Here is a 72089-nt window from a genome sequence, read left to right as displayed (position 1 = left end):
TGGAGCACTATTCAGGAAGTATGAATGAGATTGCACCAAATCTGCATATCAGTTTAGGATGAACTCATATTCTAGTAGGAGTGAGATTTCTTGTTCTTCATTTATTTAGCTTTTTGTGGATTTCTACATGTAAATCTTATACATACTTTATTTCATCTATTCCAAGTGCCTCATAGTATGGAAGAAATACTGGAAATTATAGGTTTTAGAAATACCTAATAAAAATTTCTCTAATAAAAGTATATTTCCTAAAAAGTTAATTTTCCAGGAGTTTAAAGAGATAGTAGAAAAAGTAAACAGAAGGAGTACAGGGAAGTAAAACAACTAAGCACAATACTGTCATGGTTGACATATGCTATTGCAAAACCCATAGAACAACACAAAGAGTGAACCCTGATGTAAACTATGGACCTTAGTTAATAATAATGTATCAAAATTGGCTCATCAGTTGCAACAAGAATATACCACACTTATGCAAAATGTTAATTATTGCAGAAAGTGCAGGCTAGAGAGCAGGTCCGTAAGAACTCTTCATACTTTCTGTGCAATTTTTTGTAATCTGAAAACTGTTTTATAAAAGAGACTTAAATTTTTAATTACCCTATCTTTTCAAAGAGCTTCAGTTGAGAACTTGTTTTTAACATAATGTTATTTATTTTTAAATTTTGAAATAAAACCCTATTACACAAACCTGTGTTTTTAGGGTCATTTCTTTCATAAATTGCAAAAATGAAACAACTACAAACTGAGGTTAAGTTGAAGTGGAATAAGAATGAGAGACCAACTCATTGGGGGGCCAATTCCCATCAAACAAATGTAATAGAAAATAAATAAGCATCATTTATGCAAGAGCATATGTGCTTTCTAACTCTAAGCCCACAGAAAATGTGACTTACTGTACAAGTCAATATGCTTCTCAGAGTCTGGGCGATGAATTTGAACTGTCCACCTGTTACTGCTTTCTCCTGGGTGCAGTATGGACAGTTTCTTGCATGGATGCTTTTCTAGATTTAACACTGTTCTCCTACCATTCTACTCATTCCTCCACACTCTGAGTGCCCTTTGAGCGGCTACAGCTATCAGCAGTATGTGAAGTGGGAATATCTAGTTATAGTCATAGAAAGTGGTTAGCAGTTCTTCCTGCACTGTGGCTCTAGTGGTACAAGAGAACTCAAGGCTGACACCAATCTTTCTTATTTATGTCTCTAAGTTCAAGACAGTACAAAAGAAGGAATTATCACTACTGAATAGGAAAGAGGCTGTGTGAAAGTCCTTAAACACCTCTTACCCCCTTACCTAAAAGTCCCATTCCTTGGTACAAAGAGTTGAGTTGACCAAGTGCTCAGTTCAATCATGCAATGCAATCTTTGGTTCATGCAATGCCCTCTTCTTGCTTCCATTGGTTGATTCAGTCATCCATTTATTATTTTGCACCACATTCCTCTAGGCATTAACCATCCCCTTTCTTCATAGGCATGCATGATAACATTTTTAATACAGATCCTTACCTCTGTACATATGCTCTAACAAAAAGAGTGTTTTTTTCCCTCTTTATTTTAAAATAGTTTCAGATTTACAGGAATGTTGCAAAGATTATAGAGTGTTCCAATATATTCCATATATTGTCATAACTAATGAACCGATATCAAGGCATTATTCGTAACTATAGTATATCCTTTATTCAAATGTCATTAGTTTTCCTCTAATGTCCCTTTGTTGTCCCAGGACCACATTCAGGAAACCATGCTACATTTAGTAATCCTCTCCCCTTTGCCTCCTCTGTTCTGTATCAGTTTGTTAGACTTTCCTTGTTCATGTTGATCTTGACATAGAGTACTGATCAGGCATTTGGTAGCCTCAGTTTGGGTTTGTCTGATGTTTTTCTCATGGCTAGACAGGAGTTGTGTGTTTGTAGGTAACCACAGAGCTGAAGTGCTATTCTAGTACATCATGTCAAAGATATATTCCATCAATATGACTTGTCTCTGATGATGTTCTAAATATAAGCATACCAAAGCAAAGAAGAAAATCAGCATTTCTGTTTCTGTTTCTGGCCACAAGGCTGAAGTTCATTTTTAGAACTTCTTTCTGTCACTCTTCCTTCCATGTTCCTTCTGTCTTGCAGACAGAGCTTGGATATATAGGTTTGGAACTGTGGTTTCCTTCCCCCATACTAGGAATGTGTAAGAAAGATGAAGGATTTGAAATACAGGATTGGAACACCCAAAGCAGAACACTTGCCACCCTTCAATGAGTGACTCTTTCCTTCCAATGCCAAAAAGTTTTTATACAAAAAGTTTTATACAAAGTTTACTTTAAAGGAAGTCTTATCTGAAGCAACTTGAAATGGGTCACCTTGCCAGGATTTCTAGTAGGGTAGTGAATGTGTACAGGGTGCACATCTCACCCTGCAGGGGGTAGCTACCAACTGTGGTCAGGACTCAGAGACGATGGCATATATCAGCAAGACAGAATTAAAACCTTGAGTCATGTTTAGTTTGGAGCTGAATGGAATTTTAGATGAAGCAACCAAGTCCATTGAAATTAAAATGAAATGCTGAGAATAAAAGGGAGACTGAAATGTTATTTGCCATGGAAATTTTGGAGGAAAGGCATTATTCTGCCTACTACAAATCTCTTTAAGAACAATAGAGAATGAAAAATATTGAAATGACTTATCCATATATGAATATAAGGTATTATAAGTCACCATAAGCTACTGAATATTGGGGGAGCATAGTGGTAGGAGTAAGTAATGGGGGGTTAATTTGACTAAAGCATAATATATACAGGTCTGAAGTGCCAAGGTGAAACTCCCTTGGGACTATTAATATACACTTAAAAATGAATGCCAGGAGGGTTAAAAAGGTCTTTCCTAGGGATGAGTACTAGTGGGAAGAGATGGGCATAAGGAAAGGGTAAATAGGGTTAAGATGGTGGATGCATTTTGCATTCAAATGTAAAAATAAAAGAATGAAGCCTGTTAATATCTTTCTAAGAAGGGGAAGGGGAGAAGGGAGAATGATGGAAGGGGTAAATCTAAGATATATTGTCAGCACATATGTAAGTATCAAAATGTATCCCCTGTACAACTCATATATGCTTACAAAAATCAGAAAAAAAGAGTTCACAATAAAAAAAGAATGACAGTTAAAACAGGAACTCAGAAATCCCAAAGTAGAGATCTATTATTGTGAAGAAAAAAAAACATGCTTATCTTAAAGGCTGCCTCCCAAAAAGAAAGTAGGCAATCATCAGGGGACCTGAATTTTTTCCCTGAGCCTCCTCACTGCAGGTTCATGTCAAACTGCCCACCAGAATCAGGTGAAATGGCTGAGAAAATAGAGGGGTTTGGAACTCCAGGTACTAGCCAATAATTCACAAGTAACAGGTGTGCTCCTATCAATTAATGGCAGAAAGCTTAGCTGCTACTTGCAGTAGAGATGGGACAGACTGGGTCTATTTGACTGAAGGAGAAAAACCACCCAGAACTTTGTCTGTGTGGTTGCTTCTGTGGGAGAGTGGGGGATGACAGGAGGAAGAGAGCACCTGGGGCAGGCACAGAAATGGAAATCAGAGCATGTTAGCACTGATTAAAGAACCTTCCATCTTCTCTGTTATTGTCTTAGGTTGGTTCCCCCAGAGGTTGATCCTGGAACAAAGATTTGAATGTGGGAGGTCTTGTGGGTGGTGATTCCAGAAAGCACTGTTAGGAGGTGGGCAGACAATATGGTGTGTATTAGTGAGCTGGTTACCCCATGGGCTTTGTCCAGTGGAGACTTCTGGGAGAATGGATAGAATATCATCCCATCTGAAGGTCACCAACTCCCACTTATCATTGAATGAAGCCTCTTCTTGGGGGCTTTCATCCTTCCCAACACATAGACTGACCATGATTCCTTGGCCAGAGAAAGCTTATAGCATCAATATGCATGGATAAGAGCATGCAGGGGATATGATGGAGCACAAACAGCCTCTGCTTAAAGGGCAGAGAAAGGGATGAAGGCACAATGGAAACTCTACGGAATAAGGAGGTGAATAAATGAGAAGACTCAAAGTCTTGGATGGACAGCTTGTGTTTGTCTCACAAGATCATCTAAAAGTGGGAGCTCTGCATGATCTGTAGCACATAGACATGGATGTCTAGCTACTCTTTATATTTGCCTATGCAGACCTGACAGAAAGAGAGACAGCAGAAGTACACACTTAATTTCTCTTCAGGAATAGTACATATGAAACATCCTTTCTTCTCCACAGTCCAAGAATTTTGTTTTCATGATTCCTCAGTAATGATAATGGAAAAGGAATCTCCAGGAATAGTACCTAAGTTGTCTTCAGACTGAGCAATGCAGGACAGAGGAGAGTGACATTGACCTTTTCCAGAAAAGTATAAGAGGAGCTCAGTACCTAAAATGACAGATTTGCATGAACACATAGAAAAGAGGCTAATTAAAAGCATGATATCTAATCCAACAGCCCTGTGAATCCTACCACGTATACTCAGTGGCCTCAGAAGGCAACAATCCTCCTTGGGAGTTATGTGGGTAACAATGCCAATGGTCAGGAGAGCTCAGAGAACATAGCACATTGTGGCAGATCTGTGTCTAGGGAAGAAACTTGGTTAGGGCACTTCAGATTTCCTTGGTCTTGGGCCAAGTGATTTTTTAATGTGTGGGGAGAAGGGAGTGAAGACAAGGTGGAATGTTAACAGGAAACAAGCTGCATGGTGTTGGGCTTTGAGGATAAGGAGTGGTAGTATTTAAAAGGTTGGGTGGGAGGAGAATATTCTAGGCCTCACTTTGGGGGATCTGTTTGTGAGAGACACAGAGGCAAGAGAAGACATGAAGGTCATGGTCCAAAAGGAATATAGCCATAAATGTGAATCCATAAAAGTGCTAAAGCTAATCAGTACATTTTAACTTTACTTCAGGATATCTTTGACTGGTTGCTAAGAAGTAGTAGCTTTAAGTAAACTTGAGGAGTGTCCTTGGCTGGTGAGAGCAGAGGCACAAATGGCCTTCATTTCCCTGTTGGGTTTTGTCAATTTACAAAGAGGCCTTGAGGTAAAGGAAAAGGTCAATGAGGATGTGAAATATATAGCAGCATTTGTTTATTTAGATGAGGCAATTATTTCCAGCAGTACCAGAAGTGTAGATGCAAGGTCCTTTGGATATTTGGTCCCCTGGAGAGAACAGTTTATAGTTGTCCTTTGACTGTGTTAAGTCCCCTAAAATCTGTTAATATAGTGGGCACACAAGGTCCCAGCATAGAGAGATGCTTGACCTTGAAACTACACCCACCTTCAACAATGGCCTCAAATCACCAATTGTAGGAAACTCAAAAACACCTAGAGGTTTCTATAGGTTTTCAGAAGAGTATTGCTATTTTATTGACTTTATAACACCATTAAAGCAGAGCTTTCCCTGGAAGTTTGATCACTTCCAACAAGGAAGAAAAAGCCCACAAGACAAGAAGTGACCATTGTCATTAAATGGTCTTAATCCATCAATTATAAGGGAAGTTATAGGAAAGAATATGATATATTTAAAGCTTAATATTTCCACGTTAATAAACCATACAACTATTTAAAGTAGATTTACATGTGAAAGTTTTCAACTAGAGGAGAATGCCCACAAAAGCAGCAGGCTGCTGGGGCTCAGAGAGTCAGGAGTGAGTCCTCTGAGCAGGTGCCAAGGACCTTATGAACTGTCCAGTGTAGACCTGTCCTGGAATTTGATAGCCCCACCAAGGCTTTCATTACCTTTGTGGAAATTCATGAGGGCTAGAAATAGATAATTGGCAACAAAAGTAATTATCAGCCAGAATTTGTCTGAACATAAGGTTTGTGACATACACAAAACTTAGAAGTTCTGAATATTATTGATCATATCCAAGAGCAGGTATCAGAGTACCTCTTTGGTTACATATTGATGGCAATGTAGTCCAATGCTTGCCAGCTGTTCTAGTCTAGTGAGTGACAGCATAGCAGAACACGTGTGCACCAGTCTTCAGAGGTCAGGTCTCAACAACAATGTAGGTCACTGCACTTTGGAGGCAGATCTGCCTTTTTAATGAAGCCTCTTGGAGATTACAGTTTTTTTTGTGGAGGCAAAAGTTTTTACAGGGACAGGAGGAATTGTAACAGGATGCATTGATGTACTCTCTCCTGACCTTCAATCTAGTTTTTGACTTCTATTCCAAGGGTGTTCTTATTCTCTGCTGACTCCAGCATACACATGTACATATATACCCACATACATGCATATATACACACATGCACATATGCACACACATACATACACATATATGCACAGTCTACAGATCTTGATATATCATAAAAAAATCTTGATTTTTTTTTGGCAGTGCTGGGGATCAAGTTTGCTAGGCAAGCTCTCTACCACTGAGCTACATCTCTAGCCCCTCATCCTTGACTCTTAAGTTAAAATTCTCTCTCTCTGTTGACAAAGCATGTTGGGAAGACATAACCAAGCTCTTCAAGCCTGAGCATCAGAGAGCATCATAATGTCTTCACGTCCCCACCATCTGACTCCTTGGAGGGTCCCTGAGACCCCCACCATCTGGACACTGTACTCCTATTATCTCCTTTTGTACAATTGTCCTTCTCTTCATGTTTTCTCTTGCCTCTGAGTCTCTCACAGATTCTGCAAAGTGAGGCCTAGAATATTCTCTTCCCACCCAACCTTTAAACACTACCACTCCTCATCCTCAAAGGCCAACACCATGCCTCTCTGATTTCTCTTTAACATTCATCTTGTCCTCGGTCTCCACTCCCTGAACATTAAAAAATCACATGATTCAAGACCAACTAAATCCAAAGCGCCCCAATCAAGTTTCTTCCCTAGATACAGGCCTGCCACAACATGCTGTGTTCTCTGAGCTCTGCTGGCCATTGGCATTGTTACCCACGGGACTTCCAAGGAGGATTGTTGCCTTCCAAAGCTTCTGAATATATGTGAAATGGTTGCAATCTTTTCTTTGCCAGATGCAAAGCTGAGACACGACTTCCCAGTTATTTCCCATCAAAGTGGCCATGCTAGAACTCCCTGGGACCTGGGAAAGAGACATGATCAGACCTTTACAAGTGGTGTCCAAAAGGGAATTTGAAAGGAGCCCCTGTGGCCAACACCAGTAAAAACCAGACAGGCTTGTTGCAGGCAAGCTGGATCCATGGAGTGATCACCTCCTGCCATCTTGATCATTCATGATTGGCAAGTGATGGAACACGTAATAACTGTTCCCATTCCTCTGGGAATACTGACATTGAATGTGAAAGAGTAATACCAGGGAATATTTATCCCAGAAAAAGGCAGTAGCTACCTGCAAAGATTGCCATTCATTTCCCCTACATTGGCTGCCTTCCATGAAACAAAACAAACAGAAAAGATGGTAAAGAACTGTCACAAGCTCCCAAGTCCAAATACCCACTGGTTTGCAGCAGGGACAGATCAGGAACTTTAAAATTTTAGGACCTCCTTGCTCATCAGGTGCTCTGGGACTTAGAGACCAGTCATGCTACAACAAACTTCAGCATTTCCTGGTCTGTCTGTGCCTTGCCATCTGAAGCTGGCCAGAGGCCACGACACCCCTTGGTACATGCCGGCCTTTCCAATAACTGAATTTTTATAACTCCTCTGAAGATTATCTTTTCTGAGAAAGAGATTTCCTGCTTCTTAGGTCATTGTTTATATGAACTGCTTCTTAGATTTCTCCCTGGATTATGTTGTCATCTTGTTTCTCAAAAGCTGCTCCTCTCTACCCCTGACTTGATTGTGCCTGACCAAGATAAACCCATGTGGACCATTCCTTTCTCTGGGTAGGATCACCCCCTCTCCGCTGTGAAGCTGTGGGTCTGCTCAAGTCCAAAGATCCTCTCCTGCCCCTGCTCTGTATCCTTTGTCTGTGCAATTGACTTCAGACTTTAAAAAAGCAAATGGATATCTATCCATGTTGGATCAGCCATCTTTCTGGTTTGAATTTCTTTCTTTGGTGCAGGGAAATCATTAAAAGCTTTGAATCTGTCTTTGATTATATTTTCTGTTTTTCCCACTAGCAAGGAAAGGGGGATCTTGAAACACTAGAACTATTAATGTAGCCCCAAATAAGCCCACAGTGCAGGACTTACTATATGGAGCTACCAAAACAGAGGCAGAGTAATAACAAAAGTTACTTTTGTCCTGCCTTAGTTCATTCCACATAAGGACATAGAACACAGATATCAATGCAGAAGGCACTGGTGTGGTCTCGGGCAAAAAAGGGCAGAATCTGATGGCTAAAAACCCTAGTCTCTTTGCCCCTCAGTGAGACCACTTGTGTCCTATACCATCTTCCTCGTGGGTACTGAGCCCAGGTGCCCACAGTCACAATGGGCTGCTGATGGGCCTTTTCTCCCTGTTCTTTTCCCATTCCCCTTCCTGGTGCTCCCTGGAACAATCTTCAAATAAACCTTTTGTATCTGCATCCCCATCTCAGGGTTTGCTTCTGGGGGAACCCAGTCTGCAACATGCATCTTCTAGATTAAGGCCCACATTCTTAGTGGGTCTAGGGATACAAGGAATGATGCCACTGAATAGCAGAACACTTTAAAAAGATGGATCCTTGGATTCTAATATCTACAATTATATTTTAAGACAATCACACAGAGAAAGTTCTTCCCTTGAATTGCTGCACTTGATTTAATATTGTGAAAAGCAAGAGTGACAGAATTTATCTCAGAGGATGCAACCTCATGGCCTATATGTACAAACAGTTCCCAGTACTCCATCCATCACACAACAGTAACGATCCTCTATGGGTACATTCGTGAGCCAGTAAGAACCTCAGTAACCAATGAACATCCCTAAACCATGCTTCTGCAATGCCCAGATGATGGTTGTTCTGTGATGTCACTTATGCCACCTCCCTAAATTAATCCACATGCTTTCTCAATTAGGTAAATCCAATCCAGCCCTCCTCTGTAATACCAACAATTTAATTGTGGTGTCTGACATATGAATGTTTTTCTTTGCTAGTGTTTCAATAAGAGCCAACATGGCAATACTGAATCTGAATCAAGTTCAGTGTTTTCCGTGAGGATTGTATTTATCATTTGTTGCTAAGGTCCACAGATGCTTCAGGACCCATGCTTGAGTTGGGGTGGCCATGTAGTTGCGAGGGTGGTGGGAGCTGACACAGACCAGCATACCTTACATCACCACATGGCCAGGGGATAAAATGGCTGCTTCTTAGTGTTGGAAACAATTTTTGTTTTGCAGTACTGGGGTTTGAACTCAGGGCCTCACACTTGCTAGGCAGGCATTCTACTACTTAAGCCATTCCACCAACCCTAGGAAACAATCTTAATGGTAGAGCTGTGTGTTTCTATGGCCCTCCAGCTCCACTAGCACCTCATCAGCAAGTCCCTCCTACAGCATCCTCCTTTCTGAACAGAATGGATTCTGCTCAACATCCTGTAGTTCTTAAGCAGTTTCATTTTTTTCAATGGCCCTAGATGGGTGATGACAAGTTTAACATCATTCTTACTCCAAGGCTTCCTGAATTATCAGTTATATATCAACCTGAAAATATCCTGGTGAGTAACAAGATTCCTTGGCCTTTTACTTTTTGTCTTAACTCCAATCACGACACACTTGGGAAAATGAACATGAAAAATGATAGAAAAAAAAAGAATTGCTTGATATTTCCCTTGCTTTTTCCACTTTAATTATTGAAAGATAAGATTCAAATGTAGAGGAAGTACAGATGCAGTTCTCTCTATTAAAAATAAAACAAAAACAGTACCAGTTACTCATCTCTGTATATATTTTTCCAAAGTTGAATAAGCTCAGTGGGGATGCACCAGAAATAGGAGGCCATCTCTAGGATAGGGACTTATAGGAAAAATTAGTTTAGTCTTTTCTTTAAGAAAGAGGTCTAATGTGCCTCATTAAAAAAAATTAAATACTATCAAGCCATATTCAAAAATAATAATTATTACCAATACCAAGTCTTAAAAATATTAAGAATATTCCAAATGACTTTCCCTTTTGTTATCCTGGCCTCACAGGTTTATGGAAATCTATGGCCCCAGGATCCAGGTCCTCACAGCTGGCAGTGGCACTGTTAATGTTACTCACATCTCCGCACTCTTATGCTGAGGCTCCTCTAAGTAGGTGAAAGAGACAAACAACCCTCATCCACTCCGCTCTGATTTCTCAGGGTATGGTCTACAGAAAGCTGCCATTTTCCTACTGTGATGCATGTATCATAGATTCAAAAGTGTTCAATTCTGCTCTCAAAAATAAGAGAAATAGTCAAATAAGGATGACAGAGAACTCTAAGTACAGAAGCAGGTGGCTCACGAGTCAGAAATATTTCAAATAGCTGAGCTGAGCATGTGTGTCCTGCTGAACATGGGAGGAAGGGATGAAAGGGCCAAAGAGGCACACAAAATTCATGAGATATGAAATCTGTCATCTATGGTGACACTATGTCTCCCTCCCAAAAGATACAGCATAGCTGGTTATGGGTCATTAGAAGCTATAGCTGCTGGTGAGACACTGCCCTACCATTACTCAGATGGAGAAATTGGGGGTCAGGTTGATGCTCCTCCATCTACTGAACCCAACTTTGGCTCTCATTCCCACCTAATCAGCAGGGAAAGAAACTGCTATAGACACTACAAACATAAGATTAAAGAGAGGTGTCCTTCCAGCCCGCTGGCACTCTGTGTGAGGTATGCAACTGGTCACATTTCTGCTCTTGCTTTTCACTGTCTTTAAAATTCATTCTGCTCATGGCCAGTGGGATAGCTGACTCAAAGTTACTTGGAGGCAACCATTGCATCAAAGGAATTCTTAAGTGATTCTTATTTTATACATTATAGATAAGCTGTGATGTCTTGCATGATTTTATGTATTTCTTGAGCGAATGCTATGATACTAAATTTGATTTTATACAAACATATTTTTTATTTTTGAGTGTATTCATTGCTCTCAATAATGTATCCATATATGTATACACAGTGAAAGAGGATGTGAAAAATTTTGTGAAAATGGTACGATGGTTCATGTGAATATTGATGTTTTATTTCTTATTCACTTTTTTTGTGTTTTCAAAAATTTCCCAAAGCTAACAAGAATCATTTTATGATTCAACAAATATCTGCATGTTACTTCAATTTGCTAGTTGTTTCCACAGCACATATTTTTATAGAAGCTCTAGAACAGGTGAGTAGCTGAACTCATACAATGGGGAGGTTTGATCCTTGGACATCAAATGACAGCTTCCAGTCATACTTGGAAGGTCCCATTCAACACTACTTGTCTCCCAAGATGCATCATTCTTGTCATTTCATGATCCATACCCCAGAACTTCTGGCTTCAACATATGTAATTCGGAATTAGTCTGCATACTAAGAGACACAAAGATTTTTTTTGCACTTGGCTCAGGCTCCTTCTGCATTTGAATAGTGTTGACGTATTAGAAAATCAATCAGGTTGTGTCAGCACCAGGTCATAGAGCTATAGTCAGCCCAATGTACAAGCTCACATCTTCCAAAGCAGCTGAGTTTGTAGTTTGTACAGACTGTTTGTGCCATTGGAAGAGAGGGAGTGACATTAGAGTGCCTCACAGATCTCTATGTGTTCATATATAGCTTCAATTACTACTCACTATCTCCTCTAAACTTAATGGCTTAGGGTAATATAAATCATTTTATTCTTTCTCATAGCTTCTGTGGAGCTAAAATTAGGAAAGGGCCAGGTAGGCATTTGTGTGACTCAAGGTCTCTCATATAGTTTTAGTAGTTAGTTGGCTCTCTCTCTCTCTCTCTCTCTCTCTCTCTCTCCCCCTTCCCTCGCTCTGACTTTTCCATATGGTATCTCCATATGTGATGATTTAGGTTCCCTTCCAGCACAGGCCATCAGAGTGCTCACATGGAATCTCAAGCCTGTATTCATGAGCAAGATGGGAGGTGAGCCATCTTGGAAGTCACACAACATCAGTTATCTTTGCTAAACTTCATAGTTTTTAGTCACAAAAGTGACTCAGCTCTCAATGGGGTTAGTGTCAAGGTCACAGGGAGAAAGAGCATGAACAATGTCAGCTATTGTAGCCCTAACTGAGAAGTACACTCTACCCGTAGGCACTGGGCCCCATCCCAGGCAGCACCCTCCCTTTATCTACTCCTCCTTAGTCTTTGACACCTGGCTGCTTAGATATTCAGTCTTGTGAGGCAACTTTCTTGAGCTTCCTTTTCAGGTTTCAGGGCCTCCTGCACTGGGCCTTCCATCCCTTCCTGCACACTGTTGTCTTTTGTGTTAGAGGAGTCAGCAAATCTTCCCCAGCAATCCTGAGAACTCCCTAAGGCCTGGGGCCCTCTCACATTCATATTCTCCCCTTTATATCACCTACCCAAACTATTTTACAAATACTGCAGACAACCACGAAACCATCACCACCATCAAGGTTTTCTAATTTTTGATCCACTTTCCTTTGTCCACCCTTACTTAAAAGAATTCTCAGAATTTTCTGCCAAAGGCACACCAATTCTGTTTCCACCTTTCCAATATATGATATCTGGGTTTTGACATCTGTCAGGCTGTAATTGCCTTATCTATCTGGCTCATTGCAGTGTAAAAACTTTTGACATTTCTTCACATCTCTTCCTTGTTTTTAATAAAATGTATTAGAAATACTTTGCTAAGGTTTCCTACTCATTCTCAGAGTAAAACAAATAAGATAGGTCATCTTTTACAAATGAAAGAAAAAAAGCTAAAAGAACTGTGAGAAGAAAAAGAAAGAAAACCTAGGTTTTCATACTAAACTGAATTTCTCCCCTCTGATGCAGAATTCTATATTTTGAAATGTGTGGTTGGTACTAATGACACAGATCAGAATTTAAGTGGAATTATCTGAAATAACCTCAAGTGAAATATCACAAAACCCATAACTCTTTTGACTTCTTTGATGTATGGATATTTCATCTTTTGGTTGTTTTCTAAAATAATCAAGATTGTTTGAAAGGAAACAGACATCTCATCTCCTTCAACAAACTGCTTTTCCTTTCATGTGCTTCAGAAACAGCACAAGTAGATAGACTCTTTGCTGTACGCTATGAATATCATTGATTTCTCAGTCACTATAAAAATGGAAGGATACTGTCCCATTTGAAATTGGAAATAGCCACTTGTAGATAAAAAAGAATTTTCATGAGAATGATGAGGACATTCTATTCATGGATATCTGGAACATGGAACTGGTTTCATTCTCTTTGCCTCCCACTGTCTGCATATTCACCTCCTTCCTGTCTTAAATGGGAATGTGCATAGTTCTGGTTAACTGATTTTCTTGATAAATTACATGCTGTGAGGGAAACCAAATTAAACACCCTTGATAATAAAAGCCCAGCTGAAGAAAATTTAATTCTTCCTTGATGATTTGGAACTGTTCCTAATTAAGACCAGTAACTATGCAAATGGTTTGCAAAAATGTCTGGTTATTGGAATAGATGACTCAGACTGTAGATGTTATTTCTGGCTGATGGATTATTAGAAAAACCATATATAACAGATTGTCTCCTTAAAGATTGGGCAGTATTTATGCATATGTTGCATTTATCTATATATTTTAAGGTCCAAAACATCCTTAATGTTAATTTTCTATAATAGCTATCAGTGAAGGGCTTCTATATAGCTATCATTTGGTACATATCAGCAACAAAGTATAATATCAGTATGATTTACTCTAGAAAAAAATGGCAACAGAAGCAGATGAAACCTTGTTTAGTAACCTGTACCATGAAAATCTAATTCTTTCCTGTCACAGTGACCACAAGTTACTTTGTTCCTGAAATTACTATCAAACTCAAGGGATCACAAACCTGTTCAAATCAGAGAGGGCTCATAAATCACATCTTCTGTTTCCAATTCTTTTATTAGTTTTCTGAGCTCTTGGTTTCCTCAGTTCAAGTTCCTCTCAGCTCAAAAAGTGGTAAAGATTCTGGCTTCACCACAGAGGACTCCTTCTGGCTCCGAAAACATCACCCCGTGTTCAATTGTTTCTGTCTTATGGGGCTGCTGTGGGGATTGAATGTGATGATACCTGAGCAGCACCTAGAAAATTAATATTATTTTTCATGTATAATAAGAGTCTTACTTTTATGGGCATTCCCAGAATTAGACCCTAGAACAAGGATGTGGGAGCAAGTAGTGTATTTGGAAGTTGATCCTAAGAAATACCAGTGGGGGTATGGGCAAGGAAGACTGGGAAAAGAAGGGAGCTAGTATGAGATGTTTATGTGCACAACTGGGACTCAGTTGTGATGGGCATCTCTTGAGAAACCAGGTAGAGCATGCCTAGAACAGTCCATCCATGTGTGAGGAACCCGGGTTTTTATTTTCTAGTTCTCTTCCATCCCCAGGACACTAATTACCCAGCATGTCTAGCCCCACCTGTTGTTAATGGTCTGAGCATGGCTGTGGATTGAGCAGATCTGAGCAAGTCCTCAGGCAGAGCTCTGGTGCCTGCAACAGGAAGCAGCATGTGTAGATGGAAGTCTAGTGCCTGGTGCTTTAGAATCTTCTGCAGGGCTCCTGAACACGATGTCAGCACCTCCCTCTCCAAGGGCCTAATCCAGAAGGTCTGAGGAGGGTCCAAGAGCTTATACATTTCACAAATTCCCAGGTGTTGCTGATGCTGCTGGTCCAGGGACTAATTTTGAGAACCACTCACGAGCCCTGCAGGTACATGTGGAGCTTCAGTGGTATCTGTTGTGGAGAGCTTGCTAGTAAAGTCTTCAGAGTCAACAGTCTGAAGTGGACAGTGGATGAAACCCAGAGGGAGAAGAACGATGGAATAAGAATGAAGAGAGAAGTAAGCAGATGCAGTGTCTCTTTGCTGTCTTCTCTTAGAGAATATAATTTCTTAGTCAATCAGACGCACTCTGAGTTCCCATTCTTGCATATTGTCTTCCCTTAGAATGGAGAAAATCACTGTGTTTGAAAATAATGCTGGATGTGGAAAGACAGTGGGCCTCAATGTTTTTCTCTACATCATGAATGAGGAAGAGTGCTAAGTGTGTCACAGTCCTATGGGTGGTATCCAGGTTTTGGAAAAAATCTCTCCAGTTGTACAAACTGACAAAGGACTGTAATCATTTGTAATCTCCACTTGATTCATAGTGAAAGTGTAAGAAATTCTCTGAAAGTGTCTCAGCAGGAAAGGAAATTGGTCAGTGTTTTTTCTGGAGGCTTAACTCTTCTCACCAGCTCCAGCAAGCTGGAAGGAGGGCCCAGGCCTGACACATTAGTCAGGCTCCCAGCTCCCTTGGTGAAGTTAGTATGATTTCCAGAACCCAAGGAATTAAGTGGTCTAGGTGCCAGACCCACTGCTATGTATGGGAAGATGCCCTTCACTCATGTGGTGAGCTTGTGGTGTCTGCTGAGGTCACAGATGCTGCAGTCTCATCATCACCTATGTCTTATGCAGCTCTGCCATCGATGAGCAACCCCTGGCTCAGGTACAGTGCTCTCCATCATGGATGCAGGCAAGATGGCTTCTAGGACCGACCACCTTGCCTCTTACGTATAAGGCAGGGCCAGTGCCAGAAACCTCTCCTCACATCCACAACTATATGACTCTGTTTGTGATGGCTTTTGGAAGTAGCAGGGGACAAGAAATTTGCAGTTCCATCTGCAACTCTCTGACAATCATGACAGTCCAACTCCTTCTTGTATGAGTGGTGTAAGTCTCTGTCTCTGGTCTCTAAATCCCTTGAACCTATTCTTGGCTCTTGCCAACATGGTGGTTGGGCAGAAGTAATGTTATGATGATGTCCCAAATTAGCTCTAACTTTAATCACGGAATAACTTCTGAGCACTGGCACTTTTGTATTAGTTGCAATGTTTTTGGCACATTTGCCATCTGATTGTGACAAACAGGTATGTGAAGGTGGTCCATGATCAGGACTGTGACCTACATCAGTGCTAGAAGCAAGTTTTCCACAGAAAATGATTCAGCTCTTTATTCAGTAGTGTGAATTTCCAATTTCTGTTAGTAACTCAGGATCACAGCAGGTTGAAGACACAAAAAGGTTAAAGAGAATATATTCCAATCTTTTATGAAAACAATGAGAAAACAGAAGTCTTGCAGTTCTGGGATATCCCATATGTTGGACAGCACTCTGTTAATTAGCAGTTGCTGCCATGAAGTCAAATTCCAAACTCCATTGCTTCCCATGAGTTCATTTATCCAGCCCCACATCTGAAACTCGTATGTGACTTTTGCCTCCCACTACTCCCCAAAATGCAATCATTCCATGTCTTGTATCACATCCTTTATGAATTTTGTCTTGCCCACTCCAAGTCTCCAGTCCCTCTGCTGTCACTGTCTTTCAGACATCCATTCACTCCTGTATTTTCACTTAAACTGCCACCCACGTAGTCTTTGTCTGCTTGACCTTCCTGCAGTTCCTTCAACAGGAATATTTATTCCTCACGTGTGTTCAAGGAAGGCTATGCCAAGTTTTAGAGGTGGATGATCAAAGGCAATCTAACAAATAGTGATGAAGGGCTGTAGCACCAAATCTGTAGGTCTTGTCTCCCTTCATTGTGTCCTCTCCATTCCCATCTCTGCTGATGGTTTCCTACTGCCAGTCCTGTGAGTCTCTGGTTCAGAAAGATACTTCACCTGCATGCAGAGTAGACAGGAGGTGCCACAAGATTTCTGCTGCAGAGAGGTGCATTCAAACAGTAATGTGCAGGAGTGTGAGAAATACCTCAGCTCCCTTGCCCCTCTGCTGAACTGCTCTATGCTTCTGTCCAAGGTCTCCAGAGGGAATGAGCCCTGTTTTCCACAGCCTATATTCACTCCCTTTTCTTCCCCCTCTAATTCTCTACTGTCACCTGGTACTTTCTGGGATCACCTTCTAAATAAACTGCTTGCCCTTGAATATTTGCCTCAACATCTTCTGTGGAAAGCTAACCTGAAACAGAAGAAACAGAAGAAAACCATAGCCCAAGCTGTAGGATCATGGAAATTGTCCCAGAGACTAAGAGCAGTGAGGAAGAATCCACCCCTGCAGGCAATGGAAGGGGGCAAAGTACAGTATAGGAACATGAAAATCTGGCAGATCAGGGAGTGGGAATGAGAATGATTTGTTTGAGAGAAGTTTGTTTTTAATTCCTAAAGGAAATTTCATAGAATTTTGCTGCAACATGGGGGATAGGGAAGTAAGATAAAAGTCGACATGGAGCACTGAACAGCAATTATCACCTAAGGTTCATGTGTTCTTTATGCTAAGGGCATTGGAAAGCCACAGATGGGGGTATAAATGACAGGGAAAAGAGCATACTAATGTTTTAGAAAGATCTCTGTCTACAGATTGGATAATGAATTGCAGTGGAGCCAGACTAGGGGCCATGAGACCAATTAAGAAGCTGTTGCATCTCTGCAGGCAAGAAATGGTGGAAATAGCCATGGAATTAAATTAGGGAATGGGATTGAAGGACATGTGGAAAACAGAAATATAAGGACCTGTGTCTGATCAGAAGTGTCTGTTGTAAGAAAAGGAAGAACCCAGAATGACCCTAATACTGTGGGTCAGTCAACAGTATGGACAAAGAGTTGGGGGAGGATATGGTCAGTCAGTTTTGGGTTCATTACATCTGAGTTTCTGTATGTCATATACATAGACATGTTGGGTTAGACAGTAGGATTATATGGGTCTGAAGTTTAGAGAATGAGCTGAGATAGGAAATAATCTGTTTATAGATGTTAAATGAAGACATGAGAAAGAATGAATTTTTTCAGGGAAACGCAGTTCATTTGAGCAGAAAGTGAGAAGTTAAAAGTAATGGGAGAAGCAAGTACACCCATTTAGGGTGGATGGAAACCAACAAAGCAGATCAAGTGGAAATGGGTGAGAAGGGTGTGAGGAAAATTGGAAAAATAGAAATTCTACAAAGGAAAAGAGAGGAAATGTTTACATGACTGGTGTCAAATGCTAGGCCTTTGGAAGAGAATTAGGACTGGATGAGTTCATGAGGGTGGAGCCTCCATATGGCATCAGTGTCTATAAAATGATGAGAAACTTGAGCTACACACTTGTCCTGTCTCACCATGCAACACCCTCTGCCATGTTCTAACGCAGCAAGAAGGCCCTCTGCCAACACCTTGCATTTGGACTTCCCAGACTTCTGTACTATGAACTAAATCAGCCTGTACACTTTATAATTTACCCAGACTGTGATATTTGATTACAGCAATGGTAAACAGACTATAAAAGATTTCAATCCTCTCCTCTAGAGGCACTATTTCCCATTTTCATATCTTAATCTGGAAGCTAGCCACTCCCACTTTTGAATGGAGGAAGGTTAAGTTCCACCTCTTGGAAGGACAAGTATCTTCATATATTATTGACAGGCTTTTTGGGGGGTTGAGTATGGGTGTAGTATTGGGGATTGAACTCAGGGCCTCACACTTACTAAACAAGAACTTTACCACTTGAGCCATACTTCTTGCTCTTCATATATTATTTGGAATTCTTTTGTAAGGAAGGTTTGTCTCTTATCTCCATTCATTCAATCACTTATTTATATTATTTTAAACTCAAGTGTATTCATTTTATGCTTTGGGTGATCATCCAACACTACATTATTTATAAAATTTTATCAAAGCATGGGTAGAGGACTACTGTTCTATGGGAGATGGGAAGGTTTATATCTTACGGATGTGGTATCAGATAAAGCAGGAAGGAACAATGTCAATTCTGACTAGAAGGGCACCATGCCTAATTACATAATGTAGCTGTCCAATTTACACAGATATTTGTTTTTCTTTTTGAAAGCTTGGACTTCAATTTTAATGTTGATCTGTTTTTAAAGAATGCATGATTGCAGCTATGTCTAGTTCTACATTTAGTTTTGATTTACACAGAGTAGAATTAAGAAATGTAGCTCCAGTAAGGTGGCTTGCCTGAATCCAAAAGCCAGTTGGGGACATAGTATTGAAGACACCTAGAAGGTATGTCTTTGTATCTAAGCAAAAGTCATCCTAGCAGCCAGAGTAACACAAAACATTAGGCATCCAGGAAGTCTGTCTTCAGTTTACCTTTGAATTTGCTGCTTTTCTTTTTATTGTTGTACTGGGGTATATTGTGACATTTACAAAATTTCTTACAATGTATCATAGTTGAATTTACCCCCTCCCTCCATTCCTGGAATAGTACAGATCTCATTTTTCCATTTTCACACATGAATACATAATATTTTTACCATATTCACCCTCCAATACTCTTTCCTTATATCCTTGCCCTTCCCACTGGTGCCAACCCCCGCCCCCCCCAAGACCTGTTTTACCTTCTTGTTCTCCAGTTTTTGAAAAAAAAAAGGCATTTTTGTTTATTTAGGATAGCCATACAGGGAGTTTCCTTGTGACATTTCCATGTATATGTGTATTATAACCTGAATTGGTTCATCCCCTCTATTTTTCTCCTTTCTACTTTAGTCCCTTTCTTGTGATGATTTGAACAGGTTTAAAAATTCTATATTTATTCTTGTATAGAAAGTACACCAACCACATTCACCTTCTTTCTGCTTTCTGCCTTTACTCTCCCTCTCCCATTAGTTACCTCCCCTTATCGTGACCAGTTTTTCATAATATTACTTGTATTTGTAGCTGTATTGGGTCTATATTCCACATATGAGAGAAAACATGTGGCCTTTGGCTTTCTGAACCTGGCTAACTTCACTTAAGATGTTCTCCAGTTTCAACCATTTACCTGCAAACAACAAAATTTCATTCTTTTTTAAGACTGAATAAAATTCCATTGCATATAAATACCACATTTTCTTAATCCATTCATCAGCTGTGGGGCATCTTGACTGTTTCCGTAGCTTAGCTATTGTGAATAATGCTGCAATAAACATGGGCGTGCAGGTGCCTTTATTGTAACTTGACTTATATTCATTTGGGTGTATCCCCATAAGTGGTATTTCTAAATCATACGGCAGTTCTATTTTTAGTTTTTGAGTAGCCTCCATACTGTTTTCCATAGTGGTTATACTAATTTACATTCCCACTAGTAGTGTATGAGAGTTCTTTTTTTCCCCACATCCTTGCCAACATTTGTTGTTTGTGCTCTTGATGTTAGCCTCACTCTAATAAGACTCAGGTGGAATCGTAACATGGTTTTGATTTTCATTTCCTTTATGGCCAGGGATGTTGAGCATTTCTTCATGTGTTTTTGGCCATTTGGACTTCTTCCTTTGAAAAAGCTCTGTTCAGTTCATTTGCCCATTTCTTCATTGGGTATTGACTTTGGGGGAGTTTAGTTCTTTGAGTGCCCTATATATTCTGGTTATTAATCCCTTGTCAGATATATAATTTGCTGTTTCTTGAGTTCTGTGTCCACACACTCAGTTTTGTCTTGCAGAGATTCACCTGAATCATGGCATGTGTCTCATGCTGACTGGTTCCATGTGTACGTAGATGGACAAGTCTGGATGTTCCTTAGTACCCTGAAATCAATAACCAAACTCACTCTCTTCCTGCTGTTCCTCTCTCAGTACTTTCTGTTTTAACCAGTGATGCTGTCATAACTCAGTTTCCCAAACAAGAAACCTAAGTGATATTTATTTATTTATTTGCAGTACTGGGGCTTGAACTCTAGGCCTACACCTTGAGCCACTTCACCAGCCCTTTTTGGTGATGGCTTTTTTTAAGTTAGGATCTAAAGAACTATTTACCCAGGTTAGCTTCAAACCATGATCGATCCTCCTGATCTCTGCTTCCTGAATAGCTAGGATTACAAGCGTGAGCCACTGGCACCCAGCCTGAGTGATATTTTTGTATTAGTGTCTATGCTTTCCCCCAAATTCTGTATCAGGAAATCTTATTGACTTTATTTCTTAAACATTTATCAAATTAATACCTGCTTCTTTATCACCACAGCCCTGGGTAACTTCTGCACTGTCTTTTATTTGTATTTCTACAGTAGGTCATAGCCCAAAGCTCTTGAGTTTTTCTACTCTCACCCCAACTCCACATATGCCTCACTGCACACACACAAAATGGTCCACCTGAACCCTGAGCTGGTCATGACACACCATTCTTAGAAACGTGTGGTGGCTCTCTATTGCTAATAAGATCAAAAATGAAATAAAAATGCACCTTGCTCTAAAATGTCCTTTGCTTTCTTGCCTGTTTTTTCTATACTTTTTCTGTTTCTGTTTCCTCAACATAATCTAAGTTCCTTCCTTGCCAAATGTTCTACAATCTGAAACTTCTCATATCTTCATGCTTCTTTTTCTTTGCTTTTCCTGAAATGTCCATCCTTTTCTGAAAACCTACTTACCTTCCAAGACCTAGCTCCTGAGAGTGCCCTGCCAAACAGCAGCATCAGTGTCATCTGAGAGCTTGTTAGAAATATAGAATCTTGAGTTCTATCCACAACTTCTGACCAGAATCATTGTGCAAGTGATTCACATGCATACTAGGGATTAAGGAGTGCCATACAAAGATGTCTGATACTCTTCTCCCTGTTATCAGGTGCCTGCTTCTCTGCTCTGCCTACTTTAATGTTGTATATAAGGATTATTCACTGAAGTGATGTCATAAGGGAAAGAGGGATGTATCATGCATGTTCATCTGTGTGTCCTCAGAGCCTGCCATAAAGCTCACTTTCTTTTATTACAGGAGCAGGTACTAAGCCCATTGATGGGTCAATCCAGTTTTAGTATGGAAATGATATTCATCAAAACAAAACAACTGTATTATTAATCTTCACAAAGGAGGTGAGTGCAAAGTATCAGAATCCAGAGGTATATATAAGTCTATTAATTTGAATGTGTCCATGGATCCCTGGGGACACACTCTGTCTCTTTCAAGACTGCGCTTCACATATGTAACCAAGAAGGAGTCTTTATCTAGAAGTTAATGCTGGGGCAAGTAGAGTTTCATTCTGCTTGAGACTTCTGAAGGACTTTCCAGAGGGTTGACCCACCTGAGAGGCAAAGCAGTTGGAGCATCCACCAAAAACCATCCATTATCAGTAATAGGCTGTTCCTAGGAGGGACATTGACTCACTGACACTTCTGGACTGCCATAGAGGCAAAGTAAGTATGTCCCGACAGGCAGAGTAAGTACACAGCAGGGAGCCTTTGCTGGCAGAAATGAGTTCTAGGAGGACATGAGCTCAATGTCTGCTATAGAGGAGGATGCGCATTCAGGTGAATAAAGACCTGAATAAAGACTTCAGCCGCCAGAGAGCATAAACAAAAGGAAAATAGACTTCAACGCATTACTTTGAAGGAAAAACACTGGATATTCTGTCATCCACAAAAGTAGTACAAATTTTTATGCATGGTTTCTTTCATCAAATGGTATTAAGACAACTCCAGCTGTTTTTATGGTCACACTCATAGTCAAGACCACCTGGAGAGTGTATCTAGCAGATCAAGAGTGAGAAGTCCCCCTCATCTTTTCTTCTCCTCCAGGGGTAGCTCCATGCTTCCACCAGCTTCCCAGCTGCCAGTCACCAGGAAGTGACTACTCATAGGAGGCAGAGGGAGATTGGAATAATGGAATCTTCAGTTAAGACTCCTTACTGTCTTTTAATCCTAGCACCTTGAGAGAGCTACTTATGCTTTTGGGGTGCTCCAGCTTTTTCTGAAGGTGTTGCCCCAAAGACCAAAAATATGGAAAAGGATGCTATTATGAGCACATATCTCATGAGAGAAGTAACATTTTTTTCTCTTTTCATTCAGAAACAAAGAAACATCAGATGTAGATGGTCTCTTCCTAAGGTATTCCCGCAGTGGCCCTGAGTTCAGGGTGCTAATTGGATAGGGAATATGTCCCAATCCTTACAGTTTGGCATGTTAGACATAATCCTATCTGAAGTCCACCATTAGGTAAGTAGCTTATGAGTCTCTCTAAATCGCCCAGTAGGACACTCCACTTTCAGCCTGCTGGGAGAATGGAGTACAGAGGGAAAGGAAAGAAAATTTCTGGCCAATGAGCCATGAGGCAGGGCAGGGATGCACTAGTGAGAAAATTAGGGAAAATGTTGATGTTGATTATGAGAAATTAAACTGAATTAAATTTAAAATTTAAGAAAGAAAAAGATCTATAAGTCTAGATAGTGAAATAAGGAAGTACTTGGTTCTATGTTGTTTTAAGATCCATTATTTTTCAGTACCCAATAACAAAAATAGAATGCTGGTATTTCTTAGTCAAAACGATAAAATGAACCTAGCCACAATGACATTTTCCAGCCGGCATGCTCATGAATCATATCTCTCTCTAAGGACTCAATTAATGTCACTGCAAAACCTCTAATTTCCTCCCCATATTTATCATTTGAAAATAAAAACTGTTTACTTACTATGCCAGCACAGAATAGATTAAACTGATAAAGAAAATTGTAAGAATAAGAAGCACAATTTACTTGTCAAGTGGAAATATTCCATCATTTGCTGAGCCATTCCCAACAGGGAAGCTGTGACATTGGAATTTTGCCAACAGGACAAGACTGGAGCCAGTCTAAAGTCTGTGTTTGGGGACTTGTGGGGCCTGACCATTGTGGTAGACTAGGAAACTCCCAGCTCTTTTTCTGCCACCAAAGAAGAAAACAAGAAAGGAGTCTTTTCTTACACTAAGGACAGTATGTCACTGTGAAGTAAAGAGTGCCACAAAAAGAAATGAAAACCATACAGGAGGCAAGATCATTGTGGTAGAGTCTTGTAGAGACCATCTGCATTTATTAAGTTGAGGTAGAAAGAGTTTAGTATAACATATGAATAATGATAACTACTGGAAAAACTAAAAATATAAGTCCTATAAATTACCAGAAGCACACATGCACACACGCACACACACACATACATATACCATATATACAAAAAACAACACAAATGGAAAGAAAGATAAGGAGGCAGAAAAGAAAAGAAAGGAGAAACAAGACAGTATTGAGAAAACATGTAAGAATCTCAAAAGTTAAGTTAGTAACTTGCAAAAGATAAAATGTAATGTTCCATCAATAATGTTTAACATATTCAGATGGAATAACACTAACAAAGGCAGACAGGATGACATAGCTATTGAAAGAAAGACTGCAAGATGGGTACACATAAGAGGGATGAACAAAAAGAGTGAATGAAGATGCATGAGGTAAATAACAGAAAGAATGCTACAATTCACCATGATAACATCAGGCAAAGGAAAGTGGCATCAGAAAGTGATAAGCTAGGACAAAGAATAACAAATATTAACATAAGGTTACAGTGATAATGCAATTGCACTCTATGCACCCAGTAGCAGGAGGAAAAATCATAAAGCATAAACTCTAGGAGCCTCAAGAATAAATCAACAAAACCCAGAAGTAATGAGAGACTAACACATCTTTATGATATCATGATTCATCAAGTGGATACAAATTAATTAAGGAGGCAGAGCCTATGACTCTGAAACTTGAGCTTCCCTCAGAACCACTCTGGGTTAAGACACAGATCGCTGAGTCCACTTAAGTGTCTGCTTCAGTTGGTTCAGGTGGGTGGTCCTGAGAATTTGCATCCAGAATGTTCCCAGGCCATTCTGACTGCTGGTCCTGAGGTCACACTTTGAGAACATTATGTGAAGAACTGAAATAACATAGTGGATAAAACTTCACTGATGGACACATATTAGAATATATCTCTAATGAGGACATTGAACAGTTTATGAAAAAAGACCATTTATTAGGCCACAAACATACTAAAGAAATTGAAAATAGTAGAAATAGTTTAAAATTAAACTTTCATCCCAAATAAAGGTAGAAATTGACAGACCTGGTTTGGAAACATGGTATATTAAAACTGGTAGAATTTGACAAACTTGCTTGGAGAACATTTTTAATCCAAAATAATTATATAAATAGACAAACAATACAGTAATCCAACCAAAGAAATTTAACAAAATCTAACGACAGTGGGTATGTGTATATAGTATGCAATATATAATTCTGGTTTTTTTAAGAACAAGATTTTTGGGTAAAGATTTACTTTTTTATTTGGCTGTACTTAGGTTTGAACTCAGGGCCCTATACTTGATAGGCAAGTGCTTTTCCACTTGAACCATGCTCCTGGTCCTTTTCACTTTAGGTTATTTTTCAGATAGAGTCTCATTTTTTGTCAGGGCCAGCCTCAGATCACAATCCTCCTGGCTATGCCTCCCATATATAGCTTGGGTTACATATGTGCAGCACCACATCTGGCTTGTTTATTGAAACAAGGCCTTTTTGCCTAGGCTGGCCTCAAACTTCGATCCTTCCTATCTCTGCCTCCCGAGTAGCTGGGATTATACCTGTGAGCCACAGTGCCAGGCCTATACTTACTTTTGATTCTGAATTTTTGCTGAGCTTTCTGAATTCTCTAACTAAGCATGTATAGTATTTACTTTTAAAACAAGTAAAAGTTACTTGGGTGATGAGTTTTACTTTGAGTGGACATGTTATTTTTGATTTTGCTTTTCTTTCAATGTCTCTCATCAAATATTTTAAAAAATATTTATATCTTGTAAACTGATGATGAAGAAAAACAAAGCATCAGATGCTTACAAGTAATTCAATATTTCTAGTTCATGTGAAAATATGGTTATAATTCTGTAGTGTGTCTGCTCAGGACTTAAGGCACAGCTGGTTTCACTTGAATCCATTTCCAGCTGCATACCCGCTATGCCCACTCTCTTGTGGGCTGCAGGATAGCATCCTGTAAAGTTATCCCATTGGTGAATAAACTTTTTGATGAATGGGTAACTTTTCAAACAGCAGGCTGCCATGGCTTATGTGCTATTTCCAGTTCAATATAACATTTCAAAATGTTAACAATTTATGTTTAGTAAGATGTAGTCTATTTCTGTTGCTATAACTGAATAGCTTAGATTTATAAAGAATGGAACTTGCAGGTCTGGAAACTGGGAAGCAAAAAGCATGGTGCCAGCAACTTGTGAGGGCCTTTGGGCACAGCATAACATGGCAGAGGACAGAGCAAGCTTCTAGAACTGGTCTCCCTTCTTCATCTAATAAAGCTACCCTCATGACCTCCACTAATCCCACTTTCTTCCCAAGGTCCCACCTTCTCTGAAGATAGGACTTGTGGGGTTAAGTTTCCAACACATGAATTCTAGAAGACAAGCACCACAGCAGGATATTAACTATGAAGTAGGAATGGTCAAAAGAAAAAGAGAAGCTTCTTAAAGATGAGAATGAAAAAGAGCAGGAGACAGGAAGGAAGGAAGAGAAAAGACTGGAGGCAGAGATGATAGTTAACTGAATCCAGATGGAAATTCAGTAAACAAAACTCCAGGAGAGGAAATGACTTTTTTGAAAGGTGTCAAATCATGAAGGCCAGGTCAATTCATCAAGGAACTGATAGCAGAAATCCCCAGGAAGAACAGGGTTTAAACTTGTGGCTCTGCCAACACACATTTGGGGTGAGCTTTCTCCCTTGCTCCCTTGTTGGAGCAAACTTTTTCTTGCTCCTGGTTATTACCAAACCTAACTGGGACTAACTGGGGGTGAATGGAGATGCAGAAAAGATACAGGATAGAAGACAGGCAGAAAGTTGGGACCAGGTGTGTTGGGCGCTTGGGTAAAGATGCACAACCCTCATTGCTTCTTTTCTCTATTATTCTCTTCATTTACTCTGCTTCTTATCTCTATCTTTATTCTTTAAGGTCTTACTCCATTACAATTCTTTAAAACCTTGCTTCTAAAATCTTTCCTTAAAACCTTGCTTTTAAAGTCTTCTTTTCTGTTCTTTAAAATCTTGCTTCTCTATTCTTTAAAATCTCTTTCCTTAGAATTCCTCTGTCCCATGTTCTCTCTTAGCTGTTCTTTAGTATAATCTTTCTTAAAGTCTTTGCCCCCAGACTTGCACTGTCCCATGTTCTCTGTGGCTTTTCTTTAGCTTAGCTTTTCTAAAGCCTATGTATAAAGTTTTTTGTGCAGACTTTCTATCAACCCCTCTTTAGCAATTCCCCATTAGTAATACCCCTTTAGCAATTCTTTTCCCTTCAGAAATATCCCTCCAGCCTTTTCCCTTCAGCAATTCATTTTCCCTTCAACATTCCTTTTCCCTTCAGCAATCCTTTTCCCTTCCAAAAACCTCCCACACTAAAAAGCCGAAAGTCAGGTCAAAAGCAAAAGCCCCCAAAGCAAAAAGCCTTGTGTCCTCCTTCAGTGAGTCTTTTATACCCAGTGGTAAACAGGCTTGAACAGTGGTTCTTGGGGAGGGGTGTGACATTGTACAGGAGAAACCTGAGTTCCTGCTTCTCTAAACGTAAACAACTTAGGAGAAGCAGTTGTTCTGCATTTTCCTCTTCTGTGGCTAGGGCTGGGCCAATCTTGGCCTACAGATAAACATCTTAGGAAAAGCAGTTAAGCTGCATCCTTATGCAGAACCTTGCTTATGTTCTGTTCTCATAGGCTTCTCATACTCTTCTCTCCACACACATTCTTCCAGGGAGAACACAAAGGGACCCAACAGAGAGCCATGAGTTAGCTCTAGCCCCAGAGGGAAAGCAGCAAGCAGTTGAGGGGAGGTGGTAGAGAGAGAGGACACCACTCTCCAAATCTGCAGGGTTCCCCAGGAAGAGGAATTTTGACCCAAGGCCTGTTTCCTGAGCACAGGTTCACTTCATTATGCCTGGGAGAGAAGGGAAAAGAGTACCACATCCCTCCTTGGTCTTCTCTGGGGTTTCTTCCCTCCAATGTGGTCCTGTGCCACAAACCTACTAAACAGTCCTGTGAGGTGTGTCTACCATTATCCTCACTTCAAGGTCAACAAGGTCAGCCACTGTGTCCCCAAAAACAAGGACTTGAACCTCACCTGTCTAGACTCCAATACCAGTGCACCCAAAATCTACACAGTGCTCCTTTTCCACCCTCTTTCCCCTCTTTTCCTCTTTGTCTAACTTTTTTTTGGCAGTATTGGGGTTTGAACTCAGAGCCTTGTAATTGGGAGGCAGGCACTCTATCATCTGATCACGTTCCCAGTGCTTTTTTGCTTTCATTCACTTTTTTAAAGTCTTGAATATATGCCTGGGATAGCCTGGACAGATCTTTCTATTTACACCTCCCACATAGCTGGATGACAGGCACGTGCCACCACACCTGGCTTATTGGTTGAGATGGGGGGTCTCGCAAACTTCTTCCCTGGCCTGATCTAGAATCACAATCCTCCTGATCGCCACTTCCTGTGTAGCTAGGATTACAGGTATAAGCCACTGTGCCCAGCTTTCTACTAATTTCTGTCCTTTGCTATTTACCTCTCTCTCCTGGCTATGATCATTTTTTTTCTTTTTCTCCTGTTTTTCCCAGGAAATGGTCAAGTTTATTTGAGTCTCAATCATACCAGCCTTCCACCATCACATTCTACCTTAGCTTCTTCTTCCTGATATTTCAGGAAAAAGAAATGCTGTCACCAGAGAAAAAATAATGACTACAGTGTCCCACAGGGCAATTTGTCCTCAGATGGTCTGCCATATCCTATTGTTCAGTTCTCTACTCAAATATCTCCAAAAATGGCAGCCTCCTAGGCCAGACATAAAGCTAACTAGTTCATCCCCAGAAACCATCTGCCTTTAGGGTGCCTTTGAATTTTCTATGGTGATTTGATAACTTTCAGAGTTTTGGAACCAACTAGCTTCCTTCTTTGTCTGCCTTTCCTGCTCTTCAGAAGACAAGTACAAGAGGTATTTATTAGACCAAGAAGTCTCATGCCAGAATTACCAGAATAGTCAGATGAAGGTATACAAGTGGTCTCCAGGAGACTTACCTTGCTAGACCTTCTGGTAGTGCTCTTCAGGAAGGCAACCATGATGTCTACAAATCTCTAGACTAAGGATATGATCATTCTTCAGAAACTGAGAGACCAGAGCAGAGGGTTGAAGAGCCCAACGACACTCCTTAATTTCCAACTATTTCTAACACATTGTCAATTGAGCAAAACCCAAACACATTTCATAAATCCCTCTCCCTTCTAAAAGTGTTAAAGCCACATGTCCAATGAAGACAAATCATCTCTGTAGGGGTGTTGATTCATTCACACTTAACTGATATTCTGAAGACTGATAAAAGACAAATGCAAGATAGAAAGGCCACTTTTGAGACGGACTGAGGCTGTTTCTCTTAGCTTTGTTTTGTCTGCCTAAAGAAAGTGAAAGGCAAGATTAGACTCTAGACCCCTAGACTGACTCAGTACCTTTCATTGGCAAGGTTCTTAATTTCCAACTTGTCACCCATATAACACAGAGAGTGACCAGAAAACAGTGCAGTGGCATTGGTAGGAAGGGCCACTTGACTCAGGTCAAGTGACTCCTCTGGCCCATCTACCATGTCCTTAAAGAATGTCTGTCAACCCCCCCTGGACTTCCACACACCATGATCCTGGTGGAGAGCCCTTAATTTTTATCCCCTGGTTATCTCCAAAAACAACTAACCACCTGCTCTTACTGAGTCTACTTTTGCCCTCCTTTAATCTACCCTCTCCCCACTGCACTTCTGTTTCTAAATGATGTTGTTAGTTATGCTACCACTCTACTCAGGAGCAACCTTTGACCTCTTTTCATCTGCAAACCTTACAGACCCACTTATTTTCCACTGTTGCTCCCAATACCTCCTCCATGCACCTTCAGGAAGCCACAACTAAAATTTATTATTTTCAAACATGCTTTTTCATTCTTCTTCTGGTTTCTTCTTCCTTCACTGCTTCCTCTGAAATTCTGTTCTTTAAAGATCCATTTAAACAACACTTTCTCTGTGAAGCTATGTAGCTATTTTAAATTTTTTATTTTCAAATAATTCAAATCAGACTTACATAAAACATACAAAAATATTACAGAGTACCTGTGCTATTCACACAGATTCCTAATATTGCTAAAGTCTCATATAACCTCAGATATTAACTATATTGATGGTATTGATGTTATTCTGTGATAGGTATTCTGATTCAATACCATTAACTGAGCTAAAATTAATTTGAATTTCACAGTTTCATGTTACTCTAACAAAATACCAGAGATAGTTAACTTATAAAAAGAAAATGTTTATCTAGACTCACAGTTTTGGAAGTTTGGCCCACAATTAATTGCCCCTTGTTTTGAATCTGTGTCAAGGTAGCACATCATGGCAGAAGTGTGTGACAGACAAAACCACTCACTTTATGGCCAGGAAGAAAAAAGAAGAAGAGGACGGGGTTGGGGTATCATAGTCCCCTTAGAAGGCAGCCCCCCAATGATGCAAGGATACCCCACACGGCCTTTTCTCCTAAAGTTTCCACTACCTCCGGAGAGCTCCACTCTGAAGAATAGCCTTTAACAGATAGGCTTTTGAGAGGTTTCAGGATCCAAACTACAGCAGCTGGTGTAATTGTTGTGTTTCCCTCATCTGCTGCAAACTGTGATGGCTTCCTGGTATTTTCTCAACTCTTTGTGTCTTGTCTTATTTGTGATAACTACTCATCAGATACATCCCACAGTTTGGGTTTGCTGAAATTTTGTGAAGCTGTTTGAGATCACCTACAAATCTGGGGTAACTATTTCCTTCTGTGCTCCATGGCATGGGTGGACCGACTGTTTTTCCTTGCTCCCTCCAACCAGACTACATTTGAGAAGAAAGACTGTACTATATTCATTGTGCCATCAGAATACCTATCACCTTGACATTCAGTCAAATCACTGATTCAGTTAATAAATGATAAATAAAAAGGAAAAGAAATTACCAAACCTTTAGGCAATTTTAGAAAACAAAAATTTTAAATAAGAAACTGAAAAAGATCATTCCAAAGTAGGAACAGTCCTCGGAATGCTAAGATAGTGGTTGTTTTCTATGAGCCTCTCCAAAAAAGGAGCTACTGGGAGGCAGGGCTCCATCAGATGCAAATAAGGGAATTCTCAAGAACTTGACCTGTTCTTGTCTCAGAGTCAAAGCATGTTGTTAGTTTGAATGTGTTACAACCTTCATTCTTAAAACAAAGTATCTGTCATAGTGCTTCCTCATGGTAAAGATGAGTCATAGTTCACTGTTCAATTAGTGTGTAGTGTGCAAAAGACTGGCAACGTGCAGACAGAAAGAAAAAAAGTCAGAACACTGAACCTCAGCCCACATTGAATAAATGCCACAGAATGAAGACTCTCTCACTGCAAGGGGCATCCTTCACTTGTATTTTAGTCAAGAGTTTATGCAGCAGAGAACATGATGAGAGAAAATTGGTTATTCACAGAATGACCCGTCGATGGAATGTGAAATATCTATTCAATAAATATTTATTGAGTGCTTACATGTGCAAGATGGTTGCAGAAAGGACAGAGTCACCAGGGAATTGGGGGCGTGATGTGTTTCTGGAACCCCTGTTTACTTAGGGAAATGTGTTTCATAATTCCCAGAACACCTTGATCTGTTCTGTTCTGTTGCTGTTCTGTCCCAAACTCTCTGTTCTTTTCACAGAAAATCTAACACAGCCTCCCCTCCACTTACCTCAGATCCTCCATGCTCTGTGCCAGATCATTTCAGCTTTGGGAACAGCTCTACTTGGAGCTCCATTGTTTCATATATCTCTCAAAATATGTCCACAGAATTGGGATTTACTTGCATGCACTTGTCTTTTATAGGGCTTGGCTTTCAGAGTGGTGGTTGATCATAAAATCCATTATGGCCATACCATTTCTTTGAAAGTTCCAAGGGAATGATACTTCTAAGTGCTTAAATGCTTAGGGAAAACTTTGACTTTCCTTACAAAGTAGATTGATATTTTTAAGTAAAAAAAACTGTGTGACTCATTTTTCCTTTTTTAGCCTATGAGATTGGGAGTTATATTTCATGTTTAATAGACAAACAACTAAAGGACCCTCATTTAGTAAAATTTTTATTCACCATTTCTTCCTCCCTCAATTACTACCATAGAAAAATAAAGGGTGCAATGTCTTTTTAAATGTATTTACTAGCATCATTTCCCATGTTCTTTTGTTGTTGTTGTTAGATTGCTTCTAGTCTTTTCTGAAAATAGGTAACATAAATAGACAAACAAGGTAGGAGGAAAGAAGAATCAGTCACACAGTTGATTTTTGTTGATGACAGATCATAGAGTATTTTGAAAATTTCTTTCAAAAGAAAGTTAGTAAAGCAGCATTATCTAAACTCACATGGGAATTATTCCATAAACTTTTATCAGCTATCAAAACTAGAGGGAATAGTGGGAGGAGGAGGGTAAATGAACAGGGTAAAGAAAGGTGGATATAGTTGAGGTATTTTCTACACTTGTATGAATATGGAACATGGAAACCTGTTGAAGCCCTTTTAAGAAGGGGGAAGGGAAAGAGGAAGAGTAATAGAGGGGATGAACCCAACTTGGGTACATTGTACACATATGTGGAAATGTCACAATGAAATCATCTGTACAACGATTATGTACTAATGAAAATGTTTTAAAAAATTAGAGGTAAGCTTCTGAATTATGACCTGGGTTTTCATAGCAAGACTTTCTTCAGTGAAGGACGATGTAAAATATTTAGCTGAAGAAATATCCCAACATAGTCTGGTGAAAACCGAGTACAAATTCATATTTTGCCCTGGAAAAGTGGTATTCATTTATTCAGTACTTAACACACACACACACACACACACACACACACACACACACACACACACACACTCACAGTTGGGTGGCTTTTATCATAGCCTCTGGAATAGTTGAATCGCACTGGCAGAAGAGAAGAAAGTAGTTCCAGTTCAGAAACTAATGCTATTGGTGCTTTACGTTTATGTTTGTCAAACTCGAGCTGAAAAATAGACTAGAAAGGAATGTGCATGCATATAAACTAACAAATGTCACTTTGTCTAAACTCTGATGAAATCTAACTCACTAGAGGCTCCTAGCTCACTAGGAGATTTTGCTTCCTGGAAAAGTTGCAAAATGCCCAAATCCCCGTTTCTTCGGAAACAGCCTTCCAGACCTTCATAGGGAATGTGTTACTCTTCTGATTTGAGACAGATGCACAAAATTTATGCACAAAACCTCCAAGAGGCCCACCCACTCCTGAGTCCTCACTTAGGCAAAGTGCTCTGTATAAACTCGCACCCTTTTTTTTTTGTAGTAATGGGGCTTGAACACAGAGCCTTTACCTTGAGCCACTCCACGAGCCCTATTTTTTGAAAGGGTTTTTTGAGATAGGGTCTCACAAGCTATTTGCCCCCGGCTGGCTTCAAACTGCGATCCTCCTGATCTCTGCCTCCTGAGTAGTTAGGATTACAGGCGTGCACCACCAGAGCCCGGCTGCACCCTATTAATTGGAGGAAGGCAGTCTACCCATGCTAAAGACCACTTATAGAATTCAATAGAACAATGAAAACTTCCATGATCATAATGGAAACATTACTCCTGACAAATAGCTCAAATCCATAAAATAAATAGAGATGAGTTTCGCTTTCCTCCAGATTTCCCCAGATGTGTTTCTTAAAACTCATTTAAGACATAAGCATTTTGAATAGGAGCAGATTTAACTGGGTGTAGTGATGCAGCACTACCGAGGTTGAAACAGGAGGATTTTGAGTTGAGTTTGACACCATCCTGGGCTATATAGCAAGGCCCTGTTTTTGAAATGTCTTCTTTATTCTTTTGTTTAATTATGGTGATAGTTGAAAACATATTGGTCCTGAAAACAACCTTACTTGGTGAAAGTATGATTCTTTTACTATAGTGCTGCATTCAACATACTGGGATTTGGTGGATGATTTTGACCTTTCTATCCATATGTGAAATTGGCTTCTAGTTTCCTTTTTTCTTGAACAGCCTCTTCAGTTTCACTGTCAGCTCATATTCTCATAAAATGAATAGTTCTGGCATAGTCTGTTAAGAGAAGAAATTATTTATTCTGAAAACAAGGTAAATTTTTTTGTATAGAACCATCTGGATTCAGAACATTTGAAGAGAGATTTTGACCACCTTTCCAGTTTCAACTATGGTAGGTGGCTGTTCTAGTCATGTTTTGACATCTTCTTGGTAAATTTTGATAATTTAGGGTTTCCAAAAAAAAATCAAATTCTTCTAGATTTTAAAATGTTTTGGATGAAATTTACAGAATTTTTTTTCATGAAAACCTTTATCTTTCCTCTCTTTTCTCCTTCATAGTGTTGTAAACTGGGGCTCTCCATACTTTTCCTGAAGAGATGTACAAGAGATTACTTTATTTAGGGCTTTTTCTTGAAGTGGGACTTGCTATTAATTATCACGCTGTTTGCTTACGTGAGTATTTTTGTTTGAATTTAAGTTAGTTAATGACTACTTTGGTGTTTATAATAATGCTTTCTTCTAACTTCCTTTGGTTCATTTTGTTGTACATCTTCTACATTCTTGAACAAATTTTGGTGGGTGTACTTTAAAACAATTTTCCTCATTCATGAAAACATTTAAGGCTGCAGGTTTTCTTTTACTATTATTTTGGATCCATATGTAGAGTTCTTGTCTTTAACTTGTAGAAAGACTATCATTTTAGTCATGATTTCCAGTTTGACTGAAGGACTATTTTTAAATAACTTCTGTTCTTAATCTCAGGTGGTTAGATTGGTGACAGGGAAGTGCACCTTTTAATTTCTAATTGTACTAGTCAGGATTCTCCAGAGAAATAGAACCAGTACACCTGAGAACAAAGAACTGTGGCGTTGTGTTCCAAGGCCTGAGAATCAGGATAGCAAATGGTAGACGTCCCAGTTTAAGATAGGAGCAAAGTAATACTCCAGCTCATGCCCTAAAGTAAAGAGAAGCCAAGAGTGAATTCACCCTTTCTCTGCCTTTTGGTTCTATTTAAGCTCTCAACAAATTGGATAATCTCACCCAACATTGGGGAAGGCTATCCACTTTACTCAGCTGACCAATGCAATGCTAATCTCAAAGGCATGCTCAGAATAATATTTTACCAAGTATCTGAGTCCCTGTGGCATGGTCAATTTGACACACGAAATGACCATCACACTACTTTAACTGCACTGCAATTAATTGCACTGTGATTTGATGAAACCCTATCTCAACAAAATAAAAGCTGTCTCTAGTGGCACACAATTGTCATCTCAGCTATGTGGAAGACATCAGTAAGAGGATATTGATCCAGTCTATCCCCAGGCAAAACATAAGACCTTACCTGAAAAATAACTAAAGCCAAAAGGACTGGTTGTGTGGCTAAAGTGGTAGAGTGCTTGCCTAGCAAGCATGAGGTCTTTAGTTCAAGCCCTAGTACCACCAGAAAAAAAGGAAAAAACATACAAATTTCAAAGTTTTTTACATTTTGGAATTAATTCATATATGTTTTGGCTCTAAAATATGATCAATGTTTGCTAATGTGACATGGGTATTTGTATAATGCATATTCTCTGATAAATAAAAATGCTAAATAAAGGTATTAATTGTTTATGCAATTCTTAAAATTCTGTGTTTTTATTTATACTTACCAAAAATGTTTAGCCACAATGGAAGGATCTTGCCAAACATTGTGCCTCAATCACACCTTTTGAAGTTCTTGTATTTATGTCAGTCACTGCTGCAGAAGCCTTGGTGACATTTATACATGTGCACATACACAAACATGTCTGAGCATTACATTCTTTCAGTAGGTTGTGCCTTTAAATTTAAATGACACCTTATGAAAATAACAATATTAATGTTGATGCTTATTTTTGTGGTATATTCCCTGTTTGTGCTTTTACTGTCTTTGTTCAATTTCTTTATTAGTAAGTTCCCTGTTACTGTACTGTAATGTCTGGGGCTGAGTGCTTTTTAAAGAAGAGAAGTTGATTTAATTCACAGTTTTGAGGCTGAAAGTTTAAACATACTGGTACCAGCTCTGGTGAGGGTGGCCCCTTCACCCCCCAGACTGTGTCACGTCATAGCAAATGTTGGCAGCCTGTGCAAGAGGAAGTGCACATGATAAAACAGGGAGCCATAGAGTAATTCAGTGGTTAGGTACACTCTTTTATAACAACCCGTCATAAGAAGCAACCAGAGTTTCAAGAGAAGTACGCTAATTCCTTTTAAAGATGATGCCCTCTGCTCCCCCACCCCGCCACCCAAGCTCTTTCTCTTATCTGTCCCTTAAAAGTTCCAGTGCCATCAATACTGCCACACTGTGACCAAGCTACAAACACATGAACCTTTGGGGGACATACCAATCCAACCCAAACCACTGCAATTTTCAATCTTTTTTCTTTTTTCAGTTTTTTTGATTGTTGAGGTGGAGGCACATTGTGGCATTTACAAAAGTTCTTACAATATATCAAACATATCATACTTGATTCTATATTAAGTCTTGCATAGAGAATACATCAACCATATTCACCTTCTTAACTTCCTTCTTTTACCCTCCACCTCTCACATGTGACTTCCCTTTAGCATGACCTGTTTTTCATAGTATTGCCATATTTGTATTAGGTCTGTATTCTGTGGAGCAAGCTTTTTCTAGCTCCCTTGTTATAACTGAACCTAACTGGGGCTAGCTGGGAGTGACTGGAGATGCAGAAAAGACACAGGATAGAGAGACAGGCAGAAAGTTGGGGCCAGGTATGTTGGGCACTCAGGTAGAGACACAAAACCATCATTGCTTCTTTTCTCTTCATTTACTTTGCTTCTCACCTCTATCTTTATTCTTTAAGGCCTTACTCCTTTACAATTCTTTAAAACCTTGCTTCTAAAGTCTTTCCTTAAAACCTTGCTTTTAAAGTCCTCTTTTCTGTTCTTTAGAACCTTCCTTCTCTATTCTTTAAAACCTCTTTCCTTAAACTCACTCTGTCCCATGTTTTCTCTTAGCTGTTCTTTAGTATAATCTTTCTTAAAGTCTTTGCCCCCAGACTTACACTCTCTCTTTAGCTTTCTTAAAGCCTCAGTGCTCAGACTTGCACTGTCCTATGTTCTCTTTAGCTTAGCTTTTCTAAAGCCTAAGTATAAAGTTCTTGGTGCAGACTTTCTATCAACCCCTCCTTAGCAATTCCCCTTTAACAATTCTCCTTTAGCAGTTCTATTCCCTTCAGCAATCTCCCTCCAGCACTTTCCCTTCAGCAATTCATTTTCCCTTCAGCATTCCTTTCCCCTTCAGCAATTCTTTTCCCTTCCAAAATCCTCCCACACCAAAAAGCCAAAAGCCCAAAAGCCAAAAGCAAAAGTCTCAAAGCAAAATCCCCCAAAGCAAAAGCCTTGTGTCTTCCTTCAGTAAGTCTTTTATATTCAGTGGTAAACATGGTGGAGCAGCAGTTCTCAAGGAGGGGTGTGACATTGTCCAGGAGAAACTTGTATTCCTGCTTCTCTGAACATAAACAACTTAGAAGAAGCAGCTGTTCTGTATTTTCCTCTTCTGTGCTGGGGCTGTGCCAATCTCAGCCAATAGATAAACATCTTAGGAAAAACAGTTGAGCTGCATCTCACCTTGCTTATGTCCAGTTCTCATAGGCTTCTCATAATCCACTCTCCACATTTCCATATATGAGAGAAAACATGCAACTTTTGGCCTTCTGAATCTGGCTAACTTAAGATGACACTCTATAGTCCCAATCATTTACCTGCAAACAACAAAATTTCATTCTTCTTTATGGCTGAATAAAATTCCATTGTATATAAATACCACATTTTAAAAATTCATTCATCAGAAGTGGGGCATCTTGGCTGTTTCCATAGCTTAGCTATTGTGAATAATGCTGCAATAAACATGGGTATACAGATGCCTTTATTGTAAACTGACTACATTCCTTTGAGTATATTTCTAGAAGTGATACTACTGGATCATATGGCAGTTCTATTTTCAGTTTTTTGAGGAGTCTTCATATTGTTTTCCATAGTGGTTGTACTAATTTACACTCCCACCAGCAGTGTATGAGGGTTCCTTTCTCCCCACATCCTCACCAACATTTGTTGTTTGTGTTGGTGGTGGTAGCCATTCTTCCAAGAGTGAGGTGGAATCAACGTGATTTTGATTTGAATTTACTTTATGGCCAGGAATGTCGAGCATTTGTGTTTTTTGGCCATTTGGAATTCTTCCTTTGAAAAAGCACTGTTTGGTTAGTTCATTTGCCCATTTCTTCATTAGATCACTGATTTTGGGGGGAATTTAGGTGGTTTTTTTTGAGCTCCCTGTATATTCTGGTTATTTACCACTTGTCAGATGTATATCTGGCAAAGATTTTCACCCATTCTGTGGGTAGCCTCTTCAATTTAGAGACCATTTCTTCTGTTGTACAGAAGCTTTTTAATTTCAGTAGTCCCATTTGCTAATCCTTTTTCTTAGTTGCTGAGCCTTTTGAGTTCTATTGAGGAAGTCACGGCTAATGTCTATCATTTCCCTTTCTTTCCTGCACTAGCTTCAAAGTTTCAGGTCTTATATTAAGCTCCTTAATTAAGGTGCATATTGTTGATTTGATTTTTTAATGGAGAATTTATTACTATAAATTTACCTCTCAGCACTGCTTTTGCTGCATCCCATAAACTTTGGTTTATTGTGTTTTCACTTTCATTTGCCTCAAGATATTTTCCAACTTTATGGCTATTATGCAATAAGATACTTTGAAAAACAGAGAGACCACATTTACATAGCTTTTTTACAGTATGTTTTTAAATTTTTGTTCTATTTTATTATTAGTGATTGTTAATTGTTTTTTATGTTTAACTGACAAATTAACCACAGTACACATGTATGGATAGAAAATCATAGGATATATAGAATTTGGTACTATCTATGGATGCAGCATCTACCAGGGTCTTGGAACATGTCCTCCATGAATAAGGAAGGGACTATTTTATGTCACATGGTCCAACTGTTCTACATGTTTTTCCAGCTCCTCTATTTCCTTACTTATCTTCTATGTGATTTTTTTCCAGTAATTGAAAATGGCAGTATTGAGATCTCATACTATTATCATAGAACTGTCTATTTTACCTTCAGTTCTTCAGTGTTTGCTTCATGTATTTATGAGTTCTGATGTGTGTGTGTGCTATGTGTGTGTATTCACACTCCATTTAAACATGAGAATAGAAATAGAAACAAGTTTTGAGGAAATTTTCATAACTTTAGAAGCTGAGTAGAGGTATGAACTTCCAGAAAGAACAGACCAAGACTGGACATAGCACATGTTCCCCCTGGTCCTGATGGTACCTCAAAGGGGAACAGGTAGGGCAAGGGTGAGCAAAATGTCATGACATTTTCTATAGCTATGAGTATGGCTTTGTATTAGTTAAGTGTTTGCTTGGTTGCTACAGCTTCTTATCTGTTTCTCAAGTTCTCACAAAGGCGATTGTTTTTGTTTTTTGTTTCCATGAATTGCTATTTGTTTAGTGTTTTCATGGGGAATGTGGGTGTGGAACTTCCTTGTCCATCATCTTGCCAATGTCACTCAGATCATTCTTTTTAAAATGTATAAAATCCACATTTCAAAAATCACTCATTCTCACCAAATTTTCTCAGATCTACATAAAATTTCAATCAAAAGAAACTCTTTCCAAATATTGCTGCTAATGTATTTTAAGCTGAAGAGAACCCCACCTCACTACAACAGTCAAGATTCTAGTGCCTCAAATGAGTAAAATCCAGTCAAGATCCCTAGGAACATATATTTCTATCAAGCAGATTAGTAGGAGTTTTCTGACAAGAGTCAATGGCCTGAATCATGGACATAATTGATGGAGACATTTCCCTTAAAATCTTCAGTGGATTTTGTTGCTGTGGATGGGCTGAATAGGGATTTCATCACACACAATGCTCCCTACGCTCTCGAGTACTTTAAAATGTTCAATGATTTCTGTTTCTCAGCAAACTTGCTTTCAGTAATATCTCAAAAAATATCCAAGGGAGGGGAGAGGATAGGTAAGACCCCTAAAAAATTAGCTAGCATTTGTTGCCCTTAACGCAGAGAAACTAAAGCAGATACCTTAAAAGCAACTGAGGCCAATAGGAAAAGGGGACCAGGAACTAGAGAAAAGGTGAGATCAAAAAGAATTAACCTAGAAGGTAACACACACGCATAGGAAATTAATGTGAGTCAATGCCCTGTATAGCTATCCTTATCTCAACCAGCAAAAACCCTTGTCCCTTCCTGTTATTGCTTATACCCTCTCTTCAACAAAATTAGAAATAAGGGCAAAATAGTTTCTGCTGGGTATTGAGGGGATGGGGGGGAGAGGGAGGGGGCGGAGTGGGTGGTAAGGGAGGGGGTGGGGGCAGGGGGGAGAAATGACCCAAGCCTTGTATACACATAGGAATAATAAAATAATAAAATAAAAAAATAAAAATAAAATTAAAAAAATCAACAAAAATCTAGTGGGTTGGTTTTATTACTTACATTCCTCTTACTTTGGAGGGGTAGCTCTTTTATAGGTTTTATCTCTCTCTCTACTTTTCTATAAGAGGTCAAATTTATTAGGTCACCCAGAAGAAGTCCAGGCATGTCCCAGTTGGACTGCCTGAGAGAGGCTGGCTTTACCCTCTCTTCACTCACTGATTACTTCCAACCCACCCTCTAAGCTCCTTGGGATTTACAGAGAATCAGAACAAGAATATCCTCTCTCTGCCTGCCTGTCCTGTTCCCTGCCCTGGCAAAACACTGGTTGGTTATCAGCTTTGGCTGGGGAATCTCCATATTATCTGTGAGGGGTCCCCCCAGAAATTTAGTCTGGAGATAAGAACTCAGGAGCAAGCAGTTAATTTGGAAGGTGACTCCAGGAAGCACAGTAGGGGAATAGGTCAGTGAATTAGGGAAGAGGAGAAAGACAACAAGCAGTACATTCATAAACTGTGGACAACTGGATCTCAGTCCCCTGAGGCCATCTGAGAGTATAGGAGAACACTCCTGAAAGCTGTCCCACCCAGAGGAAACAGCAACAAGTCTTCACCAACTTCCTCAGTCAGTGGTTGCTATAGTTTGGACTTTAAATATCCTCCAAAGGCCCATGTGTTAAAGGCTTAGTGCCCAGCTTGGTGCTACTTGGTGGGATATTTAGGCAGTGAGGCCTAGTGGGAGATCTTGATTCACTGAAGGTATGCCCTTGAGGGGGATATTTGGACCCTGGCTCTCCTTTTCCCCTTTCTTTTTGCTTTCCAATTGCCATGAGGTGACAGTTTGTTCCACCACATGCTCCTGTTGTGATGTGCTGCTTGGCCATAGGTCCAAAAGCAATGAGGACATCTGACTATGGACTGAAGCCTCCAACATTGTGAGTCAAAATTAATCTTTCCTTTTTCAAAGTTGATTGTCTCAGGTATTTTTGTTACCATAACGAATAGCTGACTAACACATTGACTGAGGGCTTTTCTTGAAAGATAGCATTTCCCCAGCACTTTAGGCCTCCCATGGGTGGAACAGGCTTAGGAAAATGGAGGTTCCCAAAAAAGTCTCAAATAACTACAGTTGACATCCTTAGTCTGCACAGTGTGGGATAATGAATACAGGACAATTTGGATGGGACACCAGTCACTTCTGTTATGCTCCCTCCATAGCTCATGTCTCCATGGGAAATATGGAAAGATTCCAACCTGACTTTGCAAATCTCCACATACATACTCTTAGAGGCTCAAGGAGCAGAGGAGATCATGATTTTGGCAATAAAAACCCTTTCAGTTGGTGACCTTTTCTATTAGTCAAAGGCATTTGCAAGAGAATAAATTGTTGTTCACAGAGAAAGATCAACTTTCTGCTGACCTTAAAGTGTGGCTCTATATACAAATGAATTAATCCATTCTTAAAGTAATAAAATGTCTCAGAATAATAGAACCCTTGTGGATGCCCTCTGCACAAAACTCTAAAGTGTACTCACATCAATGAACAGTGACATCCAGAGGAGAGATCTTTCTCCATCAAATATGCAATTTTATTTTCTGTTTACTACTACTACTACTATTACTACTACCACACACACACACACACACACACACACACACACACACACACACACACACACAGGTGTTTAAGCCACCAATTAGCATTTGGGAAAACAATGCACTTAAAGGTGTTTATAAATAGAAGGGTCTCACTTCCTCCTCTATTCTTCTACCCACCACCAGAAACAATTGTGATATTGGATGTTCTTCCATTAGCTGGAAATATATAACTTCGTTGGGGAAAGAAAAATAGGAAAATATTGACATGGCAGGAGGTCCACATGCATGTAATCATTTCTCTAAGCACAGGGCAGCTTCTTAATGTTATATGATATTTTGTGGCAAAATAATGTACCTGATCTGGGCAGATAGATTGGAAAGATATTTATAGTTAAGAAATGATAGTAATATATAAAAACATGGAAACATGTTATTAAAAGAGACCTAAGAATTCAACCCAATAAATAGAGCATTGTTTTGTTCATAAACATGTATTTGATCATTGCATCTTGGAATATTTTAACATTACAGAGCCAAACCAGGTTTTAACTTTTATCTAATTCTTTACCTCTGACTTTATGGATTGTCCCTCCCTCTTGAAGACTATGAAAAACAAGGCCAGAGATCTTTGATTTTAAGCTTGAAGTAAAGGATGCTAGTGCTATATGGCCTATAGTTATTTTCATGTTAATCTGCAAGATGAGAACAAATGCACAACTCCTAGAGGTGGTATGGCAGGTCTGTGTGGTGCTCTGTCCCTGTTGCCCTTCCCAACCCCACAACAGGCAAGACTGATTGGTCTTTGCCCTGTTCGCAACAAGCCTTGTTTCTGGCTCAGAATTCACCTTACAAAGTCATGTAGGTCCTCAGAATGAGGCTGTATTTATTCTTTTACTAATATAATAAAATGCCTGAGGTTGGGTGATGTATAAAGAAAAGAAGTTTGGGCTAGGGGTGTAGCATATATGATAGGGTCCCTGTCTATCAAGCACAAGGCCCTGAGTTTAAGCCCCCTTACTGCCCCAAAAAGAGGCTCATTTAGACCACAGTTTTTGATATTCAAGGGCATGGCATGAGCATTGGAATTTCTCTGGAGGGGATCTTATGATACAATGACAAGAGACAGGAAGCCAAAACAGCTGAACTCAGCCAAGTGCCATTAGTCTGTGGGCACTGAGAGAAATGGTCCCACAAAACATAACTGCACCTACTCAGGGAGCATTTATAGATGACCCACTGTGTTCCAAACAGGGTGCTGGTACAATAGTTACATAACAAATGCCCTCAAGCTTGTACCAAGGACTTTATAGCCCAAGAGGGAGAAGAAATCCATAGGGGGAGATTGATTGGAGTCAGATGTCTTAGCTCAATCTCTCCTTCGGACACTTGCTAACTATTTGGGCTTCAACTATGGTGAACCTTACTAATCTTCAGCTGTCTATCTGTCATGTGATGATAGTACTACCTTCCAGTTATGTAGGACTATGAACACTAAATAAATTTAGCATGCTGACAGCCAGTCATTGTACAGTAAATGCACTTAATCATGCAGAAAGCAATAACTGAATTAGCTGTCTATCACTGTAGAACAAATTACCTCAAACCTAATGCCTTCAGTCAACAGACATTTACTATATCAGGTTTTATGGGTCAGAAATCAAGTCACAGCTTAGCTGGGTCCTGTGTCTCAATGTGAAACACATGCTTCAATCAAGGTGTCAGCCAGGGCTGTGGTTTCATTTGAAGACTCAACCAAGGAAGTTCACAGGGATGTTGGAAGAATGCAGCTTTTCAGGGTTGGACTGAGGGCCATGTTCCTCCCTAGTTGCCATGTGAGCCTCCAGCTTGCTCATGAAAGTACGCAAGGTGACAGATAGCAGATGAGAAGTCATGATCATTTCTTCTCTAAATTCAGAAGTGACATCCTGTCATGGTCATCAAATTTTATGGATGAAGACCAAGCCACAGTTGTCACCCACCCTCAAAAGGAGGAAATTGTTCAAGGACATGAACATCAGGAAGTAGAAATAATTGACAGTCATCTTAGGGTCTGCCTGTCACATCATGCTTTAAAGATGCTTTAAGTGACATAAAACTGATAATAAGTAATAACATAATCCTATATGATTATATAACCTATATTATCTGTCTCCCAAGCAAGTACTAACCAGGCCTGGTCTTGCTTAGCTTCAGAGATCAGAAGTAATTAGGTGCATTCAGGGTGGTATAAAAAACACATTCAAAAACGAATGCCTCAGAGATTAATTAGTAAAAATATCACTTCTTCAGAGAGTGGCCACTAAACTGACCTAGAATTGTAAGGATTTTTCAGCAAGACCAGGTTTAAAAAGGTGTTTTCTAGGTAGAGAAACTGGAGCTATAACTTAGTGGTAAAGCACTTGGCAAGCATTGTGAGGAGAAAGGGATATTGTGAGGAAGGGCCATTGTGAGAAAAGGAGACTGCTAGGAGGAAGGGGGGGAGCAGCACCATATATGAGTGATAAAGAAGTAAATAAATAAAAATCATTTAGGGGAATAAAAACTCAATAAATCTAGAATAACACCCTAGTGTCTTATCCATTAAAACCATTTTCATAATGCAAATGTGTCCCCACACCTTTTCCATTCATTTCACAAATATTTTTTTGAGTAACTATCATGTAACATGTATTTTTTTAGATATGCTCAATTCAAAAACAGTCCAAAAAAGTCATTATTTCTTGCCTCTTAGTTCTTGCAAAGGGGAAGTGAAAATAAAATTAACCTTAATAAGTAAATGCCATAGTAGTTTAAAAACTGATAATAACATAAAGGAAAAGTATGCATGGGGCTTCTCTTTAAATGCAGGGTGTAAGTAGTTCTCATTGAGATAGTGTGTTTGATAATGCATTGCCAGAGGAGAGGTATCCAGGAAATATTCCAGGCAGAGAGAAGTGCCAGGCCAAAGTCTTTAAGAGGAGCTAGGCTGTCCTCACCATGGATTAGTGAGCAGGTCTGTAGGGTTAAAGTGAGAGTGAGGAGGACAGAGGTAGTGGAAGTGATATTAGATGAATAAGAGGACCAAGTAATTTAGGCCTTAGAATGTATTGGGATTCATTATGAGGAAATGGGAAAACAGGAAGGGATGGTTTAGAAAGCTGTGGCAAGAGAAGAGAACTAATATGGGGAGGAGAGCTATTGTGAGCCTAGTGGACTATTGTGATGAAGAGGAGCCACTGAAAGAAGGGGAGAATTGAAGAAAGGGGGAAGGTCATTGTAAAGGGAAGGCATCACTGTGAAGAGAGGGAGACACTGTGAGGAGAGAGGACCATTGTGAAGAGAGAGGACCATTGTGAAGAGAGAGGACCATTGTGAAGAGAGAAACATAGTAAGAGAAGGAGCCATTGTAAAAAGAAGGGGTCACTGTGAGGAGAGGGAACCATTATGAGGAGATGGAGCCATTGTGAGGAGGGGGGCATTGAGAAAGGGACATCATGAGAAGAGTGAGCCATTATGATGTGATGGAATCATTGTGAATAAAGGAAGCCATTGTGAGGAGAGGAGGCTATGGTGGAAAGAGAGGGGACCATGATGAGGGAAAGGAGCTATTGTGAAGAGAGGATATTGTGAGGAGAGGATATTGTGAGGAGAGGATATTGTGCAGAGGGGGCCATTGTGAATTGAGATCATTAAGAGGAGAGGGAGCCACAGTGAGGGTGAGGGACCCTTGTGAGCAAAGGTGCCATTATGAAGATGGGAGATCAGTGTGGAAAGATGGAGACAGTGTGAAGAGAGGAGGCCATTGAGAGGAAGGGAGCCATTGTGAGAAAAGGGGACCATGGAAAACAGGCCATTGTGGGGAAAGGTGACCATTGTGAGAAGAGGGGGCCATATTGAGGAGAGTGAGCAAATGTGCAAAGAGAGAGCCATAGGGAGGAAAGGAAGCATCTGAGAAGACCTAGCCACTGTGAGGAAAAGGTGCCATTTTTAGGAGTGGGAACCATGGTTAGGAGAGGGGACAAAGTGAGGAGAGTAGGCCCTGGTATAAAGAGGGGGATATTGTGAGGAGTTGGGGTCATGTTGCGGTGAGGGGGCTAATGTGAGAAGAGGGACCCAATGTGAGGAGAGGGACCCAGTATGGGAAAGGTGTCCATTGTGAAGATCAGAAGCCATTGTGAAGAGAGTAAGCCTTCCTAAAGAAAGGAAGCCATGGCTATGAGACTGGGCCCATTTGAGAAGAGGAGCCATTGTGAGAAGGTACCATTGTAAAGACAGGGATACTGTGTGAGGAGAGGGGCCATTGTGAGGAGAGGCAGCCATAGTGATTAGAAGGTGCCATTGTGAGGAAGAGACCATTGAGAGTAGAGGGGACCATTGTGAGAAAATGGGGTCATTATGAGAGGAGGGTGGCATATTGAGGAGAGATGGTTATGGTGAAAGGGGGCCATGGTGTGGATGTGGGGCCAATGTGAAGAGAGGGACCTTTCTGAAGAGAGGAAGCCATTGTGAGGAAAGGAAAACATTGTGAGGAGAGGGACGATAGTGATAGAAGGAGCCATATGAGGAAGGAATGATTGGAGGAAAGGAGACCTCCACTCTGTCAGCAGAGTGGGAAATCTTAAGGAGAGGAGACCATAGTGAGGAGAGGGGCTATGGTGAGTAGAGATGTCCATGGTAAGGATAGGAGGCCATGGTGAGGAAAGGGGGTCATTGTGAACAAAGGAAACTATTGTGAGGGAAAGGAGCCAATATGAGGAGAGGCAGCCATTGTGAGGCATGGGAGTCATTGTGAAGAGAGAGAATCATTGTGAGGTGAAAGGGTTATTGTAAAGAGAGGGAGCCACTGTGAGGTAAGGAATCCATTGTGAGATGAGGGGCTTGTGAGCTCTGGTGAGGATAGGTGGCATTAATGAGGAGATAGAGTCATTGTTAGGAGAAGGAGATATTTTGAAGACAGGGAGCCATTGGTTGAACAGAGAGCCATTGTCAGGAGGGAGGACAATTGTGAAGTGGATTTGGGGAAGACTGGGCCACTATGAAGAGATAGAACCATTATGAAGAACAGAAGCTATTGTGATAACAGGGGTTCATGGTAAGGAGAGGAGGCCATTGTAAGGAGAAAGGGCCATTTGGGTTAGAAAGGACATTGAGAATAGACTGAGACCTTGTGAGGAGACAGTTCCATTTTGTGAAGAGGGAGCCACTGTGAGGACAGGGTTCCATTGTGAGGAGAGGTAGACGTTGAGAAGAGAGGGAGCCACAGTGAGGAAAGGGAGCCATTTGAAGAGAAAAGGCAATTGTTAGGAGAGGGGACCACTGAAAAAAGATCATTGTGAAAAAAGGGGACCATTGTGAAGAGTGGGAAAGGAAACCATTGTGAAGAGAGTGGAAATAGTGATGAAAGGGGACAATTAGGTGGAGGAGAGCCCATAGTGAAGAGAGACACCTCTGTGAGGAGAAGGGACCATAGTGAGGAGGAAAGCTTTGGGAGAAGAGGGGACCATTGTGAGGTGAGTGAACCATTGTGAGTAGACTGAGCCATGATGCAGAGAGTAGGACAATGTGAGGAAAGAGGGCTACTGTGAGGAGAGGTTTCCATCGTGAAGAGAAGAGGTTATTGTAAAGGCTGTAAGGAAAAGGAGCCATTGTGAGGATATAGGGCCATGGTGAGGAAAAGGAGTCATTGTGAGGAGAGGGAGCTCACTGTGTAAGTCAGCAATAATGAGGATAAGGTTCATTATAAGGAGAAGGGCCGTTGCAAAGAGAGAGCTACTGTGAAGAGATGGAGCCATTATGAAGGGATGGGACTCTGTGAGGAGAAGGGATCACATGAGGAGAAGGCACCATTGTTAGGAGAGGGGACCATTGTGAAGAGACTAGGGCCATTGTGAAGGGAGTGTGCCATTGTGAAGAGAGGGATCAACTGAGAGAAAGGGGGGCATTGTGAGGAACTTGTGTCTTAGTGAAGAAATAGTACCATGATGAGGGGAGGGAACCATTGTGAGGAAAGTGTTCCACTTGGAGGGGAGGGTGACTTTGTGAAGGGAAGAGGCCATAGTATGAAGAGGGTACCATGATGCAGATGGGGATCATGGTGAGGAGAGAAGGCCATTGTGAATAGTGTGGACATTGTGATGGCAGAGAGACACTGTGAAGAGGGGAGGTCATTGTGAGGAGAGGGGGCCATTGTGAAGAGAGGGAGGTATTGTGAAGACAGGAAGACTTTGTGAAGAGAGTGAACCATTATGAGGAAAGAGGAACATTCTGAGAATTGGTCATTGTGAGATGGGATAATTGTGAAGAGAAGGAGACATTGGGAAGAAAGAGAGGCATTGCTGAAGAGGAGGACACTGTGAGAAGAGTTGACCATAGCTAAGAGAGGGGGGCCATGGTGAGGAAAGGGGATCATGGTGAAGAGTGAAGGCCATATGAGGAGAGAGAGTAATGGTGAAGAGAAGTAGCCATTGTGATGATAGAGATCCACTGTAAAGAGTGAGCCATTGTGTGAAGAGTGTTAATTGTGAGGTGAGGGAGCCATTGTGAAGAGATAGAGCTACTGTGAAGACAAGAAGCCATTGTGAGGAGAGGGGACTACAGTGAGGAAAGGGGAACATTATGAGCAGAGGGAGCCATTGTGAGAAGAGGGCTCCATTGTGAGTAGGGGTGCTATTGTGAAAAGAGGGAGACACTGTGAAGTGAGAGGACCATTGTGAGGAGAAGGGATCATTATGAGGAATGGAGACCTTTGCAAAGAGAGTGCAACACTGTGAAGAGAGAGATATATTGTGAGGAGAGCAAGCTACTGTCAGAAGAGGAAGTCATTATGAGGAGTGGAGGCAATTGTGAAGAGGCAGGGCCATTGTCAGAAGAGGGGACCATTGTAAAGAAAGGAAACATTGTGAAGAGAAAGAGAAATTGTTAGGAGAAGGGGCCATAGCACTGTGAGGATATTTGACCATAGCTAAGAGAGGGGGCCATGGTGAGAAGAGATGGATAGGTTGATGAGATTGGGCCATGGTGAGGATTTAGGAGACCATGGTGAGTAGAGGGGCTAATTTTGAGGAGAGGGGAACATTGAGAAGGGGCCATTGTGAAGAGTGGGAACCTTTGTGAAGAAAGAAAGTCATTGTGAAGAAAGGGGGCTAATGTGATGAAAAGGGACAATTGGGTGCAGAAGAGTCCATTGTGAGGAGAGAGACCACAGGGAGGAGAAGGGACCATAGTGAGCAAGGAACCATTGAGAGGAGAGTGGGCCATGTTAAAGAGAAGGGGCCATAGTGAGGACAGAGAGCTATCATAAGGAGAGATGTCCATGGGGAGGAGAGGGAGCCATGGTGAGGAGAGGGGGTCATTGTGAAGAAAGGAAGTTATTGTGAGAGGAGGGACTCAGTGTAAGGACAGAAGGCCATCATGAGGCAATGGGGACATAGTTCACAGATGAGGCCTATGGTGAAGAGAAGGAGCCACTGTGAGAAGAGTAAGCAATAGGGAGGAGAGGGTTTCATCATGAGGACAAGGGGTATTGTGAAGAGTGGGAAACACTGAGGAGAGGGAATCATTGTTACAAGTCATGCCCATTGTGAAGAGAGAGAGCCACTGTGAGAAAATGGAGCCATTTTGAGGAGACAGTACTGTTGTGAAAAGAGAGAACAATTGCTAAGGCAAATGGCAACTGCAAGGAGTACGAGCTATTGTGAGGGAAGAGTACTATGGTGAGGGGATGGTGCCATTATGACGAGTGGGCTGGATTGGGAGGGGAGGATGCCATTATCAAGAGAGGGAGCCGCAATGAAGAGCAGTGGCCATTGTATAGAGATGGCACCATGGTGCAGATAGGAATCATGGTGAGGAAAGGGAGTTATTATGAGGAGATGGGTCAATGGTGATGAGAGAGTGGGCCATTGAAAGGAGAGAGGCCGTGGTGAAGATACAGGCCATTGTGATAGCAGAGAGACACTGTGAGGAGAGGGGGGCCATTGTTATACAAGGGAGTCATTATGAGGAGATGGGACCATTGTGATGGGGCCATTGTGAGAAGATGGGGCCACTGAGAACATAAGGATCCATTGTTACGAAAAGAAGCCATTGTGATGAGAGAGAGCCACTATGAGAAGAGAAGGCCATTGTTTGAGCAGGGACTGTGGTAAGAAGAGGTACCATTGTTAAGAGAGGGGACATTTTAAGGAAAAGAGAACATTGTGAATAGACAGAGACATTGTAAGGAGAGGGGATCATTGTAAGGAGATGGAGCTATTGTGAAGACAGGAAGACTGTGAAAAGGCTGCATCATTATAAGTAGAGAGGAACATTCTGAAGCAATGTGGCAACTGTGAGGAAATGGGACCATTGGGAAGGAAAGGAGACATTGTGAGGAGATACAGACATTGTTAGGAGAAGGTGAATTTTTGGGGGGGCACTGTGACGAAGGGGCCATGATTAGAAGAGGGGACCATTGTAAAGAGAGGGGGCTAGGGTAATGAGACAGAGCCATGGTGAGGATTAGGGGGACCAGGGTGAGAAGTGGAGGTCATTGGGAAGAGAGAGTGCCATTATGAAGAGTGGGGACCCTGATGAGGAAAGGGGGCAATAGTGAGAAGAGGGGGACATTTTGAAAGGAGAAGGCCATTGTGAGAACAGGAGGCCGTTGTGAAGAGTGAGCATCACTAAGAAGAAAAGAAGCTATTGTGAAGAGAGGGGGCAATTGTAAGGTAAATGTGATAATCACTATACCATGGAAAACAGCTGACAGGGGCAATTGTGATGAAAGGGGAAAATTGTTTGGAGGTGAACCCATAGTGAGTTGAGGGACCATTGTGAGGAGAAGGGGCCATAGTGACGAAGGAACCATGTTAAGGAGAGTGGGCTATACTGAGGGGAGGGGACTGTGGTGAGGAGCTATGTCCATGGTGAGAAGATGGAGCCATGGTGAGGAGAGGGGTTCATTATGAAGAAAGGAAACTAGTGAGCTAGTTTCCTAGTGAGCTAGTGTGAGGAGAAGAAGCCATTGTGAGGGGAGAGGGTCATGGTGCAGAGAGGGGACCATAATAAGGAGAGAAAAGCCACTGTGAGGAGGGTGAGCAATTGTAAGAAGAGGGTTCTATTATAAAGAGAAGGAACCATATGAGGATAGAGGATTATTGTGAGGAGAGGGAGATAGAGGGTCATTGTGAAGATTGGTGAACTTTGTGAAGACAGTGAAATATTGTGAGGAGAGAAGGCCATTGTGAAGAGAGGGAGCTACTGTCAGATGATGGGGTCATTATAAAGATTGGAGGCCATTGTGAAGAAAGAAGGCCATTATTAGGAGAGAAAATCATTATGAAGAAAGGACACATTGGAGGAGAGAGAGATATTGTTAAAAGAAGGGGCCATTTTGAGGAGGGGTACCACTGTGAGGAGATATGACCATTGCTAGAAGAGGGGGCCATGATGAGGAAAGGGAGTCATTGTGTGAAGAGGTGACCACTGAGGTGTGGCCATTGTGACATGTAAGGGCCATTGTGAAGAGAGGTAACCATTATGAAGAATGGAAGCCATTGTGATAAGAGCTGTCCATTCTTGGGAAAGGGGATCATGTGAGAAGAGGGGGGCATTGTGAGGAGTGGGAGTCATTGTGAGGAGATGAGGCCACTGTGATGATAGGATCTACTGTGAGGAGAGTGAACCACTGGGAGGAAAGGGTTTCCATGGTGAGGAGAGGGGGGCCATTGTGAAGGGAAGGAACCACTGTGAGGAAAGGGAGCCATTTTTAGGAGAGGGCACCATGGTGAGGAAATGGGGCCATTGTGAGAAGAGGGAGCCACCGTAAGGACAGTGAGCCATTTTGAGGAGAAGGTTCCATTGTGAGGAGAGACAGCTATTGTGAGGAGAGGCAGCCATTGTGAAGAGAGGGAACCACAGTGAGCAGAGGGAGCCATTATGAGGATAGAGGGCCATCATGAGATGAGGGAGACATTGGGAAATGTGGGAGCCACTCCCAGTAGAGGAAGTCATTGTGAGGAGAGGAGGCTACTGTGAGAAGAATGGGATATTACGAGGGAAGGGTGCATTTGTGAACAGAGGGAGCTACTGTGAGGATAAGGGGGCCATTGTGAGGAGAATGGGTTCTTTTGATGAGATGGGGCCATTGTAAGGTGAGGGGGCCATTGTGAAGAAAGCCATAACTAGGAGAGTATGCCATTGTGAAGAGGTGGACCTACTGTGAGAATAGGGGGCCATTGTGAGGAGAGTGGGCCTTTGTGAGGAAAAGGGGCAATGGTGAGGAGAGTAGGCTGTTTTGAGGAGAGGTGGCCATTGTGAAGAGAAAGATACATTTTGATGAAAGGAAGCTATTATGAGGAGAGGGGGCCATGGTGAGGAGAGGGGCCCATGGTGAGAAGAAGGGCTATTGTGAAGGGGGGCCATGTGAGGAGGTAGTCTCACTGTAGGGAAAGTAGATTATTGTGGATAGAGGAAGCCATTGTAAAAAGGTGTGGCCATTTTGAAGAGAGGGAGCCAATGTGAGGAGAGAGATCCATTGTAAAAAGATGAACCCAGTATGAAGAGAAGGGTTCATTGTGAGGAGTAGAGGTTACTGTGGGGGAAAGGAAGCCATTGTGAGAAGAGACAATGGAAGCTTCATGATAGGACAAGAAAACATTATGAGAATGTGGAGAGGAAGCATGAAGAAAGATGCTTGCTGTTGTAAGGCTGTGATGCCATTAATATTTGGGGCATGGGTGCACAGCAAGATGACTTATAATGAATCATTTTGACCATGGTTAAAAAGAGCCTGGGGGGTGGAAGTAGAAGCAGGGAGCTTACCAATACCATTACAGGAGAAAGACCACTTGACACAGTAACAGTTGGTGAGAAAGGGTGGGATCATTTGTCTAGTTTGAACACAGAGCCAATAGGGAATAATGCAGAAGAAAATACTTTGTTTTTCTCTGGTGGTAGTAATACATTCATTTGAAGTTCATTGGTGGATTCTAAAAGCAGTGGGTAAGAGTTGGGATGTAGCTCAGAGGAAGAGAGTACTTGCCTAGCCTGCATAATACCCTGGGGGTGATCCCCAGTACCATAAAAAAAGCAAAATTTAAAAAGGTATTATAAAACTAGTAGATGACCTTTCATTGAGAAACAGGATATTTACAAAATGTCCAGGTAAGCTTCTATGCAGTATTCATTAATTTCAAAAACAATAGGGGAAACTTGACAGATTTTGTATTAATCAGGCAATCAAAGTTACCATCACCAACAATGGGATTAATCTACCTTGTGTGCCTGGATGATACTATGCACTGAGAGCATAGTGATTTCTCTGTTGTGCCCACAGCACATAACCAGAATCTAAACACAAGGAAACAACAGATATACCCCCAATTCAGGAACATTCTACAAATTAACCTGTACTCAAAATGAAAGAAGAAACTGAGGACCTCTTTCTGCTTAAAGGAGATTAGAGTTTCTTCATAATATCATGAACCATTGCTTTTTCTTTTTTTATAGAAAGCATTATTGGGTCTCTTGGAAAAATCTCAGCTAGGTCTGTAGTTTAGAAATAATATACTAATGCTAATCCCTAATTTTGATAATTATACTGGGTTGAGTAAGAGAATATTCTTGTTTTCAGGAAATAACTCTGAAGTATTTAGGAATAAAAGAAGAAAAATTAAAATCATACCTGCAACTTATCCCCAAAGGATTTGAAATAAATCCCAGAAACATACACATACATAAAGAGCGAATGATAATACAAATGTGGGAAAATGTTAGCTTTTGGGAAATCAATGAGAATACAGGAAGTCCTCATATTATTCTTGCAACTTTTCTGTAAAGCTAAGATTATTTCAAAATAAAAAATCATCTTTTATGCGTAAGAAATATTTCTAGAAATTTTGGGAATTTCCAGAGTTTTTTTGCACACCCAATCAATCTCAGCTATGACTCAATGCCAATAAATGTCATGTTGAAGACCCATTTAAATCTTTAAAATAAAACAACCAGAAGGGAGGTCCATTACTTAATAAATATTTTCCTAAGACTTTCTAAATCTTTTCATATTAAGTTTACTAGTCAGGTTTTTTTTTTTTCTGTTTTGCCTTTTGACAGAGAAATTTCTCTTTCAAAGGACATTTTATACATCTTGTTTTCCTATAAAACCAACCCAAGTGTAAGGGCCTATCAGTTCTTTTGCCCATAGAAGAAGGCTCCAAAATTTTGGTGAGGCTGCCTATTCTCTGGGAAAACAATTTGGAACCCTCTCCACCAGAGAACCCAAGGCAGGAAGCTTCAATGCCAGGAATATACTTGTTCTCCTTAACACTTTCAGGCCATATGCATTTCATATACCAATTCTGCTTAAATTAACTGTAATCTTTCTTAAAATATAGAACTACTGCATTAAAAAGCAGCATTCTCACTTGCATGGCAACCTCTAAATCATTCTCATTTTTGATGCCCTAGAACTACTTAAGAGGAATTTTTCTCAAGGTTGTACACATATAAAAGGACACATAATTCAGACAGTGCTGAAACAATAACAAATTCATCAACAGCTCTAGGTCAAATAGTGAACTATGAAGAGAGGAAGATGGCTCATTTGGGCCTAGAGACAGAGGCTGGTGTCTAAGTGCTCACTGGATAATTCCCTCTTGACTTTGGGAGATTTTGACAAGAAGAAAGCATTAAGTTAGGATTCAGACATCCCAGCTCAGTAAATAGCATCCTGTAGGTCTGTGGTCAAATCATAATCTCCTTGGACATTGTTCTCATCTAAGTGTGGTGATTTGATCACATGCTTTCCTTCACATAGGGATCAGAGAACCAATTCACCCTAACTTATGGAGGTAACTCCAGGTGGAGTTTGATCTAGGAACTCTTAAGTTATCTCTCAGGGACTGATTTTGTTCCTGGCTCTGTTCCCTTTGGTTTGTGTAAGGCTCATCCTCACAGTAGTAAAATAAGATACCACTCTGTCCAGAGGAGAAAAAAAATCTTCCTTTTGGTATTATGGAATCACTCTCATTGGTCTAGAGAAGATCACATGGCCATTTCTGACACAATAACTGGCTTAAGCCAGGCTGACCCTAAGGTGACCAACCTCACCTGAAATTTACTACTGAGTTTAACAGAAAGAAACAGGAATTCTGATGATGGAAGATGGAGAATTGGTGCTAGGGAACCACTCTATTACACATTCCAACTGTGAAAACCCCTTGTCTTATCCTCCTGAGTGGAAAAAGTGGAAAGGACTAGGGAAGAGATTAAGGACATATGTCATAAAGCCAGTGGTCTTCAGAGAGCAAACTGCAGATGAACTGAGTGGCCCCTGCTGCACAGCTGGTAGATGGAACCATCTTGATTCAAATCCAGGTCTGTCAGATGGAAATCCTATGTTGTAATCCTATGTTCTTGAAGAGCTCCACTCTTCAAGAAACCCTGCAAGATGGTTCTTACATCACCTTTGGAAAAAAGAATCAGAGCCTGGATAGAGTTAATTAAGAAAGGATGTAAAGGAAAGTAGTGGAGATGGTTAAGGTGAGGTGTTTCATCAACAAAGATGAAACACTAGGTCTACCTATGTGGACCTACTCTAAGATCACACTTCTTTACAAAAAATAAATCCTTCCTTTGGAAGCAGTGACCTACTGGAGCCACAGGACTTTCTAGACACCAAGTGTACAGCTAGGCCTTTGGGTTTCCTTTGTGCCAAAGACCCTTCTGCAGCATAGGTAAACCTACAGCCTCATTCTCAGAATAAGATTTTCAACAATATCCAGCATTACAAAAGAAACTAATTATATAAAATATACTTGTTAAAATACTGAACATGCATGATATAATGATAATGGTCCCCCCTTGGATTATCAATATGCACTTAAAAAATGAAGGGCAAGAGGGAAAAATAGGTCTTTTCCAGGGTTGGGGATCTGTGGGAAGTAGGTGGGCACAAGGAAAGGGGGAATGAGATTGTATATGGTGTATGTATTTTGTATCCATATATGAAAATAGAAGAATGAAATCTGTTGAAATTGTTCTAAGAAGGGAGGAGGGAGGAAGAGGGAGAATGATGGAAGGAGTAAATCTAACTAAGATATATTGTAAGCATATATGTAAATATCACAATGTATCTCCCTGTACAGCTATTATATGCAAATACAATTACTAAAAAGTAATAGTAATTGTCTTCTTTAACAATAGTTTAATATTAGTGGATCTAATAGTGACCATGATATTGAAGTATTAATGAGTATAAAGGATGGTTCTAGATATCTGTGATGATTACATTGTGATATGAAAATACCTGTGATCTTTATGGATGACAAAAACTACAGGTTTTGCTAATGCTATCATGGTTGGCTATGTTCATAATGGAAGCACATGATAAGTTTCTAAGGTAAGTGAAAGAAGTGTGGGTTTTTTTTTTTGCACCTAAGTTTATGGGTCCCTGAACTTGAACCCCACCATGGAAAGGAAGTCAACATATCAACAGTATTCTTTTGGTAAAAGTGATGTAGACTATATTTATAAGGAAATTTTTTCATGTCAAGTTTATTGGACATTGAGGAAGAATCCTATGCCATTTATAGTTCACAGTGCATTTTTTTTTCAGATTTCATTTTGAATGATATTCTACCTGTTTCCTCCCCAAGAGAGAAGGCAAAACACAGCATGCTGGCTTGTTTTCCTTCCAGATGGCCTTACAGAATGTCAATGTGGAATCAATGAAGGTAGAAGGCTATTTTTATGGCTTCAGCAGAGGGTAGAAATTGAATAATTTGCTTTCATTCAAACCATATTAAAAAAACAACCTAGAAATATTCCTTAGGAATCTGGAATTTATATACATATGTATGACTAAAGAAAATAGCATTTTTCAAAGAAGAAATTTTAAAAATCCAGCCTAACTTTCTCTGCCGTGCACTGACTTTGGAAATAAAAATGACTATTTCCAATGTCTTATACTCTTCCTTAGATAGGGAAGCCACTTAAGCTCTATTATACAACAGGTCCTGGTGACATGTTCTGATCTGGAATGAGACATCCAATTATCTTATTACATTATTACTCAGGTTCTCTCACAAGGAGGGCTCGAGCTGGGCAATTTATGAGTCAAGGTCATACTAGAGAAAAAGGAACTTCTCTTTCCCTTGAAGAATGCTTCGGAACTCTTCCCTTCAACTGAGAGAAAATGAAATTCTCTGACTGCAGAGGTCCTGAGAGAAGAATCCATAGGACTCCCTGCTACCTCTGATCCAGCCCAGACTTCTAATCCAAAAATGTCTCAATCCTTCGGTAGTTTGGCCTTGGGAAAGGAAGCTTGGACTGCTGTCACAGCTAGTTTGGGCTGCCACAGCAAGATACCATAGACTAAGTGGCTTAGAAAACAACACTTATTTCTCAGAGTTCTAGAGACTGGAAATCTGAAACCCAGGTGCTGGTACAGTGGGGTTATGGTGAGGACCCTCTTCTTGGTTTTCAAACAGTCACTTTCTTGCCATGTGCTCACCCTGCAAAGATAAAGTCACCTCATCATTTTATGAAGACACTAATGCCATCCTGAGAACTCTACCTTCATCACCTCATTTAATTAAGTTTAATCACCTCCTGAAAGTCCCATCTCTGAGTATCACATGGGGACTAGAGCTTCAGTATGTAGATTTGGGGCAACACAAACATTCAGTTCATAGCAGCCACATATCCTCAAAGATCTTCAAAGGTCTGTTAAATCCATATCCTTCATAAATATGCACAGATGGTTAATTTTAGAGTCAATTTGACTAGCTTATGGGATATTAGGTAGCACATAAGGCATTATTTCTGGGTGTATCTGTGAGAGTGCCTCCAAAGCGAGTTCTGTTGGTGGACTAAGAGGGTGGGAAAGAACCAACCTTAATGTGGATGGGTACCATCTAATTGGCTGAGGATCTGGAAAGAACAAAAAGGTAGAAGAAAGGCAGATTCACTGACTTTTTTCTGGAGCCATAATACTTCTTCTCTTAGACATCAAAATTCCTTGTTCTCTGGCATTTGGATTTGGAGACTTAAACCAGCATCCCCCATCCCTTTCCCTAGGTTCTTAGACTTTCAGTCTTGGACTGAGAATTACACCATTGGCCTCCCTGGGTTTGAGGCTTTTGAACTTGGCTTGAGACACACTACTGGTTTCCCTGGGTCTCTAGTTTGTAGATGAAAGACTGTGAAACTTCTTAGTCTCTGTAAAGCAGGGAGCCAATTCCCTGAATAAATCCCTACTTATCTTTCTCTCTTCATCTATCTATCTATCTATCTATCTATCTATCTATCTATCTATCTATCTATCTATCTATCTCTGCTATTGATTTTGTATCTCTAGAGACCCTTGACTAGACACACTGTGAAACAACCTTTGTTTTTTATTAGCATGTAATAGCTATAGAGAGATACATTGTGATGCTTACATATGTGCTTACAATATTTGTTAGTTAGATTTACCTCCTCCATCTTCTCCCTCCTTCCCCCTTCCCCCTTCTTAGAACAATTTCAATACATTTTGTTCTTCTATTTTCATATATGAATACAAGTCCCACCTCTGAGTATCACATTTTTTTCATACTTATTCATCCTTTCCTTATGCCCACACCTTTCCCACTGGTACCCACCCTCAGAAAAGATCTGTTTTACCCTCCTATCCTTCATTCTTTTTAAAGTATATATTGATAGTCCAAGGGGGTTTCACCTTAGTACTACAGGCCTGTATGCATTTTGCTTTAATCAAATTAATCTCCCATTACTTACTCTTTCTCTGTCACCAAGCTCCCCTAATATTCAACAGCTTACAGTGTATTATGTTATTATATTTATATATAGATGAGTTGGTGAAACAAACTTTGTGACATAGCTATCCTGCCTACTTAAGGAAAAAAGTAAAAACCAATTGAAAGTCCTTGGTCCAGAGATAATCATTATAATCATTTGGTGCATAAATATATTTCTAGATATTTGTGTAAGTATATTTGTATGTATCTATGCACAAGATTTTACCAAAAAGACAAGATTTTACATGATTTTTACCATTTTCCACTAACTTTTCAACTCAAAATTATTTCTCATTACCAAATATAGATGCTTATCCTCATGGGTTTTACAGTAACCTTCATTATGTCTGTAAAATCATTGGTTCAAATACCTGCCCCCACCACCCCACTACGAGGTGTTAGTAGGCAGCCTTGTCTGTTGCTCTCCTAAGGGGAAGTCCCCAGAATTGAGTGATGGTTAATTTTGGCTGTCAACTTGACTGGCTGGAGGGTTGCCTAGGAAATTGGTAAAGCATGGTTCTGGGAGTGTTTGTAGGTGTTTCCAAAGAATATTGATATGTGGGTCGACGAAGTGAGTGAACAAGACTTGCCCTCAACAAGGGTGGCACCATCCAGTAGGCTAGGGGCCCAGATGGAATGAAAAATTGGAAGAAAGGAGAAGCTTGTGTTAGACTTCTTTGGAGCATATGAATTTTTTTGCTGCTGTGGACATTAGACTTCTACATTCTTTGGCCTTTGAATGTGAACTTGCAAGTTGTTCTCTGGGGGCTTTCCAGCCTTCAGATTCAGATGGGACTGCATAATTAGTCTTTCTTGTTCTGAGGCTCTGGCTTCTTGAACTGAGCAGTTTCTGCTCTCACCAGCTCCCCAGACAGCAGATGGTCATGGGGGGGTGGGTGTTATTCAGCTTCTCATCATGTAAGCCAGTCTTAACAAATCTCCTCTTTTAATTATATGCATTCTAATGGTTCTGTTCCTCTGAAGAATGCTGACTAATATGGATTGGGAAAGATAAGCACATTTCACATGCTGCCCTCCAGAAAGGTTGTAGTTTTCCCTCTCTTGAACCACATGAGAGGGCCCATTTTCCCCATACCCATGTCAGCTGTACATCTTTGTGACCTTTACCAATTTGATTATTCAAACTCCTTATTGTTTTTATGCAAATAGATTAAACACATTATTCAGAGATAATATCTCTCTTGGCTAGCTAGACTTAAGTTTTTTTTTTTTTTAATAATTATGAAGAAGAAACTTCATGGTTATTAGGCACTTATCAACAGAAGAATCTGGAAAAATAAACTCTGGCCTGAAATGAACCTTAAATCTTTCCAAGATGTCTAAGTCAGGAACAGTATTACTTAGCACTCCTACACACCAGTGTCTTTAGTGACTGGTGCTCCTGATCCATCATCCAACTTCAGTTATGCTACCGAAAAGGACAGATAGTGTGAAGTGTTGATGCTCTTGTTTGTAGATATTTGAATTTTAGTGTTGGCCACATCTGACTGTTGGTCAAATCTGACTAACTGGCATCAAGTTGTTTGCTTCCCTCTTCTGCTAAAAAATATTACTTATATTCTTAAAAGAAGTATTCAATCATAAGAAAATATGAACATCCCTACTTTACACATAGAAATGGAAAGAAGTTATGTTTCTTACCCAAAGGAAAAACAATATGTGCATGTTTATGTAGCACCTTCATACTTTCTATATCCATATCTCCATATGATTCTTTTCCTAATATTGAGATGATTGTCATTCCCATTTCTTGAATAAAGATTGGCAACCCAAGTGATTATGACACCTAAATGGTAGATTTAGATTAGGACACAGTCATCCTGACTCCTGGTCCAGAATACTCCCACTATCTTATGCTATAAGGAGAACAAAATGCAATGATGAAAGCCCTTTATCAACTACAACTTGGAGTCAATCAGTGAAAACCACACAGGCAATGCTCAATGGAACCAATGTCTGGGAAAAGACACTAGACACCTTACTGCTGGCCCGGCCTTTTCTGAGTTCTTCATCCCACAGTAGGATTCTGTGAAATCTGACCACATTTCAGTCTTAAGAAACCAAGATTAAAGTGTACTGTCATGCCAAAAGTTTATTTTTTCCATAGGCAGTGATTAAGCTCTATTTTTCTTTTTCTCACTGTATTTCTTGCCCATGTAGTTCTGCAATAACTATAAATTAAACATTAGTTAAATAAATTGTCTCCCAATGGACCTGAGTCTATTCATGAAAATTCCTATTTAATAAAGACACAATTGATGCCAGAAATTAATGGGACCTCAGGAGGACAGTTCAATTTTAGGGGTGAACTTGCTCTCACATCAGAAATTTGAGAACTGGACAAGCTTCCTGCACTGTCTTGAAGCTGAAAAACAGAGCATGGTTTCCTTGATTCGTGCAATCAAGGGGGCACCTAGCAGTGACAGAGAGCATTTCCCCAACCACACACCCAGGAAGGCTTTCAGATGGCAGCTTACATGCTCCAAAGCAGACCCTTAGGAGATGCTATGTCAAGAGGGCTTGTTACCCAGCAATGCTCAGGGGAGGAGGTCTCAAAAGGAGGAGACCTCTGCCTGGCCCTTGGGTACCTCGTTCATGATGTTGTCACAAAAAAAAGAATTTTAGGAAACATCGAGGTAGGGACCAAGAAAGTTTATAGTAAAGCAAAGCAAAGGAAAGATAGAAACAGTACCCAGTACTGTACATGTGTGCATCTGATAGCAGGCACAATTAGTGTTCTAACATGAAGGGTATTTACAGTGAAAAAGTAGGTTAGGGGCTCAAATTTTCCTTAGGGAAAGTGTTCCTCTTTTTTCTTACACCTGGTATTTTTTATCATTTTTGCTGTTAACACTAATTTATCAATTAGGCCCAGAGATTTCAAAGGATGCTCCCTTTAAGATAGGTGTCAACTTTGTAAACACTTCTTGTGCCCAGAGGAGTCACTTTTCCAGGCTCTCCTTCCCAGGATAATTGTCTTTCTTAAAGGTATCCTTGCTTAGTTCTCAGAGTGCACCGATTAATTTTGGGCAAGCAGGCAGGGTTAGCAGAAGAGAGAGCTGCTCTTTTTACTTTTCTTTTTTTTTCCTTTTTACTGAATGTTGCAGCTTGTTGAGGGAAGGCAGGCTTCAAGCAAAGAAAATAGTGCCCGTGTGCTTTTAATCAAACTATTTACTAATACAGTGTTTATCTCTGAATTCTTGGCTGCTGTTTCCCACACCTCATTTTCCCTGATCTATCCTGCCCCAGGTTGAGGACAAACCAAAACCTTGGTGTTCTCTGTCATTGTGTAGAAAAGACCCTAGACTACCTTAGCTGAGAAACAGTTGTGAGTTACACCCATTACCTCCCTGCCTCTATTCAGTGGATTAAATTTAGCAATTATGCCATAAAATTGAAAAGGATGAGTCAAAAATCCAAGAATAACCCAATATTGAGTGATGTATGAGTAGGAGGAAGAGAAGTTAAAAATAACAGATGCATGAAAACACTTAACTTGATGAAAAAGAAGTGGTCTCTAAACTGAAGAGAACACCCACAGAGTGGGAGAAAATATTTGCCAGTTACACATCAGACAAAGGACTGATAACCAGAATATATAGGGAACTTAAAAAACTAAATTCTCCCAAAACTAATGAACCAATAAAGAAATGGGCAAGTGAACTAAACAGAACTTTCTCAAAACAAGAAATTCAAATGGCCAAAAAACACATGAAAAAATGCTCACCATTTCTAGCAATAAAGGAAATGCAAATTAAAACCACGCTAAGATTCCACCTCACCCCTGTTAGAATAGCCATCATTAGCAACACCACGAACAACAAGTGTTGGCGAGGATGTGGGGCAAAAGGAAGCCTCTTACACTGTTGGTGGAATGTAAACTAGTACAACCACTCTGGAAAAAAATTTGGAGGCTATTCAAAACGCTAAACATTGATCTACCATTTGATCCAGCAATCCCACTCTTGGGGATATACCCAAAAGACTGTGACACAGGTTACTCCAGAGGCACCTGCACACCCATGTTTATTGTGGCACTATTCACAATAGCCAAGTTATGGAAACAGCCAAGATCCCCACCACTGATGAATGGATTAAGAAAATGTGGTATCTATACACAATGGAATTTTATGCAGCCATGAAGAAGAATGAAATGTTATCATTCGCTGGTAAATGTATGGAATTGGAGAACATCATTCTGAGTGAGGTTAGCCTGGCCCAAAAGACCAAAAATCATATGTTCTCTTCTCATATGTGGACATTAGATCAAGGGCAAACACAACAAGGGGATTGGACTTTGAGCACATGATAAAAGCGAGAGCACACAAGGGAGGGGTGAGGATAGGTAAGACACCTAAAAAACTAGCTAGCATTTGTTGCCCTTAACGCAGAGAAACTAAAGCAGATACCTTAAAAGCAACTGAGGCCAATAGGAAAAGGGGACTAGGAAGTAGAGAAAAGGTGAGATCAAAAAGAATTAACCTAGAAGGTAACACACACACACACAGGAAATAAATGTGAGTCAACTCCCTGTATAGCTATCCTTATCTCAACCAGGAACACTTTTTCCTTCCTATTATTGCCTATACTCTCTCTTCAACAAAATTAGAAATAAGGGCAAAATAGTTTATGTTGGGTATTGAGGGGGTGGGGGGGAGAGGGAGGGGGCGGAGTGGGTGGTAAGAGAGGGGGTGGGGGCAGGGGGGAGAAATGACCCAAGCTTTGTATGCACATATGAATAATAAAACAATAAAAAAATTAAAAAATAAAAATGCACCTCAAAAAAAAAACACTTAACTTAATGAAACAGACAAATATATTCTTGTCTATGAGGACAAAGTGAAATATTTAGCCTTCTGACTGTCCATGAAAAAACAAGGGATAATGGAAATCTCCCATTTCCACACCATCCAATGCCATAACCAGCAGCCATGTGTGGCTACAGAGCTCCTGACTAGAGCAACTAAAAAATCCAATTTTATTTAGGCATATGTAGAAAAGGACGAAATCCTAGAAAATATAACTATACAAACCAAGTGATGAAAAAGGTCAGGGAAAAAGAAAGAAAACTCAATCTTTAATTTTATGTAAGCATAACATTTTTATTTAAATAGTCACATGTAGTAAGTGGTTACTGTATTGGAACCACATGATGACCTAGAATTCTTCTAGAAAAGCATACAGTTTAGCTCATTGAGGTAGCATCTTAGAAGTCAGACTTGAGATAGTTGAGGCCTTAAGAAGTCTTGAAAGGATGGTGAAGAAAGTCATGAAATACTACAGGAACAAGGGCTTGTAAGAGACTGAGGCAGAGAGGACACAAATGGGAGGCAGTGCTAATAACACATTATCAATTTCCTTCTTTTAAAAAATGAGATAATCAATTCTTACATAGGAATGAACTGTCTGGCCTAATTAGCTCATCAGAACTTGAGCTGGGCTTATAGGGTTTAATCACCTGATTCTGAATTCAAATGGTTCACATTTTTCCTCATTACCTCAGGACAGAATAAAAGAAGACAATTTCAACTTATGTTAGACAAAAAGGGAGCATTTCTAACTACAGTGGCCCTAGGGATGCTGGATCCAGATCAGCTAGAAAGCTGCTGCTGCTCCCAGTCTTGGCTTCACTGTAGGATAATGCTATGTGTGCATTCTTGGTCCTACACCCCAAGGGAGGTAACTATTCCTGTGGACCCCTTTGGCTTTGTGTATAAAAGTCAAATGAGGCAAATGTACAATAGCCAATAAGATCTAGACACTAGAACAGTGGTTCTCAACTGGGGTGATTTTGTCCCCAGAGGACATTCAAAGCAATATCATGACTATTTTGGATGTCACAATTGGGCTGGGTAGGATGCTACTGGCATCCTGAGGGTAGAGACTAGAGAAGGATATTGCTGAACACCCTATAATACACAGGTCAACCACTTGCCACAAATTATTATCTTGCCCAAATTGACAACAGTATCCAGGCTGAGAAATCTCTAGAGTGATACAGATGAATAAGATTTAAATTCCCGTGATGGTGGAAAATGCCATGTGGGATGCAGCAAGAATTCTTACTCTGCAAAAGATATAAGTGACTTAAAGACTCTTCACATTTTTCCCACCCATTTCTTGTACCCCTTCTAAGCATCTGAAGTGGTTCAAAGAGGTCCGATATAGAGGATCCTATGGATGCTAGACTTGCTTTTTCCATAGGGAAGAAGGAAGATTCATTGTCCTTACACAAAATATAAATGGTATACAATGGATATGTCATCCTCATTGCTATCACTTATCAACAACTTATAGTTGCCAAGACCATGGATGATGCAGAGCTCCTGGGAGAATCAGATAAACAGGAAAAATAAAAGTTCAGACAATGTCTTGTTTTCTACAGAAGGCACCAACTAAGTTTTCAGTCCATTGCAAGTTTCCCTACAGAAGTTTTTATGGTTGTTGTTTATGAAGGGATTATGACATGCTTCTATACCTATTGGGATGATGAGGAAAATTTGGTGAGTCAGGAAGAAGAAATAAGAATTGCAAGAACAAATTCCAGAATATGTGGGAAGGACATGCAATCTGGTGCAAGCTGCAGGGCTGGTCTGAGTTAGGAACAGGTATCAAACATAATAGGAGAGAAGAGAGAGCAAGTGAGTCAGATGCAGGTGGTCAGTACACACGCTGGTGGGAAGGAGGCATAATTCCTTTCCAATACATCTACTTCCTTGTGGAGATAAATGGAGATTGAAGTGGATGACAGACATTTAGCAATGGCAAGCAACAGTAAATGGCCATCCTTGTGAAACTTAGAAAAATTAAATAAGAAGATATGCTGGAGTAGGTTGGCATGGGTAAAGGGCAAGTAGGATTTATATGAATTATTTTATGACATGACCAGAGTTATTGGCAAAGTGATAGATCAGTGGAGCAGAATAAAGAACCCAGAAAAGACCACAAAAATATGCCCAAATGATTTTTTTACAAAGGTCAATAAAGCAATTTAACAGATGAAACACAATTTCAATAAACAGTGCTAGAACAAATGGACATCCAGAAGTAAAAGATAATAATAATCTCATGCTCTTATAAGATTAACTCAAAACATATCATAGATTTAAATTTAAAAGGTAAAACTATGGAACTTTTAGTAGAAAATATATTTTTAGGATCTAGGACTAAGCAAAGAGTTCTTAGAGATGACACCAAAATAAGGAACAGTAGATAAATTGAACTTCATCAAAACTAAAAACTTTCTGCTGTATTAAGAAGACAAAAATACAGGCTGTACATCATTAGCAACACTACTAACAACAAGTGTTGGCGAGGATGTCGGGAAAAAGGAACCCTCTTACAATGCTGGCAGGAATGTAAACTAGTACAACCACTCGGGAAAAAAATTTGGAGGCTACTTAAAAAGCTAAACATTGATCTACCATTTGATCCAGCAATACCACTCTTGGGGATACACCCAAACGACTGTGACACAGGTTTCTCCAGAGGCACCTGCACACCCATGTTTACTGCAGCACTATTCACAATAGCCAAGTTATGGAAACAGCCAAGATGCCCCACTACACTACTGACGAATGGATTAAGAAAATGTGGTATTTATACACAATGGAATTTAATGCAGCCATGAAGAGTGACATGTTATCATTTGTTGGTAAATGGATGGAAAGGGAGAACATCATTCTGAGTGAGGTTAGCTTGGCCCAAAAGACCAAAAATCATATGTTCTCCCTCATATGTGGACATTAGATCAAGGGCAAACACAACAAGGGGATTGGACTTTGATCAAATGATAAAGCGAGAGGTATGAAGATAGGTAAGACACCTAAAAAACTAGATAACATTTGTTGCCCTCAACGCACAGAAACTAAAGCAGATACTTTAAAGCAACTGAGGCCAATAGAAGGGGCTAGGAACTAGAGAAAAGGTTAGATCAAGAAGAATTAACCTAGAAGGTAACACAGGAAATCAATGTGAGTCAACTCCCTGTATAGCTATCCTTATCTCAACTAGCAAAAACCCTTGGTTCTTCCTATTATTGCTTATACTCTTTCCTCAACAAAATTAGAGATAAGGGCAAAATAGTTTCTGCCAGGTATCAAGGGGGTAGGGGGGAAAGGGAGGGGGCGGGGGTAAGAGAGGGGGTGGGGGAAGTTGGGAGAAATGGCCCAAACATTGTATGCACATATGAAAAAAAAAAAAAGAAAGGCTATAGACTGGAAGGAAATTTTTGAAAACCACATATCCAGCAAAAAATTAGCATCTAGAATACATAATGGACTTTTAGAATTAAACCATAAAAAAACACACAGTGATTTGGAAAATGGCAAAAAAAAAAAAAGCATGAACATTTCTTCACAGAGAGTAAACAGATATGAATTAATATGGTTCAATTTCTATAATATTTTTGAAATGACAAATTTAAAGAATGAAGAGCAGGTTTCTGGCTATTAAGGAGATGATGGAGTGGGAGGGAAGTGGATGTGGTTATGAAAAGGCAACTGGAAGGATCTTTGTGGTGACAGAAATGCTTTGAATCTTGACTATGTTAATGTCTACATTCTGGTTATGGTATTGCACTATGCCCTGCAATATATTATCTTTAGGGAAACTGAGAAAAGGCTTTAAGGAATTTCTCTGTTATTGCTTATAACTTAGATATAAGTCTATAATTATCTCAAAATTCTTTAAAAAGTTTAATGGATAAACAAAAATGACCAGCATGGACATGGACTTTGTACCAGCCATCACTCCTCAGATGTGTGTGTGGGTTAGGAGAAAATCAGGTTCTATCTGATTGGGTGGGATTTTTCATGTAAGAAAAGTAAGGAGAGATCAAGATGTATGCATAGAGCAGAGATGAACAAGGGTCCTGAGGCCATGACTACACAAGCAAGGAAGTGAAGAGGGTAAGAGTGATGAAGAGGAAGCAAAGGGTGGGGTTAGTTGATTGAGTCCAATTGTTTGAAGTAGAAGTAACAAATGTGAATGAACTAGACCAGGAGGACATGTAGTTTGTAAACAGGATTTTAAAATGATATAGTTATGGTGTGAATGTGGAAGGAGATTGCTGGAGTAGAGAAAGAGAATAAGACATGAGGAAGTTAAGACAGTGAGAAAGCACAGCCTCAGTCTTATTGGATTTTTTTAATGCATTCAAGTGTGGAAACATGTAGGGCATCAGGTAGTAAGATACCCCTTAAATGAGGAAAGTGATGTAATCTCATGGTATGTACTTTAAAGGTGCAGGCTTTGGAGGTGAGAGGAGAAAGGGTCTTGTCTGCAGTAGCAATTAGAATCAAAGAAGACACCAACCTCCCTGCAGTCCTGGTGGGTGATGGGAAATGAAGAGGCTACAAGGAAAGGTAAGGAGAGGCTCAGGAACAAACCAGGTTTCAGTTTAGAGCACCTGTATTCGAAGTGTGGTCCCCCACAGAGCAACAGTAATTGTATCACTTGGGCACATGTCGCAAATGCAAATTCTCAGGCTCTCCCCAGTTGCCTGAGTCAGAATCTCTAGGAGTAGGCCCTGGAAGCTTTCTAAACAAGCTCTCTAGAGGATGATGATGTAGCCAAAGTCTGAGAATCACGGGTTTAGAGCAGTAGTTCTCAGTCCCAGGTTACAGTCAGAATTGATGAAGGCAATGTAAAAAAGGATGTCACCTGGGACAGCCATGAGTCCCAGGTGACAGAGTAAGGGATTTAGAATCAGGAAGAGGTTAATTACTGAGCCATTTGGGATAGTCAAAGCAACAAGGGTGAGGGGATGAGGGATGCACAATTGTTTTTTAATGGCCAGCAGCCCTGAGAGTTTTGACTCAATTGTGTAAACAAGATCCACCCTCACCGATATGGGCAGGCACCAACCAATCCATTAAGGCCTTACAGAGCAGAATGGTAGAGGAAAGATGAATTTTCTCTCTCTTCTTCAGCTGAGCCATTCATCTTCTGCTGCTCCTGGATATCACAGTTCCTGGTTGTGGGACTTAAACTTACATCCCTCTGTCCTATGCCCTACTCTCAGACCTTAGGACTTGGTCTGAATTATATATATCACCAGCTTTCCTTGTCCTCCAATTTTCATACTACAGTCTGTGTGGCTTCTCAGCCGTTATACCATATGAGCCAATCCCATAATAAATCTCCTAATATATCTAAACAAATCCAACTGGTTTTGTTTCTTTGGAGAACTCTGACAAATACATTAGAGGCTAGGCTGCCATCTTATCTAGTGGTGAAGCAGGTAGAAGATTGAGGGCACATCAGGACCCAGGACCTACATGGTATGGACATTGTGAGGGCAGGACTCACCTAGGAAAAGCTATTGGATCTCTTTCTCCTTCTCTTGTTCTATGTTGAAGGGTCTCCAAAAGACTCCCATTAAGGCTGATTAAGCAATGATAGTATCTATGACAGATCTACTTATGTGAAAGAATGCAAATGTCATAGAAACTGATACTGAAAATAAATTAATCTAAGGTCACCAACCTCTCCAATTCCTCAGAAAAAGGCCATGGATCTCTTGAGAAGTTGCTTTTGTCTCTTCCAACTTGAACTCTGGCAAGCCTTTCTTTCATGTGTATGAACCAATTCTGATAACCACTGCACAATGAATAACTTTTATGTCTTTCTTTTTGGTTTAAATAAAAATTAAATTACAATGGTTTTTGCAGGTATTTGTGGAGTTTATTGGGGTTTTTGTTGTTGTTGTTTTGTTTTATTGAGATATGGTCTAACTATGTAGCCCAGGCTGGAATTCATGATCTTCCTGCCCCAGCTGAATGCTGGGATTACCAGCATGTGCCACTAAGCCTGGTACCACAGGTTTTTAAATTACATATTTTAAGGGTTTCAGCTACACTGTGTGTTAAGAAGACATTTGAGGTTCATTTAAGAGTTCAATGCAATTGGAGGAAAATATCCTAGATCCTCACCAACTCCTTCCCATGTGCAGTGCCCCTAAAGTATCAAAAGGTAAGTGACCCAAATTTCACCTGTAAAAGTTGTCACCATGGAGGGAACATTGGGGCAGATGCAGAAACAGATGTTCAGTTCTGTGTACCAGAAAGCAGACATAGTAGGTAAAACACTGGCAATACTCACTGAAGGGCAAAATCTGCTGGCTATGAGAACCGAGTTCCCATAGCAACCAAGTTACTATAGGAATATGTGCCCCAAATGCCCACCCAGAGCCCAACATGGGCAGGCAGTAGGGCAAGATGTCTCAGAGAAAGGACTCTGAGCCAGACTTCCTGGATTTGAGTCCTCCCCTCACAATCTCTACCTGTGTGGCCTTGGGTAAGTTGTTTGGCCTCTCTGTGGGTATTTATTCATCTCTCTGATGATAATGGGAATAATTAAGACATAAGCTGTTTGTGAAGGATAAACAAGTGAATGTGTGAAGCCTGACAGTGCTTGGTGCATAGTAAGTACTCAATAAATACCTGCTAGAATGAAAAATCATTAGCTGTTCATGAGCTGAAAGTATCCTGAAAATTAACCCTGTAACACTTTACAAGCATTTCCTGGCGTCTCCAAACCATAAATATATTTTTTAAACCTTTAAGACTAATACTTGGACTTGCTAAAGAGAGAAGGGAAACAGAGACATTTGTTCCCAACCACTGAACACTGCCAGTTTCCTGGGAAGCAGCAGAATCCACACTCACCTCAGAGCTTCAGAGAATTTCCCAAGATGCTTTGGAAAGTGAAGACCCATTAACTTAGTCATGGTCACCCCCAAAACAGACTCTGAAACAGGATTGGGTGCAGGGGTGTTAGCTGGAAAGTAGATTCATCATGAGGTATAGTTAGGAGGTAGCTTAGCTACAGGAGGCTTAGTTGGGAGATAACCTCTAGGAACACAGAAAGTAAGTAGGGACAGAGAGGGTTGAAAGTGAGGAGACAGGTTTATCACTGCAGGTAACTGGGCACCATCCTATGAAGACCCTCTCTGAGTTGTTCACCAAGGACAGAGAAGTTGGAGTATTAGGCACTGACTCCCTTTCCATATCAGCCAAGGATGATAGCTATCAACAATTGGTCTGTGCTTCCAGGCTGCCCCTATGCACAGGAACTGGAGTTCTGAGCAGAGATTCAGAGGGAGGAAGACCCTGGGGATGGATAGGTGTCAGCATGTGTGGGGGCTTCCTGCAGGGATGCAGATGAATCAAACATGGGGCAGAGGATCAAAAGTACCTGGACCCTACATGCCCAAAACAGAATCTGTCCCCATGCAGATTTTCATGTGAATCTTGCTCAGGTGTAAGGAACACTTCTTCAGGCAGCTCAGCTAATGGAGCTTATTGCAGGAAAGGGAGTGGGAGTAAATGTAGCCACCACCATGCAGCTTAGCTAATTAATTCCATCTCTTCGAGTCTCCAAGGCAAAATCCCAGGAGATAAAAGTTACCAGGCCATCTTAGGTTGATCAGCATTATTGAACAGAGCTCAAGTTGGCAGGTCCAGAAGCAGTGCATACGAGGAGGACTTATGGGAAAAGGATGCCCTGTAGGGAGAGGGGCAAGCAAGATTGAGACAGGGGAGTGGAGGAGCTGTGCAAGGGTGGAGTTCAGCCTAAGTCTGCAGCAGACAGCTGCCCCTGATCTGACAGGGAACTCTGGAGGTAAAGGGCTTCTTCAGAGTGTGCTTTGTTTGGAGCTGTGTGGGAGAGAAGTAGATGCCTAGGTATCACCAATAGTCAAGGGAAAATAGTAGCTTGTCAGGTTTGAAGGCTGACTTTGCTTGTCATGAATTTATAGGCTTTGCATTAAAATGCCAACACCACTGCATTTTGTGTCGTTGTTTTCAGGTCTTTTGGGGATTAAGGATGTAGTACCTTCAAAAGGCATGTACTGGGCTAGGGGTAGAGCTCAGCAGTTGAGCACTTGTCTAACTGTCACAAAACCCTGAGTTGAGAAGAAAAAAAAAGGCATCTAAAACCATAAAAGTTTGCATCAAAAATACTCCTGTCACCGAACACCTTGGCTTTGTTGATCTGGGAAGTTTGGCTGGGATGTGGGGGACAGGGTCAGCATCAGAGGAGGGAGGAGACACTGACTGTCACAGAGGCAGCAGTGTTATAGCCAGTTTCCCAGGCTGCTGCTGAGCTCGGCTGACCACGGTTATGCCCTGGGCTTGCCAAGCTGTCAGTAAGATCCAATTTTAAAAATGACATTTTTCTCAAGCTCTTTCTGAATTTTGACCACAATTTGGGAAATTTTAAATACATACCCAGAAAAATACTAGGTGGTGATTTCAACAACTCATAATGGCCTCTTCACAGGTCCCCTAGGAGGATGGTGAAATTGAGGGTGAGGCAGCCATCGGCCCAGAGCCTGTATTCCTTCCACGCCTTTCCCATTGCACTGTTTCCAGGCTTTTTCCCATTTGAGTTTTGGCTGTGCTCAGACACCAGAGGGGTGCTGCACTTTTT

This window comes from Castor canadensis, chromosome 5 (genome assembly GCF_047511655.1).
Source record: "Castor canadensis chromosome 5, mCasCan1.hap1v2, whole genome shotgun sequence".
Lineage (NCBI taxonomy): Eukaryota > Metazoa > Chordata > Mammalia > Rodentia > Castoridae > Castor > Castor canadensis.
This window is presented reverse-complemented; position numbering follows the sequence as displayed.